The following is a 72,089-nucleotide window of genomic DNA, read 5'->3' on the forward strand; positions in this document are numbered from 1 at the left end:
TTGTCTATTGGTAATGAAGTAATTTCCAACTTCTCATCTCTAACCGAGGGAATAATAGCACATGTGTCATTAGATCGCCAAACCTTCAAGGAAACTTTCTTCAATTCGATGAAGAACTTCCTGCCAGTGGAGCATCACTTTGTCCTACCGATGAAGCATTACTCTATCCTGTTGATGAAGCATTGACTGGTTCTACCGGTGGAGGAGTATTCCCAATATTTAGATCATCTTTTCTAATCCATTGTTTTGAGAATTCTTGCTCAACGTCTTCAACTTTTTCTTTACCTTTCAAGCTAGAACTTTTGTTGTCTGCCGATGATCCTTTACTTCTATAGAATTTTGCAATATGCCCAATCTTGTTACATGCATAACAAGTTACATTATTCTTCTGAATATCTTTCCCATAACCTATGCCATTTTGTGTTCTGCATTGATTAGATAAATGTCCAAATCTTCCACAAATATAACATCTCACATTCATTCTACAATTCTCAGAATTGTGACCAACTTTGTTGCATTTAGAACATTGACCGGTGGGTGTGTTGATATTCTGATAATTTCTAGATCTACATTCATTTTCTCTATGACCATACTTATTACAGTTAAAGAATTTTCCATTAAATTTATAAGCATTAGGTTGCCTTACTGGTTTGGTATGATCCTGTGTGTTTGCAGTACCGAAGCTTTCACCAACTTCAAAGCCAATTCCATAAGTGTCACCTTTAGGTTTTTGATTCCTCAGCATGGTGCTAAGTTCCTCTGAGCTTTTCTTGAATTTTTCTTTATGTTGATTTGCAGTTTCTAGTTCTCTTTCTAAGACTTCTTTCTGTCTCATTAGTTCATTGGATTCATTCTGAGTGTGCATCAAATCTATCTTTAATAGATCATTTTCATAGCTAAGTCTTGTGTTCTCATTTGCTGCATCACTTAGTCTTTTGGTCAATTCTTCTTCATTCTTCTTCCTAACTTCAATCTCTTTACAAAATCTCATAGTCATATCCCGCATCTCATTCTTTGTAGTTGTGTTCTCCAGTTTCAGCTTACTTAACATATCATTAAGTGATTCATTTTCGTCACTCTCATTTTTCATCTTTTCACAAAGTTCTCTTCTCTTATTTCTTGCAATAGTAAGATTCTCTTGAAGTGCCTGAATGATATCCTGAGCTACTTTTAGATCATCTTCTAGTTTGATATTTTCCAATTTTTCTGCATCATAGTCTGAGAGAGCTGTTTCAAGTTGCTTCATCAGATTTTCCATCTTTACTAGTGTCAAGATCTTCCTCAAGATGTTAGGCTTCTAAAAATAGAGGACCAAGCTCTGATACCAATTGTTAGGAAACTCATAGATACTGAGAGGGGGGGTGAATCAGTATCTAACCGGTTATTAGAATTTCTCCACTTAAAACATGCATAACATATTGTAACAGTGTATCGGTATGCAAGAAATAATGCAATAAACAAAAATGAAAGAAACCACATGAAAATCACACCATAACACAATGATTTAACAAGGAAACCCAATTTGGGAAAAACCTCGGTGGGATTTGTGACCCACAATATTCACTTACTGGCCAATAAGAGAATATTACTTACAATAGGGGCCTGCACATGTAGGAAGGCCAAGTGCCTAGAGCTCACTACTCAAATGGGAAGTCTCACTGACTTACAATGTGGATTATACAAATCCAATAACTTGTATTGCTTTACAATAGCATTTTCAATGCCGGATTCAATACCGGTTTCTGCTCTATTCTTTACATATACCCCTTAACCTATATTTCGCATAATAGGTCTGCCTAATCTTTTTCTCCTTACTTTTTCACTTACATCACTTCCTTTCAAAATGTCTACAATAATCCCTTTTATATATAAGAGTCATTTTACAATGATATCAAGTCAACTTACAAAGTTTTTCAAATAATAAACAAAATATAATATATCAAAAATCCTGTCGGCCTCTGTGCCAGTATGCTTCCTTTCTCTGTGTCGGTGCTGGTGTTCTGAGTGCTGGTGTAGAGTGTGTTTTGCTGATGTCGGTGTAATGCCTTGTTGGTGCCATAGGATTGTAAGGTTGCCATCAATAACAAAACCTTCAATCGCATACAATGTCTCATTGGAGTGTGCATATGCCAACAATTTTAATCTTGAGTTTCTCTTGCTTGGGTATAGTGATGTTTGAACTAGAAAGAGAGGCTGGACTTATGTATGATGTGGAGGAGATGACTTCTCTATTGTTGGGAATGGTAATCTCTGGTTGATAAATTATATTATGACAATATGCAAAGGGATTTACATCTCCCAAGATTGTGATTTCCACACCATTATGCAGGAACTTGATACACTTATGGTAGGTGGATGGAACAACTTGCATAGCATGTATCCAAGGTCTCCCTAACAAAATATTATATGGTAGAGGAAGGTCTAGAACTTGATAGATGATATGTTTCACCACTGGACCTACTCAGATTGGTAGCACAACAACTCCTTTGGATGAATGCTCAACATCATCATAGGCTTTGATTGTTATCTTCTTGTAGGGATTCACTGATTTGATTGCATATCCCAATGCTATGACCAATTGTAGTGTACAGGTATTCAGGCCTACTCCATTTGTTATCATTGTTTAAGAAACGAGTTCTCTTTTCCCATGATTGGCTAAGTTTTGAAATTTTTGGGTTAGGTATGCTATTAGTTGCTTCAAATCTATTCTAGGTCTTTAAGGGTTGAGGTTTTAGTTTTTAATCTCTCAAATGTTTGATAAAAAACCCTCTGGCTTCTATTTCTGCATTACTTTATTCACTTAAGTAATGGGTCTTTAAATTGTGTAAAGTGTCCCCCCCTTGTTACTTGCCTAGGTAGTAATTAAATAATTGTAAAACTTTACGCCTTATGGCCTTTCCTAATGTTTGTCGGGCCCAATAAGTCTTGGGCACCTCTTAGATAGATCTATGGCTTTCACTATTTCATTGGGCATAGTTGCTAATGTGTTAGCCTCTGTGAAATAGCAAAACGTATAAGTGCGCCCTACCGAGTACACTAGGATCCAACTTAATGAGACTCCATCTTGTTTTGAATCTAATGGCTTGCGTTGTTTCACAAAAGAAATAAGCTAGTAAGTTACCTTTCGTGAAATGGCGAAAAGGTTTGGCGGGACCCAGTGGTAAAGACTTTTCCATGGCTAAAAGGCGATCAAGTTTTAAACAAATCAATGACTCTCATTCTTTCGTGGCTGAGAGATGCTCACAGTTTATTCTCTATGAAATAGCGAAAGGTTCTTTAGCCCAAGAAAAATAGGTTACTAAAAGGCATAACAGATGTGTAGGTCTTCGAGATCTAATGGCTAGCGTAGTTTCATGGGGTGAAGGTGCTCAAAAGATAACTTTCGCAAAATGGCGAAATGACATGGCATTCCAAGTGAGCAGTCTAGTTGGCTGAGATGGCAAGAAAGTGACCATGTGGCAAAAAATTAAAGTGTTTAGCGAATATACATTTGAGGATTAAGAGGTGGGCCCAAGGAGATGAGTCATACTACGAGATGAGAAATGACCAGGCAGATACAGGTGGCAAGGATGAAGTGGATCCCACAGAATTCTCTCAACAAATAAGAAGTTGACACATCAATTCAAGAGAGATAAGATGCCAGGTGGATAAAGCTAAGTCAGAGGCCCACATTTGCTATTTTTTAAGCAAGTTGTTAAAGCATCATGCAAGTTATTGAGATATGACAGCTCGCATGATTTCACGAAGGTAAGATGCTAGTATTTTAAAGCCTACGAAATGGCAAAAGAGCCAGTGGGCCCAAAGGACAGGCAAGGCATAAAGGTAAAGGCTGATTAACTTTGTTTTGATCTAACAGTTCTCATGACTTCGTGGCTGCAAACCAATAGAACATTAATGTTCGGGAAGTTGCGAAAGCCAGGCGGAAGTCACATGAAGGCGTGACATGGCATGACAGCTGCTATTTTTTGAAGAGCCCGATGGTGATGTGTCAATTGACACAGGGTTTTAAAAGGTAATTGAGGGCCCACCAAGCTATAACTGGCGGTTATGTGGAAATAGAAAAGTAAGACACGTGGCTAACTTAGAACTGAACCTAAAGGGGCTTCCAGGGCTAATGGCCAGATGCCACATGGTATTTGTTAACCGGTGAACAAGTGGGGTATGTAGTACTCAGATAAAGGTCCCATTTAAAAGGTGTTCATCTCAAGATAAATCAAACACTTCCCATTGTTTTGTGGCCCAAAGATGGAAGTGGATTAACCTCTGTGAAATAGCAAAAACTGTTAGTTGTCAAGATGAGGTGCAGTTAGTGAAACTGATTGATGGTCCTGGTTGGAGTTAACTTGGCCAGGTGGTTAGAGTTCCATCTAACACTTGGAGTAGCTTCGTGAAAGAAAAATGCTTGAGGGTTAAAGCTTGCGAAGTGGTGAAAAGGAAATAGGGCCTGACACTAAGGTAAAGAGGTTAAACAGAGATAAAGATTGATCAAGTTCCCTCCAATTAGATGGCTGGCGTGGCTTTGTTGGGTTAAAGTGCATGTTGGCTACTCTCTGCAAAGTAGAGAAAGGATTTTTAGCTCATTGCTAGATGAGGAAAATAAAAGGGTAAAAGTAGTGCAAGTTTGATGTGATCGAAAGGCTAGCAAAGTTTCACTAGATGAACGTGCAAGGATGTTATGCTCTGCGAAATGGCAAAAGAGCAAAAAGGAAAATACACAGGTGTGTTATAAACCATTGGAGCAAAATTTTCAAATTCTTCTATGAATTCAATTCTGAAGGGATGGCTAAAGCATGCGGTATCAATGTTGCAGTTAAGAGCCCAACTATCATATATGATCTCACATCAATTGAATGAAGACATCATTCTGAAGAGCTATTGTAGAGGAGCAGGTGTAGAGAAATTTTTTGAGGTGCAGAAGAGAATTCTTCGATCCAAAAATAGGTTCTCTTGCACTCTTTCTTAGCAATTACTTGGTAGTTTGTTTCAATTGGGGTTTTAATTTGTTACAAGATTGTGTGGTTAGTAATTAAGTGCTTACCTAGTAGTTTTAAGATGGCACCTAAAAGAGAGTTCTCAAGAAAGGTTAGTTACCAAGAGAGGGCAATCTGTGATGATTTCCTAGAACAGTTGACCATGTCAACTAATGTGGCAGCTAGGGTAAAAGAGTTAGTGCCAAGAGCTCCTCGCTTGAAAATAGGAGAAGGATTGTATGACAAAGGCAATTGGCTAAGAGACCCTTAGATAGGATTGTTTGGGTTGGGTCTTTTCAAGGTCAGTTTCGGCATGAGACACTCCCCGGCCCTAATGAATAGTATTTGCGAGTTGGATGTAGGCAAATAGGTTGTCCCAAGAGTATTCATGGATGTGGATCTTCTAACTTAGATTGCACATAACTATGACCCAATTACAAGGAGTGTTAGGGACATAATGGAAAAACCCTCATTGAAATAAATAATGAGGAGTTCAGAAATGCTTTTGGGCTTAGTGAATTTTCCAATTTTTTACAACCCATCAATTTTAAATCACTAGCTTAGGTTTATAGTGTACAGAGGAATCACCTTAGAGATGGGCCTCTTAAAGAATTATTTGTGAAGATAGGTGGATTAACAGTTGTAGGACCAAACACTATGGAGCCTTTCTCCTTAAATCTATTCACCCTTAGAGCCATGGGATTATACTAGTCACTCTGCCAAATTTTAGGAGAGGATGCTGAAGCAAACATGCCAACTCATTACATGTTAATGATTGCTCAAATTTTGAATCCTTCTCTAGCAGTGACCTTTGATTATGCCTCCTATGTAACTGATGCCATCCATGAAGGCTTAATAGGGATAAATAATGGGAAAGTGGATAGGCCTTTTGGATGGTACCCTCTCCTCATGCACTTATTTTTATTCAAGGGTGGTGACTATTTTGCAAGTGGAATGGATCTTGTGAAAGAAAAGAATGGAGAGAAGATGCCAGTTCAGTTGTGGAGTACAGTGCTTTAATGGAACAGAGAAGATGCTATCTACTTGAGATTTTATAAGCGCTTTGCATCCAAGATCAAGACTCTTATATGTTCAGAGAATCCAAGAGTTCCTAAGGTTCTTTTGGAATTCATTAGGCCAAAAGAGTTTGCTGAAAATGTTAAAATTGTCCACAATTGGGGTGATATGTACTTATACCCTGTCTCCATAGTTTTCAGAGTGTATGGTTTCAGAGGCACTCCATTTTTGTTGCCATATCAGGTCCCTCTCAAAGGAAGAATCACAGAAGTTCTCAGGCAAATTGGTAGCGTGCAAGAGGTAGAGCTAACAGGTAGAGGTAAAGGGACCATTTTCCCAACAATAACTATAGCTCATCAATTTGTAATAACTAAAGGTGGCTAGAAGTGCTTTGAAGATTTCCTTAAACCATACCATTTATCAACTATAGTATTAAGGTGTACTGATCCTGAAGATTTCTTCGATTACATGTTCAGAAAGAGGGTAGTATGTAGAGGTAGACCTCGCCAATTCTAGTTCCCCAAAGACCTCATCAGGAATGAGTTTGATTTGGATGAGCAAGAGCTCAGTAAAGAAAAGTGGGTGGCCTACAAAAAGGCCCTAGATTTTGTGCATCAATTTGACACCAACTATGACCCTTTGTCCAGCTTTCACCCCTTTGAAGAAAAGGTAAAATTATTAATTCTTTGTTTTGAAGATGTGATGCAGACATTAAAAGAGAAGAGGGAGGTTGTGATTAAAAACAACCCTGAGAAAGAAAGACTAGTTTTAACTAAGTCTACATCTACCAAAGCAATTCCTCTAGGTGATTACATGTTACATAAGAAGTCCAATTATAGTGTGTTGATGCCAACAACAAGGGAGCCTTCTACCTCAAATGGGAAGAGGAAGATACAGGATGTCATTGACATTCAGGAAAGCCCAAAGAGGCAAAGAATGGGGAAGGAAGTACAATCTGATGAACCCTTGTATTCCCCATCTCAATCCCCTATTCATATAGGAGATGAACAGGCAGCAACTGAGCAACTGTTACAATTAGGCAGTCTTGGAGAGATAGCCTACACCTATGATGAAGTAGAAGAGCGAAAGTCAGAAGAACCCCTTATTGCTGAAATGAATATAACTATTGATGAGTTCAAAGGCCAGGAGTTGGATCCTGAGATCAAGCAAGCTAGTGAGGATTTCTTGGCTGATAATAACTTTGTCACATCAGGAGCTTTCATGCAATTCACGTGGAAGCAGAATATTGATCAATTTTATGCTAGGTGTGAAAAGAGGAAAGGTGAGCAGCCCCACAAGGATCCAGCTGTGGTGGAGGAGGAAATAAAGAAAGAAATGGTCACTGAGTTCAAGACCATCACTCTCGAGGAAGGAAGAGACATGGTAGCAAGGGCTGGTGTACTCATTCTCCCTGAATGGGACATAGAAGATGCCTTGGTTTTAGAGGCAGTAATGAAGGAGACTAAACCTATGGAGGGAGTCACTTTCAGCAAGGATAATGCTACCTTGGTCATGTGGTCTTTGAAAAGATATGAAAATAGAAAGAATAAGGACACCTTAGGGTCAAGCTTCCTTGGAGGTATGGTAGTGAAAAGAGTACAAAGCACTGGGGTGGTAGAAGCTACAAGCATAGTCCTACAGACTACAAAATTTAGTCTTGCAGTAGCAGAAAGAGAGGCAAAGGAAATGGCAGATCTCCAAGCTAAGTTGGAGATAGTTCTAAAACCTTATAACAGTGCCAAGGAAGAGGTAAGGGGTAAAGATAGCATCATTACCAAGTTACAAAGCCAGTTGGCAGGACAATAATATCAAGGTGAGTCCTCAACATTGATGAATTCCCACCATCTCCAGCAACTTCTAGTTCCTAGTTGATTGAAATCATTCCCCATGAATTGGAGAAGCTAAAATAGGCTCAAGCCCTGTATGCAAAGAAATATGAAGATAGAGTAAAGGCTACAATTTTGAGTTTTGCTGACACCATAGGGTCCTCACTAATGTACAATAACATGAGTAAGATTTTGGAAATGTGGAATGAGCTAAATGGAGATAAGGCTGTTCTAATGCCTATTTTTGACAAATGAAAGCCTAGAGAGAAGGATATAGAGCTTATTTGTGTATCCTATGATGAGGTAGGGGCTAACCCCATTATTAAATCTACCAATGATATGACAAAGGATTTAGTAAAGTTGGCAGAAGGAGTTGATAATGCAGATAGAGAGATCAATTTGTACAAGAAAGAGTATACTGATCAAGTTTTTGAATTACTCCCATGGGGTTTTGCCAGTCCAACACAATTAAAGGACAAATAAATATGGCATAAAGAATTAGAAGCCAAATTGTCATTGAGAATAAAAGGAATTATTAATTCAGAGGATGCCTCCATATTTATCAAAACAATGGAGGAGATTGAGAAAATCAAATCTCATTATGGTTTTTTGAACTCAGAGGTCAACAAGATGAGGAACTCTTGGAAAAGATTAGCCAAGCCAAAAGGAAAAGTGGTTAATTTCTCGTGGCCTACTGATGATGTATACTAGGAATGCACAAGAAAATATACAGTATTGGATGTGGAGCAGTTAGAAGATGTTGTAAAAGAACAACAAGTAAAAGAAGCTGCAGATGTTGAAAAAGACTTGTAATTGTATTTGGAAAAGGTTTTGTAACTATTTCTTAAGAGAAGTAATGATTGTAACAAACTCTCCTAGGAAAGTTCGAAGCTTTGTATGCGTCCATGTTATTATAAATGGATACTAGGACTAGTAAAAGAGGGATCACAAGGAATTGTAAGAAATTGCTGTAGAAATTTATTTGAGCTTTTTTCTAAGTATTAATCGAGAATATTCAAATGTTTTTGTAATACTTTCTGAAATAATATCAATACACAAACCATGGGTTTTGAGCTTAAACTTTGTGTTGTCTTCAAGTATGTTTGCAAATATTTACTGTTTCATTCTGAGTAATCTAGGGTTATTCCTTTTGAATATGGGTTGTAAGGCGACTTCAAGTAGATGTGCTTTTTATCTTTTCTCTTCAGGAGGGGAATTAAATATGTGGGAATCACTTCTACTAGTAAATTCTTTGTGGGATACTTTGAATTTGATAAATGCAGTTTAGTTTTGTTATGAATAAATTCTTATGTATGTCAGGCATATGTGGGGATCTGCGAAAGCCAAGCAGAATGGGATGTGTGGGGATATTTGATTGTGGGAGTATTGTTTAAACTTAGATGACTCTGTGGCCTGGATAAAGTACTGGTATTAATTGTGGTTATCTTTTACATCATCTTGTAGGTCAATACTGAACATGAGTACAAGTTTTATTTCTTTATTTCAGTTGGTTTTAAGGTGATAAGATCCACTAGTTTTTGGACTTGTTTACTATGGATTTGTCTTTTAAAAGTGTGAATTCAGTTCACAAAAGGTATACCCACCTGAACTTTGGACAAGTTCAAAGTGTAGAAGGTTAATCAAACCTTGTCATATGTTGTTCTGGAATTTCTTTCTCCTTGTTTTCTCTCTCACACATAGAGTTATTATTTTATTTCCAAGGGACTAAAAAGGGAATTAGATTTTGGGAACAACAAAAGTGGTGACTCTGCTAGGGAGAGTCATAGTGAGAATCCAAACGTAGATTTGTGCTTAAAATTATAAAGAAAATCATTGTGTGTTTGTGGAATAGATTGGTGTTTCAATGAATATAGTTGTGGTGTTTGGAAGTCTCTATTCAAAGGTTCTCTCTATTTCTTTTGATGTATGATTTTGGTCTGAAGATTTGCAACTTTTATTCAAAGCTTGTTTTCATATTTCCCATATTCTTGTGGGTGGCGACTGTGTTATTCTGTAACCAGTCCTTGTGAAATAAATATAACTCTAAAAGAAAGACAAGCATAATGCAAGGAGGAAAAAAAACCAGATCATTCATGAAGAAGCATCCTTGTGAAACTTTGCAAGAAGGTTTGCCTGAATAGTCATGAAGAGGTCAGAAGAGATCAATACTCCATGAACCATCAAATGCTACTTGGGTGCAGAAAAACAACAATACCGGTAAGATACCTGATCGACCTGTTTATGCAAAATCTAATTCTTCTTCTAGAGAATCTGAACATGATATATTAGGTTTCCATTCTGGATTATTTGGAAATATAGATAATGTTCATGCTTCAGATCAAGATATATCTCATGTTATCCTTTTTGGGAGAGATAGGACTAGTTCAAATGCAATCAGACATTCTGTGCCTAGAACAGTTGATGGAAACATCAGCCTGATTGATATAGACAAATTTAATGTATCTAACTCTGAGGAAAATTTCCTTGATGAAGATAAAGTGTCACAAGAAATAGAAGATTTAAACAGAAAGGTTCACCACTTAATCTCCTTAAGAGCCCAAAAAGAAGCAAATAGGGAAAGAGAAGTCAAAGAAAAACTAATGGAGAGAGATAGGCTTCTTAGACAGATAGATGATCTTGAATTGTTGGCCTAGGAAAAGGAAAAGAGTGATGATGAAGGTCCTATGATTAGAGAAATTCTAATCCCTAAGGCCAAGCCAATACATAGATCAGTGATCCAACAAAATAGGGAAGAGCTTATTGATCCACAGCCTCCTAAGAATAATGTTGATAAAGGGAAGAAGGAGTGGGTGGATGAGGGAACTGGATCTAGAAGTGTAGAGGAAATCTCTCATAGACTATCAGCACATGAGAGAGAAATGGAAAGAGTGAGGAAGGAAAAGGAGGATCTACAAATGGATTTAGAGAAAGCTGAGTTGGAAGTAGCTAATCAGGAAGTTAAAAGAAAAATTAGTTATCTAAAAGATCCCCCTATCATTTTTCCATCAGAAGATCTTAGTAAGCCTGATCCTCAGCAAATTTCCCTCCCCCCAGTTAAAGTTCAACCTACTGTGCCTGTTAATACAACAACAGTTAGTCAAGCCCCTATAAACAATCAGCATAACCAAATCTCTTAGACCTTGATCCCCAATGTTAGAATGAACATGGGAAATAATAATGTTGTCAACCCTTTCCAAAGGAGACCCATCAGTTTAGAGTAGTATAGACAGTTGTTTTTTGATGGGATCCCAGGATATCCTAACCATGTTCCCGCTGAGCTAAGGGATAGACTCCAAAAATTTGTTGGAAATAATGCAATTAGTGCTGAGGAGCATTTAAAATCTTTTGGTGACTTAATAAATGATTATGAGATAGTGGATGAAGATGTTATAATGAAATTATTTGTTCAGTCCCTAGTAGATGATGCAAGAGATTGGTACAAAGGTCTCCAAGTTATTAGCATTGGGTCTTCAGAGGACTTTAAGACTTGTTTTCAAGAACAATACAGTGACAAAAAAATGTGCGCTTCATGCTCAATGAATTTAGTAACATTAGAAAATCTAATAATGAAATGGTCACCGAATTCAATGCTAGGTTTCAAAAAGCCATGCATAGGTTGTATCAGGTAATGAGTTTAGATGATAACATGTGCGTGAACACTTATTACAATGCATTTGATTCCAAAATGACTTATATCTTGAGGGATAAAAATCCACATAACCTAAGAGATGCATTCAAAATTGCTATCAATGTGGAGAGCAATAGGAAAGCATCTGGGAAATTGGAAAGAAGAACTGACAGTAGGTTATGGAAAGAAACAAAACAACAACCAAACAAAGTTGCTAGGGTGGAAGATAAAATAGAGAAATTAGTCATAGCTATGAAGGACCTAACCGCTAAAGTAAATAAAAATGATAAGCCTCACTATAACTGGCAAGATAGACCCCCCAGATTGCATCACATGCCTTATAATACTAACTGGAAGGATGGTAAACCTTAGACTGAGAAGCCTAAGAATGCTCATAGCCAAGATACCCCTGATCCCTTAAAAGGAAAAAATGTTCATAACATAGAGTACACTCCTTGGTGTATTTCTTGTGATGGTCCATATTCCCCTCATCAGTGTGCAGTTGCTCAAGCCTTAGAAGAGTCCATGAGACAAGAGGCTAAGCCTGATATTAACATGTTTGAGACTATTATAGAAAGTGATGAGGAATCTGTACTAAGTGAATTTAGTAATGTGTTGGATAGTAAAAGGTCTTTTCAAGGACAACTAACACTGGATTGGCATCCTACTTTGAATGTGGTAACTATTGAAGATGAAGAAATTCATCTCAGAAGGCCTAGTGAGGAAGAAGTAAAAAATCTCACTAAAGCTGCTATAGCTAAAGAAAAGCACAATTACAACTGTGGGAGCAGCAAGAAGGACACTAATCAAGGTGAGCCTGGTTCCATGTTTATAAAAGAGGTTTTTCAGAAGAAGGCTACAAGTAATGCTACTTCCCCTAAAATTGGTCAAGAAAAGAAAGAACAAATTAAAGATGTACCCAAGAGTGCAGATGATAAAAGTACCAATGATATACAAGGAGCTGCCACAGCAAAAAGGGCAAGTCGGCCTAAGGTAGAAATAATTAAAACTAATGTTGAGTTGAGCAGCAATTCCACATTTGATATGGCTTAGGCTCTTACACAGATGAAAGTTACTCTCCCATTAATAGAATTACTGAAAATAAAAGAACATAGGGATGCAGCCTTGTCTTTGTTTTCTAAAATATCTGACAGTGACATAGTCCTACCCACCGGTTTAGTTAAAAATGGAAAGGATCGGGAATTCCAAACCCCAGAGGTTTATGTTGGAACCACTATTACTCAAGAGCCTTCACAGGTAGATCTTTTTTATGTTACTTTGTTAGTGAATAACCGGCTGATAAAAAACTGTATGATAGACTCAGGAGTAGCCAGTAATGTAATGCCCTATGGTGTTATGAAAGAACTAGGACTGTCAGTAACTATTGTATATGGAAAATGCTATGCTATGGATAATAGAGAAGTGCCTGTGATAGGTACAATGAAAGATGTTGAAGTAAAGATAGCAACATTTTCTGAGTCCACTTACAAAATGGATGTTATTGTTACTGACACTAAACCCCATTATGGCATGTTGTTATCCAGGCAGTGGGGAGCAGCAGTAGGAGGAAATGTCTAATTAGATTTATCTGATGCCACCATCCCATTCAATGGGAAACAGGTCAAGTTGTACAGAGAACCATGTGCTCCTAGAGTAATTGAAAAGGTGGATCCTAACATGCTTAATTGTATGATAGATGTTGATCTTGATAATTCTAGAATGCAACCAATTTTACCCCAATTGAAGAATACTAACCCCATTGTGAGCGAAATAGAATCACAACAGTATGGTTTATGGAAGATGTATTTTGACAGAGCTTTCTCCAAAGAAGGGTTTGGAGCAGGAGTCTTTTTTGTATCCCCATCATGTATAACTTTTAAATATTCTTTTCTATTAGCCTTTCAGTGCACAAACAATACTACAGAATATGAAGCTCTATTATTGGGGCTTGAAGTTGCAAAGAGGCACGGGATACAACTGCTAATAGTTTTAGGAGATTTAGAATTAGTTGTCTCTCAGGTAAGATCCAAATATGCATCCAAAAATGAAAGGTTAAAGAGATATAAACATGCAGTTTGGGATGTCATTGAGCATTTTAGTGCATTTTCTATAAATTGGATAGAGAGATCAAAGAATATCATGGCAGAATTTCTAGCTAATGTTGCATTGAAAAATGATGATGCAACACTAACTGGCATATCCACTGTGGAAATAAAATCTAGGCCTACCATCCTTGATAATGTGTATAATTGGAAAGTTTTTGCTGATGATGAAGATATTCTTAGGTTCATTCAATGTGTTGATGATTATGATGGACAGAAGATTGACTGCAATGCATTGGTGGAAGTGGTCGACAACAAGGAAACATTGTTCAGAAACGACTTGGTCCAGTTGGAAACAAATGAGATACCTAAAGGGTTGGTAGAGCTAGAGAGTATGTTCAACTACAATGACAGTCACCTGCATCAGCAGTCTACCACCAAGTTAGAAGAATTGGAGGAGGTAAACCTGGGGCTGAATCATCTCCTAAGTTAGTATACGTTGGGAAGAAATTACCCCCTCATGTTATAACTAATCTTATTAATTTATTGAAGAGATATAAACATGTTTTTTCTTGGTCTTATGAAGACCTAAAGGCATATAGACAAGACTTGTTTCAGCATGAAGTCCCTTTACTTCCAGATGCTAAGCCTTTCAGACAAAAACAGAGACCTATTAACCCCCTGTTGGAAAACAAGATGCAAAAAGAATTGACTAAGCTAAGAGAAGGGGGGATTATCAAACCTATAAGACATTCTTCATGGGTATCCAATTTGGTCCTAGTAAGAAAGAAAAATGGGGACATTAGATTGTGTGTGGATTTTAGAAACTTAAATGTTGCTTCTCTAAAAGATAATTACTCTTCACCCAATATGGAAGGCATGCTGCAAAGAGTAACTGGTTGTGATCTTTTGTCCATGATGGATGGTTTTTTAGGATACAATCATGTGTTGGTAAAGGAATCTGAACAATCCAAAACTTCCTTCACTACTCCATGGGGAACATATGTTTATGTAAGAATGCCATTTGGATTAAAAAATGTTGGAGCTACATTTTAGAGAGTTATGGATGCAGCCTTTAAAGAATTCATCAACATCATCATGGTGGTTTATCAAGATGATTTAACTTGTTACTCCAAACAAGCCAATGACCACTGTGGGCATTTAGAAAAGGTATTCAATAAGGCTTTGGAATTTGGTGTGTCATTAAATCCAAAAAAATGTCATTTTGGTGTCATTGAAGGAAAATTATTGGGGCATATTGTGTCCAAGGAAGGGGTAAGAATAGACCATGAAAGAATTGAGGCAATAAATGTGCTTGCACCAAAAAATGTTAAGGGTATCCAATCCTTTTTGGGTAAGGTTAATTTTGTTAGAAGATTCATTGCAAATTTTGTAGAGATAGTGAACCCCATTCTAAAATTGCTCAAGAAGGATACAACCTTTTGCTGGGACCAAGAAGTCTCAAGGGCTTTTGATGAGATTAAAAAGGCCATTCAGGAAGCACCAGTGTTGAAATCTCCTGATTATAGTAAACCCTTTTCTCTCTTCTCTTTTGCTTCATACCATACAGTAGCTGCAGTGTTGTTACAAAAGGATAAGAGGGATATGAACATCCCATAGCTTTTTATAGAAAGACTTTGCAAGCAACAGAATTAAGGTATGAAACCATGGAAAAATAGGCTTATTCTTTAGTTAAGGATATTTTATCCCAATCCGAGGTTACAAGAAAAAGGTGCAGATGGATCAATAGAATCCAAGAATTTGACTTGGAAATAAAGATCACTAAATTGGTGAGAGGCTTAGGTATAGCCAAACTCATGACTAAATCTAATCTTTTGAATGTTGAGATAAATAATGTTGAAATCAAAAGTACTTCATTCACTAGTATTGAAGAGAAACCTTGGTATTCAGAGATAGTTCATTTCTTAAGGGATGCAACATTTGCAGAAGGAATGACACAACCAAATAAGAACCTTAAAATTGAAGTCTCAAAAATTTGTTCTCATTCAAGGTGACTTGTTTTGGAGAAATAGAGATGGAGGATTACTGATGTGTTTAGATGAATTCCAAGCAAAGAAAATGCTGATTGAAATGCATGATGGAGTATGCAGAGGTCATTACTCTGCTAAGACAATTACTAGAAGAATAGTTCAGGTCAAGTATTATTGGCTTACCGTATTCAAGGATACTCATGAATATGTTAGGAGATGTGACCCATGCCAAAGGTTTTCATCCAAGCTAAAATATGAAGGAGCTCTACCCTTGAATCTAGTTATAGTGGAAGTACCTTTTGTCCAATGGGGGATAGACTTTATTGGAGAGATTGTTGAGAAATCAGGAAGAGGTCACAGGTGGATTATAGTAGCTACTGATTATTTTACAAAGTGGATTGAAGCTATTCCCACCAGAAGAGCTACAAGTAAAATTTTTATTGATTTCTTGATGGATTGTATCATAACTAGATTTGGGGTTCCTGTGAAATTGGTAATGGATAATGCTATGAGTTTTAGGTCAGAAGAGTTTGTCAATTTTTGTACTAGTCATGGGATACTCATGTCATACTCTTCACCCTATCATCCTCAAGGAAATGGACAAGCAGAATCTAGTAATAAAAGCCTCTTGAACATTATCAAGAAAATCTTAGAAGAAAATAGGAGGTCATGGGATCAAAAGTTGAAACTAGCTTTGTGGGCAGACAAAATCACTATCAAGAAAGCCATTGGAATGTCGCCATTTGAATTGGTATATGGCACACAGGCTAGAGTCCCTGTAAACAATCTTCTTCCAGTGTATAAGTTCTTGCAAGCTGAAGACATGGAAATGTCATAGCCCATGGAGGAATGAATGATCCAGATGGTCGAACTAGAAGAAATCAGGTCATTAGCCCATCAGAGGGACTTGAAGATCCAATTGCAGTTTAAGTACCTTTTTGATAAAAGGACATCATTGAGGAAGTTTCAGATTGGTGATGTTGTTCTTCAGTGGAATGCAAGAGGCTAGGACAAACGAAAGCACAAGAAATTTGAATCATTATGGATTGGCCTTTTTGTGGTCTGTGATTTAAATGGAAAGGATTCATATTATATGAAAAATATGAATGATGAAGTATAGGAATTTTGACTGCATGGACAATTCCTGAAACATTATTTCACTTAAAGTCCATGCACAATAGGTCCTCAGTTTGTATATTCTATTTGCTTTGTTGTTGTTGTTTGGGTTTGTGTTTTGGTCTGCTTCTCCAGATTTTCCTGAGTTTCTTATGTTGACCTTGCGATCAACCATCCCCAGTCAGAGCCACTGTTATCACTATTTAAGAAACGGGTTCTCTTTTCCCATGATTGGCTAAGTTTTGAAATTTTTAGATCAGGTATGCTATTAGTTGCTTCAAATCTGTTCTAGGTCTTTAAGGGTTGAGGTTTTAGTTTTTAATTGCTCAAATGTCTAATAAAAAACCCCCTGGCTTCTATTTCTGCATTCCTTTATTCAGTTAAGTAATGAGTCTTTAAATGTGTAAAGTGTCCCCCCCTTGTTACTTGCCTAGGCGATCATTAAATAATTGTAAAAATTTATGCCTTATGCCTTTTCCTAATGTTTGTCAGGCCCAATAAGTGTTGTGCAACTCTCAGATAGATCTACAACTTTCGCGGTTTCGTTGGGCAGAGTTGCTAGTGTGTTAGCCTCTGTGAAATAGCGAAAGGCATAAGTGCGCCTGAATTAGTACACTAGGATCCAGCTTAATGAGACTCCATCTTGTTTTGAATCTAATGGCTTGCATTGTTTTGCAAAAGAAATAAGCCAGTAAGTTACCTTTTGCAAAATGGCAAAAAGGTTTCACGAGACCCAGCGGTAAAGACTTTTCCATGGCTAAAAGGCAATCAAGTTTAAAAGAAATCAACAGCTCTTGTTGTTTCACAGCCGAGAGATGCTCACAGTTTATTCCCTGTGAAATAGAAAAAAGTTATTTAGCCTAGGCAAAAGAGGTTACTAAAAAGCATAACAAATGTGTAGGTCCTTGAGATCTAACAGCTGGCATAGTTTTGCGAGGTGAAGGTGCTCAAAAGATAGCTTTTGCAAAATGGTGAAATGACATGGCATTCCAAGAGAGCAGTCTAGTTGGCTGAGATGGCAAGTAAGAAAGTGACATGTGGCTAAAAATTAAAGTGTTCAACAAATATACATTTGAGGATTAAGAGGTGGGCCCAAGGAGATGAGTCATACTGCAAGATGAGAAATGACATGGCAAATAGAGGTGGCAAGGATGAAGTGGATCCCATAGAATTCTCTCGGCAAATAAGAGGTTGGCACGTCAATTCAAGAGAGATAAGATGCCAGGTGGATAAAGATGAGTCGGAGGCCCATGTTTGCTAGTTTTTAAGAAAGTTGTTAAAGCATCATGCAAGTTCTTAAGATCTAATGGCTCATGTGAATTCGCAAAGGTAATATGCTACTATTTTAAAGCCTGTGAAATGGTGAAAGAGCTAGTGGGCCCAAAGGAGAGGCAAGACATAAAGGTAAAGGCTGATTAACTTTGTTTTGACCTAACGGTTCCCGTGACTTCATGGCTACAAACAAATAGGACATTAATGTTCACAAAGTTGTGAAAGACAGGTGGAAGTCACATGAAGGCATGACGTGGCATGACAGCTACTATTTTTTGAAGAGCCCGATGGTGATGTGTCGATTGACACGTGGTTTTAAAAGGTAATTGAGGGCCCGCTAAGGTATAACTAGTAGTTATGTGGGAATAGCAAAGTAAGACATGTGGCTGACTTAGAACTGAACCCAAAGGGGCTTCTAGGGCTAATGGCCAGATGCCACATGGCATTTGTTAACCGGTGAATAAGTGGGGTATGTAGTACCTGGATAAAGGTCCCATTTAAGAGGTGTTCATCTCAAGATCGATCAAACGCTTCTCATTGTTTCGTGGCCCAAAGATGGTAGCGGATTAACCCCTACAAAATAGGGAAAACCGTTAGCTGTCAAGATGAGGTGCGGTTAGTGAAAAGGGTTGACGGTCCCGGTTGGAGTTAAAGGTCGGGTGGTTAGAGTTCCATCTAACGCTTGGAGTAGCTTCGTGAAAAAAAAATGCTCGACAGTTAAAGCTTGCGAAGTAGTGAAAAGGAATTAGGGCCCGACACTAAGGTAAAGAGGTTAAACAAACATAAAGAATGATCAAGTTCCACCTGATCAGACGACTGGAGCGGCTTCACTGGCTTAAAGTGCACATTGGCTACTCTCTGCAAAGTAGTGAAAGGATTTTTAGCTCATTGCCAGATAAGGAAAATAAAAGGGTAAAAGTAGTGCAAGTTTGATGTGATCTAAAGGCTAGCGAGTTTTGCTAGATGAACGTGCAAGGATGTTATGCTCTGTGAAATGGCGAAAGAGCGAAAAGGAAAATACACAGGTGTGTTATGACCCGTTGGAGTGAAATTTTTGAATTCTTCTATGAATTCAATTTTGAAGGGATGGCTGAAGCATACGGTATCAGTGTCATAGTTAAGAGGCCGACTACCATATATGATCTCGTATCAATTGAATGAAGACATCATTTTGAAGAGCTGTTGCAGAGGAGTAGGTGCAGAGCATATTTTTTTAGGTGTAGAACAGAATTCTTCGAGCCAAAAACAGGTTCTCTTGTACTCTTTCTTATCAATTACTTGACAGTTTGTTTCAATTGGGGTTTTAATATATTACAGGACTGTGTGGTTAGTAATTAAGTGCTTGCCTAGTAGTTTTAAGATGGTACCTAAAAGGGAGTTCTCAGGAAAGGTTAATTACCAAGAGAGGGCAATCTGTGATGATTTCCTAGAATAGTTGACCATGTCAACAAATGTGGTAGCTAGGGTAAAAGAGTTAGTGCAGAGAGCTCCTCGCCTAAAAAATAGGAGAAGGATTGTATGACAAAGGCAATTGGCTGAGAGACCCTCAGATAGGATTGTCTAGGTTGGGTCTTTTCAAGGTTGGTTTTGGCATGAGACACTCCCCAGCCCCAATGAACAGTATTTGGGAGTTCGATGTAGGCAAATTGGTTGTCCCCGGAGTATTGATGGATGTGGATCTCCTAACTCAGATTGCACACAACTATGACCCAATTACAAGGAGTGTTAGGGATATAAATGGAAAACACCTCATTGAAATAAATAATGAGGAGTTCAGAAATGCTTTTGGGCTTAGTGAATTTTCCAATTTTTTACAACCCATCAATTTTAAATCACTACCTTAGGTTTATAGTGTACAGAGGAATCACCTTAGGGATGGGCCTCTTAAAGAATTATTTGTGAAGATAGGTGGATTAAAAGTTGTAGGACCAACACTATGGAGCCTTTCTCCTTAAATCTGTTCACCCTTAGTGCCAACGGATTATACTGATCATTCTACCAAATTTTAGGAGAGGATGCTGAAGCAAACATGCCAACTCATTACATGTTAATGATTGCTCAAATTTTGAATCCTTCTCTGGCAGTGACCTTTGATTATGCCTTATATGTAACTGATGCCATCCATGAAGGCTTGATAGGGATAAAGAATGGGAAAGTGGATAGGCTTTTTGGATGGTACTCTCTCCTCATGCACTTATTTTTATTCAAGGGTGGTGACTATTTTGCAAGTAGAATGGATCTTGTGAAAGAAAAGAATGGAGAGAAGATGCTAGTTTAGTTGTGGAGTACAGTGCTTTCATGGGACAGAGAAGATGCTAGCTACTTGAGATTTGATAAGTGCTTTGCATCCAAGATTAGGACTCTTATATGTTCAGAGAATCCAAGAGTTCCTAAGGTTCTTTTGGAATTCATTAGGCCAAAAGAGTTTGCTGAAAATGTTAAAATTGTCCACAATTGGGGTGATATGTACTTATACCCTGTCTCCATAGTTTTCAGAGTGTATGGTTTCAGAGGCACTCCATTTTTGTTGCCATATTAGGTCCCTCTCAAAGGAAGAATTGCAAAAGTTCTTAGGCAAATTGGTAGTGTGCAAGAGGTAGAGCTAACAGGTAGAGGTAAAGGGACCATTTTCCATACAATAACTATAGCTCATTAATTTGTAATAACTAAAGGTGGCTAGAAGTGCTTTGAAGATTTCCTTAAACCATACCGTTTATCAACTATAGTATCAAGGTGTGCTGACCCTGAAGATTTCTTCAACGACATGTTCAAAAAGAGGGTAGTATGCAGAGGTAGACCTCACCAATTCTAGTTCCCTGAAGACCTCATTAGGAATGAGTTTGATTTGGATGAGCAAGAGCTCGGGAAAGAAAAGTGGGTGGCCTACAAAAAGGCTCTAGATTTTGTGCACCAATTTGACACCAACTATGACCCTTTGTCTAGCTTTCACCCCTTTGAAGAAAAGGTAAAATTATTAATTCTTTGTTTTGAAGATGTGATGCAGACATTAAAAGAGAAGAGGGAGGTTGTGATTAAGAACAACCCTGAGAAAGAAAGACTAGTTTTAACTAAGTCTACATCTAACAAAGCAATCCCTCCAGGTGATTACATGTTACATAAGAAGTCCATTTATAGTGTGTTGATGCCAATAACAGGGGAGCCTTCTACATCAAAAGCGAAGAGGAAGATATAGGATGCCATTGACATTCAAGAAAGCTTAAAGAGGCAAAGAATGGGAAAGGAATTACAATCTGATGAACCCTTGTATTCCCCATCTCAATCCCCTATTCACATAGGAGATTAACACGCAGCAGCTGAGCAACTGTTACAATTAGGCAGTCTTGGAGAGATAGCCTACACCTATGATGAAGTAGAAGAGGGAATGTGAGAAGAGCCCCTTAATGCTGAAATGAATATAACTATTGATGAGATCAAAGGCTAGGAGTTGGATCCTCAGATCAAGAAAGCCAGTGAGGATTTCTTGGCTAATAATAACTTTGTCACATCAGGAGCTTTCATGCAATTCATGTGGAAGCAGAATATTGATCAATTTAATGCTAGGTGTGAAAAGAGGAAAGGTGAGCAGCCCCACAAGGATCCAACTGTGGTGGAGGAAGAAATAATGCAAGAAATTTTCACTGAGTTCAAGACCATCACTCCTGAGCAAGGAAGAGACATGGTAGCAAAGGTTGGTGTACTCATTCTCCCTGAATGGGACATAGCAGATGCCTTGGTTTTAGAGGCAGTAAGGAAGGAGACTAAACCTATGGAGGGAGTCACTTTCAGCAAGGATAATGCTGCCCTGGTCATGTGGTCTCTGAAAAGAGATGAAAATAGAAAGAATAAGGACACCCTAGGGTCAAGCTACCTTGGAGGTATGGTAGTGAAAAGAGTACAAAGCATTGAGGTGGTAGAAGTTGCAAGCACAGTCCTAGAGACTGCCAAATTCAGTGTTGCAGTAGCAGAAAAAGAGGCAAAGGAAAAGGGCAGATCTCCAAGCTAAGTTGGAGATAGCTCTAAAACCTTATAATAGTGCCAAGGAAGAGGTAAGGGGTAAAGATAACATCATTGCCAAGTTATGAAGCCAGTTGGCAGGACAATACCATCAAGGTGGGTCCTCAACATTGATGATCTCCTCTTCTCCTGCAAGGCCTCCACCTACCAGCCCCATTATTGAATTCCCAACACCTTCTAGTTCCCAGTTGATACAAATCACTCTCCAGGAATTGGAGAAGCTAAAACAAGCTCAGGCCCTGTATGCAAAGAAATATGAAGATAGAGTAAAGGCTACAATTTTGAGTTTTGCTGACACCATAGGGTCCTCACTAATGTGCAATAACATGAGTAAGATTTTGGAAATGTGGAATGAGCTAAATGGAAACAAGGCCGTTCTAATGCCTATTTTTGACAAATGAAAGCCCAAAGAGTAGGATATAGAGCATATTTGTGTATCCTATGATGAGACAGGGGCTGACCCCATTATTAAATCTACCAATGATATGACAAAGGATTTAGTAAAGTTGGCAGAAGGAGTTGATAATGCAGATAGAGAGATCAATTTGTACAAGAAAGAGTATACTGATCAAGTTTTTGAATTACTCCCAGGGTGTTTTGCTAGTCCAACACAATTAAAGGACAAACAAATATGGCTTAAGGAATTAGAAGCCAAATTGTCATTGAGAATAAAAGGAATTATTAATTCAGAGGATGCCTCCATATTTATCAAAACAATTGAGGAGATTGAGAAAATCAAATCTCATTATGGTTTTTTGAACTCAGAGGTCAACAAGATGAGGAACTCTTGGAAAAGATTAGCCAAGAAAAAAGAAAAAGTGGTTAATTTCGTGTGGCCTACTGATTATGTATACCAGGAATGGACAAGAAAATATATGGTATTGGATGTGGAGCAGTTAGAAGATGTTGCAAAAGAACAAGTAGAAGAAGCTGCAGATGTTGAAAAAGACTTGTAACCGTATTTGGAAAAGGTTTTGTAACTACTTCTTAAGAGAAGTAATGATTGTAACAAACTCTCCTAGGAAAGTCTGAAGCTTTGTATGCATGCATGTTATTATAAATGGATACTAGGACTAGTAAAAGAGGGATCGCAAGGAATTGTAAGAAAACGCTACAGAAATTTATCTGAGCTTTTTTCTAAGTCTTAATGGAAAATATTCAAATGTTTTTGTAATACTTTATGAAATAATATCCGATGCTCTGCAAAATGGACAAGGTTAGCAAATGACCAACAACACAAGAAACCAAAAAATCGTTATTGTTAGTTAACCAAAAGCTAATCTAAACAGGCATATCAAAAGAGATGCTAAAATCATGCTAATATATCTAAATGAACGAAAAAAAAATAACGAGGCATCTCCAAATGCCTCTTAGCATGCTCTTAGCTCCTTCTCCCTTGTTCCTCTCCTCTCCAAGTTCCAAAATAGTGTAGCTCTTAGCAACTTTTTCCACTATGGATGCTTATGGAGGTTTGAGATTGAAATATTGCTCTTAATGTAAAATGAAAAGCTAAAATACTAGATGATAATAAAATGATTGATTTTAACCCAAAAAACAACAAGATTTTAGTTTTCTATGCTAAATGTTCTCTAAAATACCTATAGGTTAAATGCATACAATTTTTCAGGATCTGGATTATGAAGAAATGGGCTCTATTTATAGGAAAAATGGAGCAATGGATGGTTGAGATTGAGTAATCTCAACAAGGGTCAGGATTGAATGATTTCAAATCCATGTGAGGGCTTTCAACCCAATCCCAAGATGACAAGTGTCAATGTGAGATAGGTTGAGAGGGGAGGGAATAAGCATTAAATGCTTGATATGACCTTGGGAGTTAGAGTCAAGGTTAGTTGAATGAATAAAATCTTTATTCAAAGAATAAAGCTTTTATCCAATGGATAAATTCTTGTGCAAATGTGAAAAGGATAAATATGGTCAAAACAATAAATGTTTGGGGGGACAAGTTTGGAATAACCATAAATGGTTATGTAAGAGCCATAAATGGTCATGTAAGAGCCATTAGTGGTCTTGGAAGACTTTGGGGGTTAATTTGTTGAACACACAAAGCATTAAATGTTTTTCAAAGACTTTGGAGTCTTTGAGAAGTGACTCCATTTTGCTTAGGAATGTGACAATAATTAGGGGATGGATTAGGCTAATTAGGAAGGGGTTAGAAGAATCTAGAAGGGGATTTAGGAATGCAGTTGGATTTGGTGGGTGAGGGAAAATAGGATTTTATTTAAAATAAAAGTTCATTTATTTCAATAAATGTGTGCAAGTTGCATTTGTAGGAAAATGCAAGTGGGGGGGGGATAATGATTTAAATAAATGTTTTTATTTAATTTATTTAAAAGAGGAAAAGGGGATTTTAATTAAATAAATAGATTTTATTTATTTAATTGATTGGAATTTGGTTTAATGAATTAATTAAAATAAATTGAATAATTTATTTAATTAATAGGAGAATGTTTGGAGATTAATTAATTAAATATTAATTTAATTAAATGATGGCTAGTGGATTTTTAATCAAATAAATAGCGAATATTTATTTAATTAAGCTGGACAGATTTGTGTGACTACAATATCAATACACAGACCATGGGTTTTGAGCTTAAACTTTGTGTTGTCTTCAAGTATGTTTGCAAATATTTATTGTTTCATTTTGAGTAATCTAGGGTTATTTCTTTTGAATATGGGTTGTAAGGTGACTTCAAGTAGATGTGCTTTTTATCTTTTCTCTTCAGGAGGGGAATTAAATACGCAGGAATCACTTCTACCAGTAAATTTTTTGTGGGATACTTTAAATTTGATAAATGTAGTTTAGTTTTGTTATGAATAAATTCTTATTTATGTCAGGCATATGTGGGGATCTGCAGAAGCCAAGCTGAATGGCATTTGTGGGGATATTTGATTGTGGGAGTATTGTTTAAACTTAGATGACTCTGTGGCCTGGATAAGGCACTGGTATTAATTGTCGTTATCTTTTACATCATCTTGTAGGTCAATACTGAACATGAGTCAAAGTTTTATTTACTTATTTCAGTTGGTTTTAAGGTGATAAGATCCACTGGTTTTCGGACTGGTTTATTGTGGATTTGTCTTTTAAAAGTGTGAATTCAATTCACAAAAGGTATACCCACCTAAACTTTGGACAAGTTCAAAGTGTAGAAGGTTAATGAAACCTTGTCATATGTTGTTTTGGAATTTCTTTCTCCCTGTTTTCTCTCTCAAACACAGAGTTATTATTTTATTTCCAAGGGACTAAAAAGGGAATTAGATTTTGAGAACAACACCATTGTCGATCAAGACTTCCTTGATCCTATGTTAATTGATAAACCCTTCAATGTGGAGTGAGGTGTTATGAGGTTGCTAGAAGGATGTGTTGTCACTTTCAGAGAAAGTGAGACAAGGTGATGGCCTTAGATTTCCAACCATGGCTCGAAAATCATCTCTATTTAGGTTTGTAGGGACTAATGCCTCTTGGAGAGCTTGATCCAAGATTGTTTTATGAGATGGAGATAGGTGCAATACCTCTAAGATAGTGTAGCGTCCTAAAATTGTGACACTTGCAATTTTGACCGCATTTGGGTCTTCACGATGGCGACGCAACACTAAACCTGAATGGAGACCCCAAAACTTGCTCATGACACCAAAAACTGCATTTTTCCAGCACCCTGGCCTGATCCTCCTTGCACCCTGCTGTCCGGGGAGGTGGGACCAGAGCGCCCAGCGCCCTGGTCCTTCAGGACCAGGGCGCCCAGCACCCTGGTCCCCCAGGACCATGGTGCCCAGCGCCCTGGTCCCTGGCCCTATTTTGGGCCCGGTCTCCTTTGGGACTTCGGGTCTTTTTGTTTGCAATTTGGAAAATTATCTTTCTTGGTCGGCCTAAGGTCGGGAAAATCAGTCTATTAGCCCTAATTGACAAGTATATAAACTACATTTTCCTCTCTCATTTGGTATGACGAAAAAAGCATGGAAATGATACTCAAACATTCAAGCATTCAAGCATTCCTTCAAACATTCCTTCTAAGTCTCCATTCAAGGCTAAGTGTTGCATTCAAGGCAAGGATTCAACCATTGAAGAGGAGATCACTTACAACACATTACATGCTACAACATACAACATACAACAAACAACAACATCTATACCTTCGCATATAAGGATACAAACATCCTTACAACAAGGTATTAGTACTTGTTTTACATTACATTTACAGCATTTCTCATTTCTTGGTTAATTCCAAAATCGGGGTTTGACCTAAGGGCAAACCCCTAATCCCTAACCCCCCAATCGTCTTCACTTTTCTGTGTGTAGGTTGTAGGTACGCGGCTGAAATTGAAGATCTGGAATCCTTGTGCAGAGATGAACAGATCCCCCTTCGTTTCACGGATTTTTCGGAGGACCGTGTGCACGTCGGGCACCATTGTCCCATCAACTTTTGCTCAAATTTTCAAGACAGCGCTGTCTCGACATTTTACTGCTAATTCCAGGTTCGCAGCTTCATCCTATATCCCTAACTCAGTTTATAAGTGAATCTTTCTCACTTTCTATGCATTCCTAGTTCAATCTTTCCATTTACATTCTTTACAAAAGAGGATATCCTTGCTATCACAACCCTTGAAACTCATATAGAATCGAATCTTGCATTGCATGGGATTGGATCTTGTGGGTTTCAACCCCTCTTTTGAATGTAAAGTCCCTCCTAAGTGAAAACCATCAACCCTAGTGACTCTCCCTTCTCCCTCCTCGGAGTTGGGGAGGGGAGAACGACTAGGGTTCAATTTTTCCGCTTTACATTTTGGTGAACCTGACGTGAACATCCTTTCTGATTATTCATAGTTAGATCTGAAAATTGGATTCCTTGATTACATTTCCATGTTTGATCTTTGGCAAAATTTTAGAGGTTAATTGCATAAAAACCCTAAATTTTCTTTTTAAGTAATTAAACTTGTGAAATGTTTAATTGTTGATGCTTGTTTCAGATCTGCCCTTCTATTACAAATTATCAATTCATATTTGTGCTTTAATTTTGAAAATTAAGTGTTTAAGTGTCAAAACCCTAATTTTTGAAAACCTCTTGATTCAACCTTTGACTGATAATTTCACTGATCAAAACATTTCCAAATCAGCTGTAACTTTGGATTCCGCAATAAAATCACAATATCTTTCATCCCTGAAAATTTGGAAAAAAGTTGCGAGGACCGTGTGCACTCCGAGCGCCATCATCCTCGACATTTTTTCCGAAATTTCGGGAGCGAGATCTTACTGTATTTTCCTGCTAAAATCAAGAATTTTGGCTGATTTTATCAATTTTAACACCTTCAAAATTACAGTCAAAGTTGGTCTAGCGATTGCTTGGATTGAGGCTTCTAATCATTCAAAAATTGTTGAAATTGAAATTTGTGTCAAAATTGTGCTTCTTACAGTCCTAAATCTGAAAAGTGTGTTAGCATTCATTCGAAATTTCAGTGCTTTATTCAAATTTTTTGCAGTTTGTGACTTTTTGAAATTAAGTGCTTAATTACAACAACTTTGATTTCCACTTTCAAAATTGAATTTTGCGTGAAATTGAGTCAATTTTTAATTTTCAAAACTTGCATTGCTTTTGGTATTCCCTCTAAAATCATAAAATTCAAAATTTCAGTTTCCCTCTCTTTTTCAAAATTCAAATTTTGCATTTTTCGACAATCTGGGTAGGGTTCAATTTTGAGATTGCAACTTTAATTTGGCCTATCTACAGATCGTAAAATCAATCAATTTTTTCAGGTTAGCTGTAAAATCATCATAACTTTCATCCCTACAAATTTGGAAAAAAGTTGCGAGGACCGTGTGCACCCCGAGCGCCATGGTCCTGGATATTTTTTCTGAAATTTCGGGAGATTGTCCTGATTGTATTTAACAGCTTAAATCTAGAAGATTGGCTGATTTTACTGAAATTTTCTACCTCTAAAATTCAAAATCTTCTCTCTTTCTTTAGTGCATGAGTTTTACAACAATAAGCCCTACTTACACTATTCTCGTTAGACGAAGCCTTAGAATTAAGTCCTTCCAAGGTGTAATTACCGAGGAGATGGAACCTAATTTGAATGGCCTTTTTAACGAGGACATGGGTAATTCCTCTAATCCTCTGAATGATGAAGAAGCTCTCCATGAGGTTTCTGTAGAACAACTTTCAAAATTGGATAACCAATTTGATGATTTTCGACAATGGATGTCTCAAGAATACCCTGATAGTCAAGCTCTTCCTTTAATTGAGGGTCTAAAACGTATGCTTCAAAGTGATAAGAATGGAATAGATATTTTGCGTGGTATTGCACACATTGTGGATTCAAATATGATGCCTATGAAGAGTTGTGCTGAAACTTTGGGTTATACACAACCTCCTACTCAAGTCAATCATTCTATTCCTTTGACAACTTCTATCGCTAGTATACCTACTTTTACATCAAACATAATGACTACTTCAATACAAGACATTCCTCCTATGATCACTAGTCATGGGGGCAATCCTTCTTCTTCAATTAACCCTCTTCCTTCATTCAATCCGACTTCTTCATTCATTCCTTCAATAAGTGTTCCTATTATATCACCACAAATGAACATGACGCAAGGGGGCAATTCATTTTCCATTCCTCCTTGTAGTGTTCCTCCTTTCCAATCATCTCCTATGACTAACTATCATAGTGTCCCACCACCTTACTCTCTACCTTCTTTCAATAACATAACACCTCCATCACAATCTAACACGTCTAATATGAACTCTTTGACTGAAGTGACCATTAACAATCTTGCACAAACTGTCTCTTCTTTACAGCAACAAATTGCCTCTATGAATCAATCTAAGTTTAGTGTGCCCACATTTGATGTTGTGAGCCCACTTTCTCTTGACATTGTTCGAGCTATCCCCCCTAAACATGTTGAAATTCCGCACTTGGAACTTTATAATGGTAAGGGTGATCCTCTAACACATGTTAAGACCTTTCAAACAATATGTACTGATTTTGCTTATGACCAAAGGTTGCTTGCAAAATTGTTTACTAGAACATTAAGAGACAAAGCCCTACAATGGTATTGCTCGTTGCCTTCCTATTCTATTACTTCTTTCGAACAACTTGCAAATGCTTTCATTCAACAATTTCAAAACAATATAAGTCCTAAAGTTACTTTGATTGATTTAATGCATTGTAAACAAGGTGTTAAAGAAAAAGTGACTGATTTCATTGGTAGATATAAGCATTTGTATGCTCAAATTTCTTTTCCAATGCCTGACAATGATATTCAAAGAATCTTTATTTCTAATTTACAAAAAGACATTAGAGAAAAACTCCTATTTTCTGAGTTTACTTCTTTCCAACAGTTGTGCGCAACTCTTCACAATTATCAACTGACTGTGAGTCAAATGGAACAATCACATCCTATGACTCCGAGTGATAAGGGTGATAGTAGTCAACAACCATTTGGGAAGTTTAAACCGAATAGAGAGTCCATTAAATTCAATGAAAACATCATCAACAACAATGTGAATGCAGCATCAGGTGTGTCTCCTATTTCTAAGTTTTTCAAGAAAGAAAGAAAGTTTACTCCTTTGAATGAATCATTGCATAGTATTATGAATAAGTTATTGGAACAAAATGTGCTTACTCTTCCTCCTTTAAGGCAAATAGATCCTGCAAAGATTAATTCACCCTATTTTGATAACAAAGCTTTTTGTCAATTTCATCGTCAACCTGGGCATGATACTGAAAAATGTTTTGCTTTAAAGGGTAAAATTAAAGATTTGATTGATAATAATACTATCTCTATTTCTGGTGTGAATGATAAAGGCAATACATCTGTAACTCCTCCTAACCAAAATCTTCAGATTTTCACTGATCCATTACCTTCTCATACCTCTAATGCGATTGATACTACTGATTCCTCTGTCTCACCTGATGATCTTGTGTCCATGACTCCGGATGTGATTAACTTTGTAGAGCAGCAGAAAATCCCTAAAGAACCTTCCATCACATTTGATTCCAGTGAAACTATCAGGGCACCTGATGGTCCTTTATATATAGTTGCAAAAGTCAAGAATACACCTTGCCGTGGAGTGCTTATTGATCCTTCTTGCATGGTTAATTTCATTACTGAAGAATTTCTTTTTACTTTGCAATTGAATCAAGTGATCTATGACGAAACAGATGTGGTTGTGAAACTATTTGATGCATTTTCTTCTCCTAAAATTGGTTCTATTACATTACCTATTGAGGTCCATAACAAATCCCTTGATGTGGACTTTGCTATTATTCCATCATCCGAACAATTTCGTGTGAAGCTAGGCTATCCTTGGCTATCTTCCATGAAAGCTATTGCTTCTCCTATTCACAAGTGTTTGAAATTTCCCCATAATGGTGAAGTTGTTACTGTCAATCATAGTCTCTTTAAACCAGCTGAAAGAATTTCTAGCATTCCTCTTGATTATTTTTGGCCTAAACAATTCCAACCCCTTCCTCCGCGAAGTGATCATCTTTTCAAATCTTATCAAAAGTGGAAAAAAGATATGATCCTATCTCTAAGTGAACCTAGAACACCCAAACTTGACATTCCTATCGTTCTTGAGAAGGAAGTTCTTCCTTTGAAAGATAAAACTAATGTCTTTCCTCAAGAAGATTCCCAACCCATCCCTATGGATGTGACTATGCCTATATCTAATAAACTTCCTAAAAGTAGACCTATACCTCCTCGTCATGATGGACTTGGTATCCTTCCTAAACCGAACATTCCTCCTTTGTATGGAGCAGTTCCTCCTCCTTCCTCTTATGGAGAGAAGAGACCTTCCTCTTCTCCTATTGTTCAACCTAAGAGACCACAACCTAAACACCCAAGTGAAAAGGAGGAGAACATTCCTCCTCCTCAATCTTCTCAACTTCCTACTAAGACTAGACGAAATCGTTCTGCACATGAACGCCGGTGAAAGCATCGTCTTAGAGCTCAAACTTTGCAATCCCCAAAAACACCTTCAACAAGCATTATTCCATTTTCTCCTCAGCTGACGATTGAGCCGAAATCTCCTAAACATAAGATGCATGATGGTCTTGATCCTGTGCGAGTTAAAGATCCTATTTTTATAAATCTTGATGATGATATAGATGAAAATGTTACTTCTCTTGCTTCTGATAGTGAATATGAACTTGTTGATATTGATAACCATTTATCTAATTAATTTTCTAAAGCACTTATCCTAGCTCCTAGAGAAGAACAACGTGGCTTGGAACATGAGCATAGCCCTTGTTTGGATCTTGTGATAGCTCCATCTGCTGTGTTGAATTTTCCTCCTCTAGCGTGTTCCCTGCCTTCCCGAAACGTTGATCAGCAAGATCGGGGGGTAGATGACGTGCTAGACTAGTTCATTAGCATAGCAGATTCTCTCCTCCTCTCTTTTGTTACTTTTTCTATGTGTTATTCTCATTCTTCTATTTGTTGTCCTTAGTGTTGTCTACTTGAGGACGATGCAAAGCATTGAGATCTCTCGATCTCTCTCATGTTGACTCAAAAGACACATGTGTTCCCTTCTTCTAGGTGACCTTCCTTGATTGGGGAATGAAGAACAATTATGCATACATACATATGATATACATGAATTATCATACAGCATATTGACCCCGAGGAAAGCAAAGTCACCTCATGCTTTGTGTTTTGTGTCTATTATCCTTGGGCTTATCTCACACTTGGGGGCTAAATCCTTGTGATAACGTGCTCCTTTTCCTTTTTCATTTTCTTATATGTATCACTACCTTAAAGCAATCACCCCCGGTGAGGCGTGTGCGATCGCTTTAACGTAGGGGGGCATACATCCTGTTCATATCTTTTCAAGATACTTGAAAATTTCTTGACAAATTTACCCTTACCTTGAAAATTTTTGATATCTTTCTTGCATGACTCATAGTGAGGGAACCTTACTATTGATAGTCATGGTTCTCCCTCATGATCTTCCCTTTTACTTTGTCAATCGAAGTCATAAGATCCTTAGTCCACTGGGGGCTTGGTGTATCTTGCCTCCTTGATGTGGTGAAAGTTTTTCAATGTTGTTTCCTTGTACTTTACCGGAAGTATGAGCGTACGCTTATACTCCCGCTAAAGTGGGGGCTAAATGTAGCATCCTAAAATTGTGACACTTGCAATTTCGACCACATTTGGGTCTTCACGATGGCGACGCAACACTAAACCTGAATGGAGACCCTGAAACTTGCTCATGACACCAAAAACTACATTTTTCCAGCACCCTGGCCTGATCCTCCTTGCACCCTGCTGTCCCGGGAGGTGGGACCAGAGCGCCCAGCGCCCTGGTCCTTCAGGACCAGGGCGCCTAGCGCCCTGGTCCCCCAGGACCATGGCGCTTGGCGCCCTGGTCCCTGGCCCTATTTTGGGCCCGGTCTCCTTTGGGACTTCGGGTCTTTTTATTTGCAATTTGGAAAATTATCTTTCTTGGTCGGCCTAAGGTTGGGAAAATCAGTCTATTAGCCTTAATTGACAAGTATATAAACTACATTTTCCTCTCTCATTTGGTATGATGGAAAAAGCGTGGAAATGATACTCAAACATTCAAGCATTCAAGCATTCAAGCATTCCTTCAAACATTCCTTCTAAGTCTCCATTCAAGGCTAAGTGTTGCATTCAAGGCAAGGATTCAACCATTGAAGAGGAGATCACTTACAACACATTACATGCTACAACATACAACATACAACAAACAACAACATCTATACCTTCGCATATAAGGATACAAACATCCTTACAACAAGGTATTAGTACTTGTTTTACATTACATTTACAACATTTCTCATTTCTTGGTTAATTCCAAAATCGGGGTCTGACCTAAGGGCAAACCCCTAATCCCTAACCCCCCAATCATCTTCACTTTTTTGTGTGTAGGTTGTAGGTACGCGGCTGAAATTGAAGATCTGGAATCCTTGTGCAGAGACGAACAGATCCCCCTTCGTTTCACGGATTTTTCGGAGGACCGTGTGCACGCCGGGTGCCATCGTCCTGTCAACTTTTTCTCAAATTTGCAGGACAGCGCCGTCTCAACATTTTACTGCTAATTCCAGGTCCGCAGCTTCATCCTATATCCCTAACTCAGTTTATAAGCGAATCTTTCTCACTTTCTATGCATTCCTAGTTCAATCTTTCCATCTACATTCTTTACAAAAGAGGGTATCCTTGCTATCACAACCCTTGAAACTCATATAGAATCCAATCTTGCATTGCGTGGGATTGGATCTTGTGGGTTTCAACCCCTCTTTTGAATTTAAAGTCCCTCCTAAGTGAAAATCATCAACCCTAGTGACTCTCCCTTCTCCCTCCTCGGAGTTGGGGAGGGAAGAACGACTAGGGTTTGATTTTTCCACTTTACAGATAGATATCAGTGCAGGCATTTTATCCAATTGGTCCACAAGGTTATACTACTTTGGGATAGATGGGGTGCCTTTTGGAGCTGCTTTTATGGTAATCTTCCTGTGACGTGTAACAACATTGCAAGTGGAGCTAGGATTTTGATGGTAATAGTTGCAATTTGTTCACTAACATCATATAGGTGATTCACAGTGTAATTATACATGGCTTGCATATAATCGATGGTATTTGTGTTTTTCCCTAAAGTGGAAGACCCCTTTGATCATGTGATGGAAGTGGATTTTTGAACATGAGATGATCATTGTTTGTTGTCTTTGGGTCGTGCCCTTCGATTTCAATCTCACTTTGGTCAATAAGATCCTGAATAAGATCTTTCAGTATGTGACAATTTATTGTCTTATGCCCTTTCCCTTAATGGAAATCGCAATGTTCAGTATCCCTCCATCATGAAGGTTTAACTTGATGTTCATAATTTGGTGTTTTAGGTAAGGTAACCAGATTTTGAGAAACCAACTGATGTAACAATGTTTCAATTGGTTCCCCTAAGGGAGTGTATGTTTGTTTTGATTTGAAATTTTGTTGATGTTGTCTGAGTTCCTCTTGAGATGTATTGTATCCTTGATTTGGAGGAGCAAATATGTTATTCTTGGGTGGGGGTTCTGTCCTGCAAATCGAACCACAGGTTGTGCACTTTTGATAGTTCTTGCATCCACAACCCCATGATTGACGATGTTTTTTATTTTGTTCCATAAGCTAGGCTTGTCAGTATTGAAGTGTGGGTGAGGGCCATCCTTTAGCTCATTATATATCTTGATACGTCCTTTTTTGATGAGAGACCATTCACATTTTAGACCTTTGGTGATCATGTAATTGAAAGAGTCTGTGTCTTTTATGTCTAGGTGAAATTCCATTTTGTCATTTAAGTTGGAAATAAATATTTCCACTAGTTCTTGTTTAGGTAATTGAAGAGAACGTTTGCTAGACATTTGACACCATTGTTGCAAAAAGACTGAAAAATAGCTCATTAGGTTTTTGTTTAGTGTTACATAGATCAGCCATTGTGATATCATGTTCAATATTGTGTGAGTAATGTGCCAAGAATTTCTAGATGAGTTCTTCAAATGTCGGTAATTGGGAAAACCATGATGTGGTTGTTCCTCCCAAGCTTTGGGGAAAAAGTTGCATTAAGTATGTATCCTCATATGCCACTTCGAGGCAAGCTGAATGGAATTCTCTAACATGATCACGAGGATCTCCTTTTCCTCTATACTTTTTGAACTTGGGTGTTTTAAACCCTCGTAGAAAAGGTGGCATATGAAGATTCCTATCAAAGGGATAGGGACAAATGTCATTGAGTGAAAATTGATTGGTTTTTACACCACTATGAAGTTGTTGGGCGAGATTCTCGACTTGTTTCCACAACATGTCTATTTCATTTAGAGGAGGAGGAGGTGGGAGATTACTTTGATAAAGGTTATATCTGATGTGATCTCTACCTCTTTCATCCTCATTATGACTTTGGCTTTTTGATGCTTGTCTTAGTTGTGCAACATCAAAGTCAGAGGGTAGTTTAGCTCCCTCTTGAGCAAGTCTTAAAAAGTGAGCATCAACATTGCTCTTGAGTATTTCATCAAAAAGTCTATTAAAGAGAGGGTTGTGTTGTTGCCTTTCTATTGCTGTAGGAGGAGTACTTGGATTGTCATCATTTATGTTTCCTCCAAGGGCTTCTTGGAATTCATTGATATTTCCCTTCTCTTCCTCTTCAATTTCTTGTTGTCTAGACCTATACCTGGTATGAGCCATTTTGTTTACAAGTTTGTGCTGAAGTATGATGAAAATGATGATGAGTTGGTGATGGAATGAAAGATTGATGTTTGGTGAAGTGTTTTGCATATGGATCTCTAGCACTAAAGGTAGATGTTACCAAAGTTATTTCTTGAATTTCTTGTTGTGTTTGATTGACAAAGTTTGATGTGATAAGGTTTAGAGAGATTTGAGATGTATTACAGACTCAACTACCTAGTAATAAGAGGATGCACTCATAGAACAGTTTTAACCTACGTAGAAATGTCTCTTAGGATGAGTTTATCCTAGATGTAGAGACACTCTAAAAAGTGATGTGTTTGTGTTTGATTCAAGCAATATCAAAAATAGAACTTAGGATAAAAACGTCTTGATGTTTTGAGAGTTGGAATGGATTTGATTAGATGTGAATATGAAAATGGATGAAATGTGAACTTCAATAAAAGATTTGTCTCACATATGAGACAAGTTCTTCTTCTTCTCTTTTGGGAGTTGGTGGTTCTTCCCAAGCTACCTTATATGTAATGCAAATGTCTGGAAAGAAGTCAGGATTGATTTTGCCTCCTTTGCTCTTGTGATAACTCAAAGCTCGATATTGCATAAAAGCTCTGCGGTTTAATGACTCTTGATCAAATTCGTTTGACTTCCCTTGAAGATATAGACACATGTGATCTAGGAAGGTTCTATGAGATACAAATATTTGTCTATTAATATAAAAGAACTTCCTTCTTTTGATAAGATCTTTTGAGCTCAATGGTCTTTTCTTCAAGTTGATGTGTTGATGAAGATTCTGCTTTCTCAAGATGTGAAGAATGGTCATATAGTTTGATACTTTTGTTGTGCTCTTTGTTTTTGATCTTTTGTTTTGGAAAATGTTTGTGTTGGATGAATACTTGTTTTTGATTTTGGATTTTATGATGTTTCTTTGACAAGAAAACAAAGAAAGCACATAAACACAAGAATGTTGCCTCAAAAGGCACAAGTATGGGTCTAGATCAACCCAATTTTTTGAAATTTTTATGACCCTTTCCTTCAAATGTATTTTAGGTGTTTTTCAAAGCCTGAAGTCGGCTCAATTTGCACTAGTCTTGATTAAAAAATGAAATCACTTCAAACACTTTTTATCCCTAAGGTCAAATGGCCAGTTGCGATAATTTCAGCCTACATCTTGAAATTTCTTCGACTTTGGTACTACATACCTTATGAATCTCGTTGTGGCAGGTAAGGATGTGATATACTAAGTCTTGCAAAAGCATAACAAATAGATGATCCCTATGATGAGGGAGTCACCACTTTTATTGGGCTACAAGTAACCTTTTATAAAGTTATGTTTCTACTCAAGGAAATATGTATGGTGAGTATCTTGGGAGCAAAACCATCTATTCTCTTGCACTAAATTCATCACAAATATCTTCAATTAATAGAATGGGTGGGCTACTATATAATGGTGTTTAGTAATTTTTGATGTCTTTGGACATAAGTTCATTCTGTAGTGACTCACTTAAGAGCCTTGTAACTAGTGGTGGGGCCCATTTGTCCTTTCGACAAATTACAATGTAGGAACAACTATACCCAAGGCTATAGCTTTCGCTCTCACCTGATTTCTATAGTGGCTCGAAGGATTTACCACACGAGGTCATTACCAAGAGTGATGTGTCTCTTGGCAGGCCTCTCTTAAAAAGATAAAATTTGAGTGTTACTAACACTTTTCTCTTGCACCTAGGACCACGAAAGCCAAAGAGAGGATAGTGTGTATTAGAAGTGGGACCACTCGACAAACTCTTTTGCACAAGTATGCCAAACACAAAATACACTTGTTCTTTTTAACTTGTCATTGCAATGATGTTCTATCTATTTGGAGATGTTGCTCCAACAACCATGATGTTCTTTTTAACTTCAAAGGCAATATGTTTGAGTAACTAGGAACTGAAAATCTTGGTCAACTGAAACTGAAACATGAATGCATGAAGTAAATCATTTTGAGAACAACTTTGACAAATTTGGGTTCTTTTTAACTTTCACAAAATGAAGTGGTGATTGTGAATTTTAGTTTGATGGAAGAAATAAAATTTATCTTGTTTTGTTTTAAGCACCAAAATAGAGTGTATCCCTAACTTGCAATGAAAGAAAATTTGTTTTGTGATTTTTAGAGCACCAAATGAAAGTTTGAATCCTAACTTGCAAGTAAACAAAATTTGTGTTGTGATTTTTAGAGCACCAAATGAAAGTTTTTTATTTTTAAATAACAAATGGGGTTAGTTTTAAATTCTACACATGAAGCGAAAAGTTAGTAAAATTCAACCATATGGTGGGCTTCCACAAGCCTAAGAAAATTTAGTTTATGGGTTACATGGCCTTTTTTACAACGTTCTATTACAATAGCGCTACTCTATGTGAAAAAAGAAGCGCTACTTAACGCAAATGCTCTAAAATATAGACAAACAAACTAAACACCAAATTTTAAAGAACAAAACAAGTGCGCTACAATATGGACAAAAGCGCTTGTTAAGACTCAAAAGCGTTAATATATAGACAATAGCGCTAAATTTGAGACAATAGCACTATTGTAAAGACAATAACGCTAAAATATCAAATTGCAATAGAGCTAAAGCACGAGCAAAAGCGCCAAAGCGCAACCTATGTGTCAAGCTAAACAGTCAAAAAGTTACTTTGATAAACAAAACAAAAAAAATGTTGGGTGTTGGATTCACGTTGGGCTCACCAAATGATGCTCTATAAAATAGACAACATTAGACAAAAGCCCTGTGGTCATATAATACACAAAAATAAGAGACAAAGAGAAATGTTAGTGTTAATCAACCAAAAACTAGTCTAAGTAGGCATATCAAAAGAGACACTAAAAACATGATAGAATATTTAACTATGGAAGTAAATACAACAAGGCATCTCCAAATGCCTTCTAACATGCTCTTATCTCCTTCTCCCTTTTTCCTCTCCTCTTGAAGTTCCAAATTAGTGTAGCTCTCAACATTTTTTTGCACTATGGATGCCTTATGGAGGTTCAAGATCGAAAATACTTTAATATAATGCTATGCAAGTGTGAATAAAAGCTGAAATAAGAGATTTATCTAATTACCTAATTGATTTTAAACCAAAAGAGTGAATATGATGCTAAATTCTCTCTAGAAATGCCTATAGATTAAATGCATACAAGTTTTTAGGATCTAGATTATGAAGAAATGGGCTCTATTTATAGGAAAAATGGAGCAATAGATGGTTGAGATTGAGTAATCTCAACAAGGGTCAGGATTGAATGATATTCAATCCATGTAAGGACTTTCAACCCAATCCTAAGATGACAAGTGTCAACATGAGAGGGGTTGAGAGGAGAGGGAAAAAGCATTAAATGCTTGACATGACCTAAGAGTTAACTTGGGAGTTAAGGTCAAGGTTGGGTTGAGTGAATAAATTCTTTATTCAAAGAATAAAGCTTTTATCCAATGGATAAACTCTTGTGCAAAGGTTAAAGGGATAACCATGGTCAAAGAAATAAATGCATGAAGAGACATATGAGTCACATGAGGGTTGAGTTAGGGGTTAACCATAAATGGTCATGTAAGAGCCATAAGTGGTTTGGAAGACTTTAGAGGTTAAATTGTTGAACACACAAAGCATTAAATGCTTTTCAAAGACTTTGAAGTCTTGGAGAAGTGACTCCAAGTTGCTTAGGAATGTGACAATAATTAGGGGATGGATTAGGTAATTAGGAAGGCTTTAGAAGAATCTAGAAGGGGTTAGGATTGCAAGTGGGTTTGGTGGGTGAGTGAAAATAGGATTTTAATTAAAATAAAATTAATTTATTTCAATAAATAGGTGCAAGTTGCATTTTTAGGAGAATGCAAGTGGGGGGGATTAAATGATTTATGTGACTACAAGCATCAATCAGTTTTCTACCAGAAGGGCAAAAACCCCTAACCTATCTCTCGGGTACTCAAATAATTCTTTAGTCAAAGGTTTAGTGAAAATATATGCAATCTTCTCTTTAGTGTTCCCATAAACCAGTCTAACTTCATTTTCTTCCACCTTCTCCTTCAAAAAGTTATACTTGATATATATGTGCTTTGTCTTAGAGTGAAATACCAGATTGTATGATATGTCAATTGCAATAGAGTTATCATAGTGAATAACCACTGGTCCAATGCAAAGCACTTTGATATCCTTCAACATTTGCTCCATCCATATAACCTATGTACAGTTAGTAGCATAAGAAACATACTCAACTTCAATAGTAGATAAAGAAGTACATGATTACTTCTTTCTGATCCATGAAACCAATTTATTTCCAAGAAAATAAGATCCACCGAAAATATGTTTTTCCTCATCAACATCACCAACCCAATCTGCATCTGTATATGCACAAAAACTAAATTCATCATCCTTAGGGTACCACAAACCATATTCAAATGTAACTTGCAAGTATCTAAAAATCCTTTTCACCTCACTCTCATGATTTTCTCTAGGATCACTCTTAAATCTAGATGCAATACAAACAACATTCATTATGTCAGGCCTAGTCAGATTCAAATATAGCAGACCTCCAATCATAGATTTGTATGTTGTGGGATTTACCAGTGCAGAAACATCTTTCCTTGTAAATTTATCACTTGTAACAATAGGAGTACTTACCAGTTTAGAATCTCCCATACCAAATTTCTTCAAACATTCCTTAGCATACTTAGTTTGATAGATGAAAATAACTTTATAAGTTTGAGTAATCTGCAAACCTAAAAAAAAATCATTTCCCTAATCATAGACATTTCAAATTCCTTCTCCATATTTTTAGAAAATTCCATGCATAACTTATCTTCACCTTTAAAAATAACGTCATCAACAAATACTTAAATAATTAAGATATCATCATTAGTGACATAATAATATAAATTACTATTAGCATTACCCTTAGCAAAACAAAGCTTAAAAATATATTTATCTAATCTTGCATACCAATCTCTAGGTGCCTATTTTAATCCATATAAATCTTTCCTTAACCTGAAAACTATGTTTGTATAATCTAAGAGTGAAAAACCATCAAGTTTCTCAATATAAAATTCCTCATCAAGATCCCCATTCAAAAATACACACTTAACATCCATCTGATAAACCTTGTAGTTTTTATGGGAAACATAGGCAAGAAATAATCTTACAGCTTCAATCCTAGCTATAGGTGCAAAAGTCTCACCATAATCAATTCCTTCCTTCTAAGAATATCCTTTAAAAACCAATCTAGACTTATTCCCTACAACTTGACCATCCTCATTCAATTTATTCTTAAAAAACCCATTTAGTTCCAATAAAATTCTTATTTTTAGGCTGGGGAACTAAAGTCCATGCATTATTCTTCTCAATGTGTGCTCGATAATCACTATGTAGCATCCCTGTGCATACACTTGCCCACATGCATTGTTTATCAATAGTTTCCTATTTATAAACAATTAGGTAACCGTTTAATCTCCTTGATCACATTTCCCATGATCAATCATAGCCATCAGATCTTCAATCTTCTCTAGGTTCAATGCATCTTTCGATTTGAAAATGTTTTACTCCACCTTGGAACTTGCATATTAGTCTTGGAACTTGTGCCAGGGTATTGCGGTTCAATCTGAGCTATAGATCTTCATGCCAACTTTTCATTGCCTTAGATTCATTAACAAACTTCTTCCACGACTTACCAATCATTTAATCCACTCCAGCTCATCAGCTTCCTTCATTAAATACCGCATGTAAACATTTAATGCACTCTATTATAGCTTGGTTACAACTCGGTAACAACTCAGTGAATACTAAACTCCACTTGGTAGACATTCTGCCTTCATTAACCGATAGCAATAACCTTAGGGTTTACCAACTAGGTTCCTTAGGGTTTACCGACTAGGTTCTTTAGGGTTTACCGACTAGGTTCTTTGCTTGATAACATAGTATAGTATTAACCTTTACATTTACAAAATATGTATGATGTTAAAACAATCTAAACATCATGATCTCAACATTATCTGATTCGGTACTAGTTGCCCATTGAGTACCTTATTCATCATATTTTTTCCTATGTCTTTTACCGACATCTTTATAATCTCCATATCATACTTCTCAAGATATGGCAACATCATACTAAATTAGAAAATCAATTTCTTAACATCAATGACAAAATAATAATATAAGAACAGTAAAACATCTTTAATCAGTTATATCCATAATCATCAACAACCTTCTCAATATCCTTAAGAAATGCCAACAATCTTTCATTGTCCATTATAATGCAATATTGCCAACAATCTCCCCCTTTGGCATTGATGGAAAAACCAATTGATTTGACCTTAAAAGTTTCAGATTGTTGTGATTCTGAAATGCTGAAATGCTCTCCCCCATACATTAGACTTCTCCTATTTTCAGTCTTCTTTCCAATCTATAGTCTGCTCAGTTTGCTCTTAGTCTTCTCCCCTGATAGGTTTTCTCTCAGTCGTCTCTCCTTTATAGTAGTCTTCTCCCCCTTTGTAGGTCCTCTCCCCCTTTGACAACAATGCCAAAAAGTAAAGAACTAAAACATAATTTCTTTCTATAAGAAGTGATTTCCTGCTGTTGTGTATCAATTGAGTCTTGGTCAGAGCATTTGTCTTCAATTCTTGTTCCCTGTAGTATTTCCTGTATTATTTTGTGTACACCTTTAGAAAACATCCTAAAGTGTATAACTCAGCATCAACTCCCAAAGATATTCATTAGAGTCATCGAATTGATGCTTTCACTGAACTCGGTCAGTGAGTAGAAGATAGGGGTAGGACCCCTAACTTACTTCTGAGATACTCAAAAGTGTCCTTTGGTAGTGGCTTGGTGAAGATATCTTCTATTTGCTCCTTTGTGCTAACATACTCCAACACCACTTTCTTCTCTTGAGCTTCTTCTCTAAGATAATGATATTTGATAGATATGTGCTTTGTCTTTGAGTGCATAACAGGATTCTTTGAAATATTAATGGCACTAGTATTGTCACAGAATATAGTTACTAGCTTGGTAACTTTCTCATTTATACCTTCCAATAGTTGTTTGATCCATGCAATGTTTGTACAATTCAATGCTGCAACAACATATTCAGCTTCTGTTGTTGACTGTGAAACACATCCTTGTTTCTTGCTAAGCCAACTCACTAGTCTTTCTCCTAAAAAGAAAGCTCCTCCACTTGTGCTTTTCCTATCATCAATGTTGCCTGCCCAATCAGCATCAGTATAAACTTTTAAATCAAAATCATTTCCTTTCTGATATACTAAACCATAATCCTCTGTGCCTTTCAAGTATCTAAAAATTCTTTTGATTGTTGTCATGTGTGTTTCCTTAGGATCTACAGAGAATCTTGCAACTATACCTACTGCATGTGCTATGTCTGGTCTACTATGAACAACATATTGTAGTTTTCCAATCATGGATCGGTAGAGTGTCTCATCAATAGATGCAAATTCATCATTCTTAGATAATTTATAGTTGGTAGTCATAGGAGTACTTACTGGTTTTTAATCATCCATTCCAAATTTCTTCAAGATTTCCTTTATGTACTTGGATTGAGTAATGAAAATCTCATTTTTCATTTGCATTATTTGTAAACCTATAAAATACTTTATCTCACCAATTAATGACATCTCAAATTCTTTGCTCATTTTATTTCCAAAGTTCTTGCATAAAGAATCATTTCCATAAAATATAATATCATCAACAAATATGGCTGAGATCAGTATTCCATTTTCATCATTCTTCATGTACATGCTGTTGTTCTCACTTTTCCTTATAAAACCAATCTTAATCAAATAAGAGTGCAATCTTTCATACCATGCTCTTGGTACTTGTTTCAAACCATATAAAGCTTTGTTCAATTTACATACCTGATCTTTATTATTGTCTTCAACAAATCCTTTAGGTTGTTCAATGAAAACTTCTTCTTCTAATATTCCATTTAGAAATGCAGATTTGACATCCATTTGATATACCTTGAATTTCTTGAAAGCAGCATAGGCCAACAATGTTCTTACTCCTTCAAGTCTAGCAATAGGTGCAAAAGTTTCATCATAATCAATTCTTTCTTCTTGAGCATAACCTTTGCAAACTAGTCTTGCTTTTTTTTGAATGACTTCACCTTTTTCATTTAGCTTGTTTATGAAAATCCACTTCGTACCAATTACATTTTTGTCCTTTGGTCTTGGGATTAGTGTCCATGTGTCATTCTTCTTGATTTGATCAATCTCTTCTGTCATAGCATTTACCCAATCTTCACTGTTAAATACCTCTTTTACTATTCTCGGTTCAAATTCATATATCAAGCATGTGTTCTATCTCAGTTTGTTCCTTGTCATCACTGGATCATCCTTATCTCCTATAATCTGACTTAGTGCATGATGTCTTTTGACATACTTGGCTAATACAGGCTCAGTAGGCTTTGTATGATCTTCTTCATCACTCAGTAACTGGATATTCTTTTCATTTTCTTCCATAGTTTTCTTGGTAGGACTTCTCGGTTGAACATAGACAAATTCATCATAGTCTTCTGGTTCCTTGGAATTTCCTTCATCATTTCTTTTTGCAAATTCATCAATTTTCACATTTGCATTTTCTACTATTTTGTTAGATGATTTGATCAGACATTTAAATGCTTTGCTTCTAGAAGAATAACCTACAAACATTCCTTCTTCACTTTTTTGATCAAATTTTCCATTTCTATCATCTTTATGAACATAACATCTACTTCCAAAGATTTTAAAATAACTTACATTAGGTTTCTTATCATACCAGATTTCATATGGTGTCTTCAAAGTACCTTTCTTCAATTGAACTCGGTTCAAGGTGTAAATAGCTATGCTTATTGCTTCTCTCCAAAATGTTTGTGGCACCTTCTTTTCAATCATCAGTTTTCTAGCACAATCCACAATAGATCTGTTTCTTCTTTCAGCTATTCCATTCTGATGTGGAGTTCTCAGTGTAGAGACTTGTCTTTTAATACCATGATCATTGTGAAATAAGTTGAACTCATCAGATGTGAACTCTCCTCTTCTATCTGATCTAAGACATTTCAGTTGTCTTCCTGTTTCATTTTCAACTCTTTCCTTGTACCATTTAAACATTTGAAAAGCTTATGATTTTTCCTTTAAAAACATTACTAACATCATCCTTGAATAGTCATCCACAAACAATATGAAATACTTATCACCATAATAACTTTGAACTTTCATAAGACCACAAAGATCAGTGTGCACTACATCTAAAATTCCCTTAGAAGTGTAGGACTTACTTGTAAAGCTTTATCTTGTCATCTTACCCATCTGACATCCTCGGCACATAGCATTCTCAGGTTTTTCAAGACTCGATAGACCTCTTACTCTGTGCTTCTTACTTATTTTGATCAGATTATCAAAATTGACATGACAAAACCTTTTATGCCATAAACAGGTATCATCAATCTTTGCATGCAAACACTTATTCCGAGTTGAGTCAAGGTGAAATGTATTACCTTTTGTTTGTGTCCCAGTAGCAGCTAACTTTCCATTCTTTTCATGAACTTTGACAATTCAATTCTGGAAATTCTATTCGGTAACCTGTGTTGTTTAGCTGTGCTACACTCAACAAATTTTATTTCAAACCTTCAATCCAATAGACATCATTGCATCTTACATTATCAAGAAGTGTTATAGATCCTTTACCTTTTACCAGACATGGTGCATCATTACCAAATCTAACATAGCCTCCATCATAATCTTCTAATATAACAAACTTGTGTTTATCTCCTATCATATGATGTGAGCATCCACTATCTATAATCCAAGAATCATTAGTGTTTATGTGAGATATTAGGGCTTTTTCTTCATACCTTTCTTCATCTGAGCCATCCTTGATAGCCACATAAACTACTTCCTCTGTATCAGTCTCATCTGATTTATCATCGTTAGATTCCTCATCAGCTATTAAGCATGTCTTTCTATCTCTTCTTCTAAAGTCTTGGTGTCCTCTATAATGATTATCTTTATGTCTGTTATCTCGGTAATCTCTCTTTTCAATAAAATCTTTGTCAGGACAGTTAGAAGCCATATGTCCTATCTTATCACAATTGAAACATTTCAAAGGTAGTTTTCCTTTATACTTACCTTTGCCTCTCGGTAACCTTTTGGCTAATAGTGCTTCAAACTCTTCTTGCTTTCTAATTTCTTCATACAGTTTGTGTACTTCTTCCATGTTCTTTCGAAATCTTTCACTTGCTCCACTGTGATCTCCTTCAAAGTACTTATACTTTCTTTCATTGTAATCATTAGATTCATCAAGATGAAAAGAACTAAATGCAGATTCAACTTTATTTACTGAAGATCCACTGTTATCAAAATTACTTAACTCAAATTCATGTAGCTTACCAATAGTAGCATCCAAAGAAACTGGCATATTAGGTATAGACCTCAATTCATTGATTGCAGAGACTCGGATTGTATAAGCTGGTAGAAGGGTTCTCAACAACTTACTTGTTATATCATTTTCTTCAATAGTTCCACCTGCTCCTTTGATTTGATTGACAATCTCCTTTAGTCTTGTACTGTACTGAGTTATGTTCTCACCTTCATTCATCCTCATAGATTCAAGTTGTCCTCTTAGACTGTCTACTTTTTCTCTTTGAACATGTTCATCTCCTCCATATACTGATATGAGCTTATCCCACATTGCCTTTGCATCATTGCAGCCTTCTAGATCATTAAACTTTGAATCGGTCAATGCAAATGTTATTTCAATCATTGCTTGAATATGTTCTTACTTTGCCTTTATCTCTTCCATAGTCAATGGATAGGTGCTCGGTGTAACAAAATCATTCTCTAGATAGTATACAACATATTCTCCAACTCCTAATAGATGTGGCTTCATCCTTTTCTACCATGTAGAGAAACTTGACTTGTTCAACTTCGGTGCATCCCTCTTATACATCTTTGGATCTTTAAACTCAAGTGCCTTTAAACTTTCCTTCCAAAGTCCAAAGCTCTGATACAAATTGATAGTTCTGATACTTAATATAAATATAGATCCAATAGCCAACAAGATGAGAGGGGGGGGGGGTGAATCATACAAACTTAATCATCCATAAAAACATCAGATTCAATCTCGGTAACATATATATTAGTAATATAACCAAAACTGTTAAACATGCAAACTCAAAAGCATATGAACATCATAAACCTCATAACACCAGATTTAATGTGGAAACCCAAATAAGGAAAAGCCACTATGGGATTACAGACCCATTAAGAAATATGCTCTTCTAGAGTATGCTCGGTTAAAAGAAAATCCTATTAAAGATTACAAACACATTGCTAGATGTGACCCAGTTAAGGGATTTCCCTTAGATCTGTTAGGATCTTCACTTTGTTAGAAGTGACCTTGTTAAAGGATTTCAAACACTCAATCAGAATGTCACCTTGCTAGAGGATTTACATATAAGACTGTTAAGTCCACTCGGTTAAGAGATTTTATGTCACTTTCACAAAATAATAGTAATAAAATCTATCTACAACTTCACATCTAAAATGCTAAAGAAGATTCCTATTTGTAAAATACAATCTAGACATAGAACTAATCTTGTCTATCTGCTAGGCTTCTATACTCTATTATTCTAATAAGTCTTCAAGCTTCTATGCTTGGTAATCACTATGTAGCATCCCTATGAATACACTTGCCCGCATGCATTGTTTATCAACAATTTCCTATTTATAAACAATTAGGTAACCGCTTAATCTCCTTGATCACATTTCCCATGATCAATCATAGCCATTAGATCTTCAATCTTGTTTAGGTTCAATGCCTCTTTCGATCTGAAAACATTTTAGCTTGCCTTGGAACTTGCATATTAGTTTTGGAACTTGTGCCAGGGTATTGCAGTTCAATCTGAGCTGTAGATCTTCATGTTGACTTTTCATTTCCTTAGATTCGTTAACAAACTTATTCCACGACTTACCAACCATTTAATCCACTCCATCTTATCAGCTTCCTTCATTAAATATTGCATGTAAACATTTAATGCATTCTGTTATAGCTTGGTTATAACTCGGTAACAACTCGGTGAATACTAAACTCGGTAGACATTCTGCCTTCATTAACCGATAGCGATAACCTTAGGGTTTACGGACTAGGTTCTTTGCTTGATAACATAGTATAGTATTAACCTTTACATTTACAACATATGTATGATGTTAAAACAATATAAACATCATGATCTCATCATTGTCTGACTCAATACTAGTTGCCCATTGAATACCTTATTCATCATATTCTAATGCTAAAGAAGATTCCTATTTGTAAAATACAATCTAGACATAGAACTAATCTTGTCTATCTGCTAGGCTTCTATACTCTATTATTCTAATAGGTCTTCAAGCTTCTATGCTTGGTAATCACTATGTAGCATCCCTATGAATACACTTGCCCGCATGCATTGTTTATCAACAATTTCCTATTTATAAACAATTAGGTAACCGCTTAATCTCCTTGATCACATTTCCCATGATCAATCATAGCCATCAGATCTTCAATCTTGTTTAGGTTCAATGCATCTTTCGATCTGAAAACATTTTAGCCCACCTTGGAACTTGCATATTAGTTTTGGAACTTGTGCCAGGGTATTGCGGTTCAATCTGAGCTATAGATCTTCATGCCCACTTTTCATTTCCTTAGATTCATTAACAAACTTATTCCACGACTTACCAACCATTTAATCCACTCCATCTTATCAGCTTCCTTCATTAAATATTGCATGTAAACATTTAATGCATTCTGTTATAGCTTGGTTATAACTCGGTAACAACTCGGTGAATACTAAACTCGGTAGACATTCTGCCTTCATTAACCGATAGCGATAACCTTAGGGTTTACCGACTAGGTTCTTTGCTTGATAACATAGTATAGTATTAACCTTTACATTTACAACATATGTATGATGTTAAAACAATATAAACATCATGATCTCATCATTGTCTGACTCAATACTAGTTGCCCATTGAATACCTTATTCATCATATTCTTTCCTGTGTCTTTTACCGACATCTTTATAATCTTCATATCATACTTCTCAAGATATGGCAACATCATACTGAATTAGAAAATCAATTTCTTGACATCAATGACAAAATAATAATATCAAGACAGTAAAACATCTTTAATCAGTTATATCCATAATCATCAACAACCTTCTCAATATCCTTAAGAAATGCCAACAATCTTTCATTGTCTATTATAATTGCCAACAAAAAGATTATGCTTCAAACCTTCAACAAAATAAATATTATCAGTATTATGCTTACCATCCAGTGATATAGTTCCTTTTCCTTTGATCATACAAGCTTTGTAATCTCTAAATCTAACTAGATTGCCATCAAATTCTTGCAAAGATAGAAATTTCCTTTTATCTCTAGTCATATGATGTGAAAATCCACTGTCAATTACCCATTCATCCTTATCTTCAATTTTGGCAGCAAGTGCCTTCTCTTAAGGTACATTCTCTTCCAGTGCCTGAACATCTTCCTTGATAGCTAGGAACACCAATTCCTTCCCACTACCAGAACAAATAGCAGAGTCTTTTGTCGGTTCATCATCATAATTAGTAACACCTTCCTCATCTGCTATGTAGCATGATTTATCTCTTTTTGTCTTGTACTTATACTTGTTCTGATATCTAGGGCTAGGCTTAAAAGATCTTCTAACTCTTTCTTCAAATCTTGAATTCCTTTCAAGACATCTAGATGCAAAATGACCAATATTATTACATGCAAAACATTTAAAAGGTTTTTTTTCCTTCATGCTTACATTCTACTAGTCCTTTAGGTACTTTTGTAGAAAATAGTGCTTCAAGTTTATCAAACTCATAATCTTCTCTCTTCATATCATCCAATTCCTTTGCATATAAATATTTCCAATCTTGCTTACCGGTTGATGATGTAGATGCATGAAAAGAAGGTTCAGACTTCACAACTCTAGAAGGTCCAAATTCTTCAAGCTCAAAAGTAGTTAATTTCTCAACCAAGGTATCTTTGTTGACAAAAGTATTGGCCATTATTCTTAATTCATTAATTGTAGTATCCTTCATCTTGTAAACCGGTGGTAGGGCTTTGAAAACTTTAGAAACAATTTCATCTTCACTCAGAGTTCCACCACAACATTGAATTCCCATAACAATCTCATTTACCCTTTCCATGAATGCAATAATCCTTTCATCTTCTTCCATCTTCAAGTTTTCATATCTAACCCAGTAACCATCAAGTTTAGAAATATTCGTAGTAGGGTCACCTTCATTAAGAGTCTCCAACTTATCCCATATGACCTTTGTAGATGATTAATCAGTTAATCCCATTATTTTTTGATCAGAAAGCGCACACAAGAGGGCTTCTCTTTCTCTGCAATCATTCTCAAGCTCCTTATCCAAGTTTGCCAGATTATGAGGTGTAACACCATTCTGTGTGATCTCCCAAATTTCCTTATCGAGACATCTCAGATGATTCTCTATCAAAATCTTCCATACTGTCTAATTTGTTCCATCAAGCCTAGGAATATCTCTCTTAAAGATATCTCCAAATGAATTGGATGAACTTGAACTGTTAATTGCTAGAGGATCTTCCTCAAGTAGTTAAGCTTTCTGTAGAGAGGACCAAATCTCTGATACTAATTGTTAGATAATTCAAATAATTGGAAGACAACTAAGAGGGGGGGTGAATCAGTTGTCACAAATTACTAGAACCTTTCGCAATTAAAACTTTAATACTAAAACCCAAAACATTAATACTAGAACCCAAAAAATTAATACTAGAATGCTTAAACCAAATATCTAAATAATAGATAAACCAATTAAGCATAAACAATAATTAGAGAATAAATACCATCCACATGACACCAAGATTTATACATGGAAAACCCGGTAAAGGGAAAAATCACAGTGGTAAGCCTACCCATAGTTAGATAATACTTTTGTAGTAAGTTTGTGAATTACAATTGAGGGGCCTACACTTGCAGAAAGCCTAGAAGCCTAGAGCGCAATTCTCATCGCAAAAGGAGTCTCATAGACTACATAAAAATCTAGACTACAATCTGAAAGAATGAATGAACTACAAAGATAGAATCTCCTATGCCTGAGTACAATTTTGGTTAAGCTCAATAATGAAGGAATAAATCCTTTTACATAAACCCAACTTGATCTCCAATGATCGACCAAATCCTCTGCTTGAATGATATTATAGTATTCGCTCCTTACATATCCATATCCCATACCATGATGATCCACAATGAGATCTTACAGTATATATATACAAACCCTTGACCATGAACAATCAAGTTGGCCACTAGACAATCAACCAATTAAATAATTACAAAACATGTCATTCTTAGACCAAAAAAATAATATCCAACCCATAAGACATCTCAAAAATACATTGAGAGGTCCAATCCACACGTTACATTAAGCCATTACATAACCTAGATCAACCGGGACCCAATATAGGTCCATACATGCCAAAGAAATGATCCCAATCTGCCAAGTCTGGAACATGATCACCATTAGCATCCTGAATCTCCACTAGAAGATGCACCAACACTACTTATCCATATCATAAAAGATCTTCAATAAAGCTTTGCTAGTGAAACCCTCACCGGAACCCCCAAAAAAACTTCCTAGCAAATAGGATAGCATCTGAGCACCTGACCAACACTCATTGACTGAATATGAACATGAGTAAGCCAATTCCATAACCCAAACATACCGAAGCATACTGGATCATGCTTGATCCAAACCAACCAGAAACCACACAACCTATCGAGACCAGAAGAGTCTTGGTAAAGCATCCAAAATAGCTAGTGTTGACATCAATAACAAAACATCAATGCAACACATAATCAATTCCTCCAAATGGCTAACACTATCAACTAGTGGAGTTGTCTTTATTGCCATCTCTATCTCTGTCTCAACAACCACATCTACTAATGTCAAATCACATTTATAGTCCTTCCCCATCAACACTACATCGAGGAATGTTTTTCCCTTTAATATTGCAATTAATTCATTTTCCTTTCTAGGATTTGGTTTGCAATAGATTGGATTTCTTTCTTGGATCAACCACCTGGATTAAATGACTCTTCTATGTTTTTCCAAAAGTTCTATTACTAAGTTGCTAATTTTGGCAACCACAATCTATCTAACATAATTGATTTTGTTCTTAGCATTTTGGCACTTAGTTGTCATTGATGTCAACCAGTGGAGATTGAACATGGTATATGGTTGCTTGGATAATAATGAAGAGGCTGAATGATAAGATGTAAAACTAGTATAGGATGCTATACTGGTCAACATGTGAAGAACACTCTACTAGCAAATGGTTTTACTAGTATGTGTTTGTTAGACCAACTGAACATTGGAAAGTCATGTCTTGATTAGTGTGAAGCTGAGGTGGCAAGTAGGGTGTGGTTGGTGAAGCTTCATGCATAGGGTTGATGAAATAGATATTCGCCATTAATGAAGGAACTACAAATCAAGGGATTGCATCAAACTGATTCAGGATTGAGGAAGAAAGAATGATAGAGGAAGATCAAGGGAGTAGTTGGGCATCTAGATTGAAGAAAGAAGATCGGTTTGAACGAATACCTTGAGAAGGAAACAACAGAGGCATTAATAGAAATTTGACAAATGTAAATCTATATAAAGAATCGTGTTTCTCCTATCTATAAAACGTGTCTTAAAAGGCACGAAAATGATGGAGATGACCCGATGGACTTCAAGGAGATCAGATCTTGCAAGATCTAACTAGATTTAATTTTCCTTGAGGATGTTGAAGAAACCTTAACCACCTAGATTTTGAATTGTTTTGGTGGGAAATCATCTTATAAGAAAATGGAGCAATGAATAGAAAAGAATGATGGTGCAGTAAAGAAAGCAGTGTGGAGAGGAGTTGGGAGAAGAAAACTTGAGAAGGGGTTTTGAACAAGTTACAGTGTGAGTAAGCAGGCAGACCAGTCAGAGGACTCTACTGATAGTTTCATAGTCGAGCAGTTGAGTTGTATCGGTAAGGCATGGTAGAGAAGGTAGCATCCCAGTGTGATATAATGTACTTAGAGACTATGTGTGAGAAGGAGAGAAAGATAACAAAAAGTTAATTGATTCAAGAGAAGCAAAATTCAATTACAATAAGAAGCCTAAATTGTACTCAAATAGAATTTCAATATACATTGCGAAGTTGGAGATTGGTGCAGGGGTTGATGCTCCTTGGGTTGGTGCCCTAAAATTGTAGGGGTTGGTTCTCCTTGGGTTCATGCCCTAAACTTTGTAACTATGTTTTACTGTGAGGCTGGATTGGAGCAATAGACTTTAGCAACTTTTCTCACTGAGGTTTTTCCCATATTGTGTTTTCCTTGTAAATTTGGTGTTGTGAGTTTGTTGTGTGTGCAAGGTCACTTTGCCTTTCTTTCTTATATTACTGGTTTTATAGTCTATGTGATTAAGTACATAATTGATATTCTCTAGTTAGATCATACAAAATAATAGACTGAGGAACCACTGATTCACCCCCTCTCAGTGGTACTTTGTTTTCAACAATTGGTATCAGAGCCTAAGTTCCTGGTTATCTTTAAATCTTGGGTAGATTCTAGACTTTGAGTACAATGGCAAGGAGTCTACTTCCTCAAAAGCCCCTTTGTTTGATTGATCTAACTATGCCTTCTGGAGCAGAAGAATGGAGACATATATTTCATCTCTTGGCTTTGATGTATGGATGTCAGTCAAGAATGGGTATGATGTTCCTAATAGTCCTCCCACTAATCCGGATGCAAAGGAGTATGAAAATAATGCAAAGGCTAAACATGCCATATTGAGTGGACTATCTAATAATGAATTTGTCAAGGTTATGCATTGTGAAAAAATTGTAGAATACCTTCACATATTTGATGAAATTGTGAATGCTATTAGAGGACTTGGTGAAGAGATTGCAGATGAAATTCTTGTCAAAAAGATACTTAGATCTCTCACTCCCAAATATGATACTAAAGTGTCAACCATAGAAGAAGCCAAGGATTTGAAGACTTTTACTATGGATGAACTATTTGGTTCCTTGACAGCCTATGAGATGAGAACAACCGGTGAGACTTCCTCAAGAAAAGAAGTTGCTTTCAATACCACCAAAAAGGGAAAGGAAGTTGTTACTCTTAAAGAATCCAGTGAAGACTCTGATGCTAAAGTAGCAAAATTTGTCAGGAAGCTCAAAATATGATTACGCCAGTACAAAGGAAAGCTGTGACTTAAGTGTTTCAATTGTGGGAAGGTAGGACACTTTGCTGCAAGCTATCCTCACAAAGAAATTGTTGGAGATGAGTCAAGAGAGTTCAAAAGATCTATCGGCAAAGACAGAGAAAGAAATGACCATCGGCAGGGAAGAAGAGACTACTGGAACCAAAATAGTTAATATACCATTGAGGATGACACAACAGATGATGAGGATGCATTAGAAGATGATGACCATGAGAACCACAAGAGAGTAAATATTTTCATGGCATTTGATAGACTTGCTACTCAAGATGAGGAAGAAGAGGATGTTAAGGCTGAAGTGGAATTGGAAAGTGAACTTATCAGTGCACTTGAAGAACTAAGTAAAAAAGGAAGAGAACTCTAGAGAGTTAAGCTTATTGCAGTAGATGAACAATATCTCTTGAAGCAGTCTCTAGAAGAATCCGGTCAAATCATATCTGACTTAAAGTTGTAGCTGGAAGAAACTAAGAGGATCAGTGAAGCTACAACCCTTGACCTGACAAAGAAAAAACAGGAACATCTAGAGTTGGAAGCAGAAATAATAAAGCTCTAAAAGGAGCTTGAGGAAAGAAAGGAAGAAATAGAAATAAGAAGCAAGTATGAAGGCAACACTGAAGCTTTGGATAAGATGTTGAGCAAACAAAAGAAATCCAAAGACATTGGTGGCTTAGGCTTTGAAGTTGGTCAAGCATCAGCCCACAAAGGAAAATTTGACAAACAAATAATGTTCACTTCTTCAATTGAAGGAGAAGAAAAGAAGGCATTCACTATAGGTAAGGAAACTAGTAAAAAGACATGCCGATATTGTTAGAAATCGGCATCCAAACTGACATACAAAAATGATCTAGAGGTCACATTTCATGTACAAATTTGCAGATCTAAGAAGGAATGCCAGGATTGACCAAGAAGGATTCACTAGATTCAACAACATGAATGGAAGACCCCCAATGAGGCAGTTCCATTCTAGACTAAGACAACATGACCAGTATGTATCAAATTTTCATGGTTACTGTTACCAGTGTAATATTTGGGCACAAAATAGCTGACTGTAGGTTAAACAATAAACCTTCTATGAATTTTGAAAGTAGAAATTCATTTAATCCACTCTGAGATATAAATGTTATTTTCTATTAGTGCAATGGATATGGACATAAGAGCTTTGATTGTAGGCAGAAGCAACTGATATCCTACAATAGCATTAAAGATGCTTCTTTTATTGAAAACATAAAATTCTATAACTCTCAAGAATTTGGACACATAGCCAAATTATGTATAAATAAGAAGATCAAGCAAGTGAAGGAAAATCCTAATCAAAGACCGGTATCTGAACCTGAGCAGAATTCAGGAGCTAACAATAAGAAGGAAATCAAACCAGTTTGGGTTGAGAAAGAAAAGGAAAAGACAAAATCAAGTCTCATAGTGTAGAATTCCTTGCATGTTGAGAGGAAAAATCTATGGGTAGTAGACAGTGGTTGCTCAAACCATATGACTTGTGAAAAAAGAAAATTCATTAATCTTGAAGATTGGAATGGTGGATCGGTAAGGTTTGGAGACAATTCCTCCATAAAAATAAAGGGAAAAGGAACACTAAGCATTGATGGAAAAATGAAGGCATATGATGTATATTATGTGGAAGGCCTCAAACATAATCTCCTATGTGTGAGTCAAATGTGTGACAAAGGTTACAAATTCACCTTTGACAGAACCAATTGTCAGATAAAGAAAGATAGTACTAGTAAAGTGGTGGTAGAAGGAAAGAGAACCGATGGAAATGTTTATAATATGAAGGAATGCTATGAGTCCCAATGTATGTTAGGACAAGTAGATGAAAGTTGGTTGTGGCACAGAAGATTAGGCCACATAAAATTTGAAAACTTGGTTGTAGTAAGCAAAAAGGGGTGTGTGAGGAATATTCCACCCATCATCAAGCCAGTAAACACATTTTTCGATGAATGTGTAAAGGGCAAGCAAACAAGAGTAAGTTTTAGAACAAATGAGTACAATACCTCCAAGCCACTTGAAATTGTGCATACAGATTTGTGTGGCCCAACTAGAACAAGAGAACTTGCTGGTGAAAAATAATTCATGCTTTTCATTAATGACTACTCAAGGATGACATGGGTCACCTTTCTGCAAAATGGTGTGGTAGAAAGGAAGATCAGGACAATCAAGGAGATGGCCAAAAGTATGTTGAATGATGCCAGTCTACTAGATACTTATTGGAAAGAAGTGGTGCATATTGCTTTATACACATTGAACCGAGTTCAGTTAAGAACAAACAACAAGATGACACCTTATGAATTATGGTATGACTGGAAGCTATCAGTCAAATATTTCAAATTTTTTGGAAGCAAATGCTTCATTAAGAAAGATATGGATGGTTTGGGAAGATTTGACTCTAGAAGTGATGAAGGGATCTTCCTTGGCTACTCGTCAAACAGTAAGACCTGCAAATGCTACAGTAAAAGACTAAGAAGAATTGTTGAAAGTGTGCATGTAAGAATTGATGAGGATATGCACAAAGGATGTCAACCACACATTAACCGATATGATGACTCTGATGATGAAAATATTCATTTTCAGTTTGACACTGAACTAGAGGTAGCACCTCAGAAGGCTCCCAACCAGTATGTATAGTTGAATCATCCAAAAGAGAAAAATGTGGGAAATAAGAGTGATGGTGTGCAGACTAGAAGAAAACTTGCTCAAAATGATGAACAAGTCAACCTATGTCTCATGACTAAAGTTGAACCCAAAACTTTCATTGAGCCTAGAAAGAGACAAGAATGGATGGATGTCATGGAAGAAGAAATGCACCAGATTGAAAACAACAAGACTTGGGAATTAGTCCCTATTCCAGAAGATAAGAACATCATTAGCACAAAGTGCGTCTACCAGAACAAAATGAATGAAGAAGGTAAGGTTGTGAGGCACAAAGCTAGACTAGTGTGCAAAGGATACTCTCAGGTAGAAGGTATTGAATTTGAAGAAACATTTGCATTGGGGGCTAGATTAGAAGCAATTAGGATGTTTCTAGCATACTCTAGATACAAGGGATAAAAAGTGTACTAAATGGATGTAAAATATGCTTTCCGAAATGGAAATTTGGAAGAAGAAGTATACATGGAGCAACTAGAAGGATTTATGTTGCATGATGATGAGATATTTGTATGTCGGTTAAAGAAAGCTTTGTATGGTCTAAAGCAAGCCCCTAGAGCATGGTACTCAAGACTAGATCTATATCTAGAGGAGCAAGGATTCAAAAAGGGAAGTGCTAACAACAATTTGTACATAAGAAAAGATGGGACTTACATGATTATTGTGGTTGTGTATGTAGATGACATCATCTTTGGTGGCAACAAAGATACTCTATGCAAAGAGTTTACTGATCATATGCAATCAGAATTTCAGATGTCAATGCTTGGTGAATTGACTTACTTCCTTGGCTTCTAGATACAACAGAAAGATGAAGGAATCTTTATCTCATAGGTCAAGTATGCAAAGGAGATGGTGAAGAAATTCCAACTAGAAGATTGCAAACCAATAAGTACTCCCATGGTGACTGGCAGCAAATTGAGTAAGAATGATGAATCACCGGTAGTGGATTAGACTTTGGACAGATCCATGATAGGCAGTCTATTATATCTAACTTCTTCAAGACTGGATATTGTTTAGGCAATATGTATGGTGGCCAGATTTCAAGCTGCACCAAAGCAGTCACACATGAATGCTATTAGCAGAATTTTTAGGTATCTACAAGGAACCCTCAGCTATGGTTTGTGGTATCCTAAATAGGGTTTGGAAGCATATGCTGATGCCAATTGGACAAGGTGTATTGATGATAGAAAGAGCACAACAGGTGGTGTATTCTTTCTGGGTGACTGGTTGGTCTCATGGCATAGCAAGAAGCGGGACTCAGTCTCCTTATCTACTGCTAAAGTTGGATATATTGTTGTTGCTACATGTTTGTCTCAGGTGTTTTGGATGAAGCGGACTCTCAAAGATATCCAAATGGACATCACTGATCTCATTCTCATCTGGTGTGACAATTCAAGTACAATAAACATAGCAAAGAATCTGGGCATGCATTCTAGAATAGAGCACATTGCAATCAAAGACCACTTCCTCAGAGAGAAAGTTGAAGGACAAGAGATAAGAATGGATTATGTTCCTTCAGGTGAACAAGTAGCAGACATTTTCACCAAATCACTATCGGTAAGAACATTTGAGTACCTCTGACACAAGTTGGTAGTTGTATCATTTACCTAGGAAGGTTTGTGTGGTTCAGGGGGGGCATTGTGTGGTTCAAAGAGGGAGTGTGCAAGTACCCTTTTGTCATTGTGTCAAAGGGGGAGAAATTTACCGGTATGGAGTGGATTGTGAGAAGTTGACATCAATGCCAAAGGGGGAGATTGATGGCATTTTGGCACTTAGTTGTCATTGATGTCAACCAGTGGATATTGAACATGGTAGATGGTTGCTTGGATAATAATGAAGATGCTAAATGATAAGATGTATAACCAGTACAAGATGCTATACCAGTCAACAGGTGAAGAGCACTCTACTAGGAAAGGGTTTTACCGGTATGTGTTTGTTGGACTGATTGAACATTGGAAAGCCATGTCTTGATTAGTGTGAAGTTGTGGTGGCAAGTAGGGTGTGGTTGGTGAAGCTTCATCCATAGGGTCAATGAAACAAATATTCCCCATTAATGAAGGAACCACAAATCAAGGGATTGCAGCTCAAAGAAGAAGGAATGACAGAGGAATATCAGGGGAGTAGTTGGTGGTTGGATTGAAGCAAGAAGATCAGATTGAAAGAATACCTTCAGAAGGAAACAACAGGGGCATTAATAGAAATTTGACAAATGTAAATCTATATAAAGGATCGTATTTCCCCTTTCTATAAAATGTGTCTTAAAAGGCATGAAAATGATGGAGATGAACCGATGGAGTTCAAGGAGATCATATCTTGCAAGATCTGACTGGATTTGATTTGTCTTGAGGATGGTGAAGAAACCCTAACCACTTGGATTTTGAATTGTTTGGTGGGAAATCATCTTATAAGAAAATGGAGCAATGAACATAAAAGAATGATGTTGTAGTAAAGAAAGTAGTGTGGAGAGGAGTTGGGAGAAGAAAAATTGAGAAGGGGTTTTGATCAAGTTATAGTGTGTGTAAGCAGGTAGACCGGTCAGAGGACTCTATCGGTAGTTTCATTGTCAAGCAATTGAGTCTTATTAGTAAGGTGTGGTAGAGTAGGAAGCATCCTAGTGTGACACAATGTACTGAGAGACTATGTGTGAGAAGGAGAGAAAGATAACAAAAAGTTAATTGATTTAAGAGCTACATAATTCATTTGCAGTAAGAAGCCTAAATTGTACTCAAATAGTATTTCAATATACATTGCCAAGTTGGAGCTTGGTGTAGGGGTTGGTGTGCCTTGGGATGGTACCCTAAACTTTGTAACTGTGTTTTATTGTGAGGCTGGATTGGAGTAGTAGACTTTAGCATATTTTCTCACCGAGCTTTTTCCCATATTGATTTTTCCTCATAAATCTAGTGTTGTGAGTTGGTTGTGCGTGCATGGTCACTTTTCATTTCTTTCTTATATAACCGGTTTGACAGTCTATGCGATTAAGTACATAATTGATATTCTCAAGTTAGATCAGAAAAAGAATAGACCTAGGAACCACTGATTCACCACCCTCTCAATGGTACTTTGTGTTCAACATTTGCCTCTGTCAATTTTGTTGAGCCCATCAACCATCTGCAACTCGGTCACCATTAATGCATTTTCCATCCTCTTTTGACCTACCCTAAGGAGGTCGACAACAACCTCATTAAAATCTCTGCAAGCACCATTTTTTTCATATTGGATTTCATTCTCGACCACTTGGGAGACACATGTCTTCATTTTCAACATCCAAAACATCTCGTCAAGCTTGATCAACATCAAGTCATTATCCATGTGGACTATAGATTCTATCTACAGACATGTGTGCAATCAAATTTTTTCTTAATTGTCATCTAGGTCATCTAGTCAAACTTGGTTGACAACCACCTAGATCTTTGTATCTATCAGGTTGCTCACATGTCGACTAAAACATCTCTGGTGGTCACAATAACCTTAAATTCTCTCATTGTGGGATGGTGGGATGCACCATCTTTCTACCTCTACTCACCCTATGAGTTCCTCTTTACATCCATCTGCAGGCATAGGATAGCCAGATCCATCTGCAGGCATGACCAACACATACCCACCTTGAATGGTGTGAGATACTAGGAATATTCTTCTTCTATTATCATGTTTCTCCATGCAACCATTGTCTTGATTTACATAGTATCATGGGATGGCCTAAAGAAACTCTTGCTTCTCCTTGTGTTACTTCGCAAGACCTGCAGTCTCAATGAAAAAAATTCATAGGATAGCAGGGGATGCAAATGTATTGTCTTTTCTTAAACCCCATGCGACCCTTCTTCTTTGGTCTTCATCGATGCGGGATAGCAGGAGACATCTTGCATTTAGCCTTTTGTGTTATCTTGCAAGGTAACCACTCTTGCATCCTTCATGGTACAGGACAATGAGATGGACCATTTTCCTCTGACTTTGTTATCCCACATGGTCATTTGGCTACCATCCAACTTTCTGCAAGGTAGCGGGATGCCTTCTCTTACATGATGGGTCCCACATGAAAACAACACACATTAAGTGAACCATTGAACCACCAAAATGTGATTAGATGGGGACCACTCTAGTTTGAGATGGACTTTCCCATAAAATGTGATGCATTGATAATTGACTGAGGCCATTTAGTCCAACTGCCATACTAGTCAAGCTACCATGAATGAACAAAACCAAATATGTAGTCCTCTTGTATCAAACCTAATGGGTCCACCGCACTATGTGGCATATATAAAATAACCCCAACACTGAACTGCACTCTATAACCCACGTTCATCTGCAATCTACAACATTTGTGTACTTGTATAGCATAACCTGCATGTTATGCATATCACTTGTTTTTGTGTTATGGACACTTGCTACCTACTTCTCTACAACCTCTTGACATTCCTCTAACACTAATTGACAAGAATGACAATAATGAAAACAATCTCCTCCTTTGGCATTCATGTCAACACACTTTCAGACTTGCACTCTGACCAATTTCTCCCCCTTTGACAATAATGGAAAAGAATGAAAATGTGCACATTTTCCCCTTGTGATTTCCTATAACAATGAATGAAACTTCCAATTTAGATCATGGCACATCTGCAATACTTTAGAAATTTCCTTTAAAACTTATTGATCTTTGATACCTGTAGCTATATTAACCATTATTACAATATAAGGAGCAGTACCAATACATCGTACAAAAATTTAGATCTCTCCCTGAGACTATGCATGAGGTTCAAGGAAAAAAGTGTAGAAACAATATGCTCCCCTAAACCATAGACCTCATCAATGTTTTAGATGCAAAAGGAGGGTGAGACAACACCCAATTTTTGTCTCAAGTACTCAAAAATGTCCCTGGGCAGTGGCTTAGTAAAGATTGTCAGTTATTATCTCACCAGTACAAATATGTTCAACTTTCACTTCTTTCCCTCCAAGATTTTGCTTGAGAAAATGATATTTGATTGCAATGTGCTTTGTCCTAGAGTGCATGACACAGTTATTTGATATGTTGATTTCACTTGAGTTGTCACACATGATGGGAATAGTATTTGAAAACTCTACCTAAATGTCCTTAAGAGTTTTCTTATCCATAGGTTCTGAGAACAACATGTAACAACTGCAATATACTTTTCTTCAATAGTTGATAGTGAAATGGACTCTTGTTTCTTGCTATGCCATGACACTAGTTTGTCTTTGAGGAAGAAAGCTCCACCAATGGTCCTCTTCCTATGATCTACACATCCTACCCAATATGCATCAATATAGGCCTGCAAAGTGAAATTTCCTTTCTTTGGATACCATACTTGCCATAAGTAAGTGTCCCTTGTAGATACTTGAATATCCTCCTAATAGCACTGACATGTGATTGTTTAGGAGCTTCTTGGAATCTTGCAACCATGCACACAACTTGAACTATATCAGGCCTTGATACTATAAGAAACAACGGGCATCCAATCATGGATCTATACACGGTTTGATCTATACTATCTATCTCATCATCTTTGCTTAATTTGCATCCTGTCGCCATGGGGGTACAAACCGATTTGTTGTCTTCCATTTGGAATTTCTTCAACATGTCTTTAGAATACTTGGTTTGAGAGATGAATATGCCTTTATTATGTTGTGATATGTGCAAACTAATAAAATATGACAACTCTCCAAGCATGGACATTTCAAACATTGACTGCATCCGATTAGTAAATTCTTTGCATAGAACAACTTTATTGCCTCCAAAGATGATGTCATCTACATATACTACAACTAAGATCATATGTTCACCATCTACCTTGATATATAAATTATTGTCAGCATTTCCCTTTCTGAAATCTTGTTGATGGAGGTACTTATCCAACCTAGAATACCATGCTCTAAGTGCCTGCTTTAGACCATATAATGATTTCTTCGATCTACAAACAAAGTTCTCATCTTCATGTAGCTAGAATCCTTCAAGTTGCACAATGTAGACCTCTTCTTCAATATTTCCATTCAAGAAGGAAAATTTAAGATCCATTTGATATACTTTGCATCTTTTATAGGTTAAGAATGCCAAGAACATCCTTATTTCTTCTAGCCTTGCAACAAGTGCAAATTTTTCTTAAAAGTCTATGCCCTCTACTTGAGCATATCCCTTGCACACAAGCCTTTCCTTGTTCCTTATTACCTTGCCTTCTTCATTCATATTGTTCTTGTAGACCCATTTAGTCTCAATGGAATTTTTGTCAGTAGGTCTAAGAAACAATTCCCATGTTTTGTTCTTTTCAATCTATTGCAACTCTTCTTCCATAGTCTTTAACCACTTCTCACTCTTGTTCGCCTCATAATATGTTATGGGTTCCATCTCACTCATAAGGAAAATAATTACTTTCTCAATGTTTCTTTCTCTCCTTCCTGTTCCCAATTATATGATCTTCAAGATGATTCTTTTGCACATATCTATTTTGGGCTTTGTCAGGTGCTTCTTTTTCATGTTCACTCTCAGAATTATCTTCTCTTCATTGTGTGATTCTTCAATCTAATTTATTGTGGCCTTTTACCTTTATGTAGATCTTCATCAATCTTAACATGTACACTCTGAATTAAATTATTCAGCCTTTTGTTGAAACAATTATAGGTCTTGCTGTGAGTAGAGTAGCCTAAAAGGATACCTTCATCACATCTTGATTCAAATCTACCTAGTCCATCTTCATCTCTTTTGATGAACAATTTGCTTCCAAACACTTTGAAATACTTGACTGAGGGTCTTGTGTCATACCATAGATCATAAAGTGTCATATATTTGTTCACCCTTAGTTATACTCTATTTAAGGAGTATACAATAGAGTGGACTACCTCTTTCCAATAGACATTAGGCAGATTTGCTTCATTTAACATTGTTCTTGCCATTTCCATGACTGTCCTGTTCTTCCTTTTCTCAACATCATTTTGTTGTGGTGTCCTAGGTGCTGATTATTGTCTTCTAATTCTATGTCTCTCACAGTAGTCCTCAAATTCATTAGAGGTGAATTCTCATCCATGGTCTAATCTCAGACATTTTAGCTTGTAGCTATTTTCCTTTTCTACCATCTTCTTGAAGACCTTGAATCTCTCAAATTCTTATGACTTTTCTTGCAAGAAGGTGATGCATGTCATCTTTGAAAAAACATCTATAAGAAGAATGACGTATGTTTCTCCATTTAGGGCTCTTGTTCTTGTAGGCCCATACAAATCAGTATGCACAAGCTCTAGTGGCCTTGTAGTTGAGTTTGCTGCCCTCTTTGACACTCATCACCAAAAGTGCTTGCAGGTTTGATAATCTATGGTATGTTCCTTAAATATCCTTTATTTCTTACCTTAACAAGGATGTCAAAACTATTATGACCCAATCTTCTATGCCATAACCAACTCTCATCAATTTGTCCCATCACACAACGAGACTCAAAGCACTCCTTTAAGTTTTATACATTTCCATATGTCCTTTTACCTTTTGCAATCAGGTTTCCATTACTCTCTTTTCTAATTTCACAGCCTTGGGAATCAAATGTAAACTTATATCCTTTGTCATATATTTGGCTCACACTCAGCAAATTGTGTTTCAGACCTTCCACATAATAAACATCATGTGATTTAACTTTCCATCAATGTTTATTGTACCTTTACCCTTGATTTTGATTGATGAGTCATCTCCAAACCTTACTAAACCACCATTCCAATCTTCAAATTTAATAAATTTCTTCTTGTCTCAAGTCATGCGATTTGAGTAGCCACTATCTACTACCCACAAGTTTTTCCTTTCAGCATGTAGGGAAGTTTGAACAATCGAGCTTGATGCACTCTTGTTTTTGTCTTTCTCTATGCAAACTCGTTTGGTCTCTTTCTTTATTTTCGTTGTCCTATTCTATTCTAATTTTTCATTTGGTTCAAATGTTAAGACTTTCTTCTTTTTCTTAGTTGTCTTAAGCTTACAATGTTTTGCAATGTGGCCCAAGTTTTGACAATGATAGAATTTTACATTTACATTAAATGATAAATTTGAAAATCTATTGTAGGACTAAGATGCATTTCTCTTACATTAATAACTTCTATGACCATACCCATTACAATGATAACAAATAAAATTCATATCCCTAAGAGAAGAAAATTGATTTCTACTTTCAAACTAGATGGAGACCTATGCATAAGATTACAATCAACAATTCTATGACCATAAGTGTTACATTAATAATAGTAGCCATGGAATTGAGGTACATACCTATCATTGTTGAGATTATTTCTCATTGATCTCCTTAGAGAAACATAGTTTGATATTCGTGAGCTCTTCCTTCTTATATCCTAGACATTTGTGAAGCCTCCATTATTAGCATTGACTTTTCTTTTATAATTAGCATGCTAGTTCCTTGACTGATTCTTTGTAGAATCAACATATGTCTTCTTCTCATTTGGCTTTCTAACTGTGACTGTTTATTTGACATCACTTTCACTTGGTGAGATGAAGGGTATCTCCTTACCTAATGAATATTTACTATTAGAACATTGTCCATTTTCAAACCCAACACCATTGATGTCCTTTTTGTGCTTTTTCTTACTTAAATTTTTATCTAAAGCTTCAGTGCTACCATCATACTTAATTCTCATGTTCAATTCATCCTTATTATTTTCCAATTCATTTCTCTGATTTACAACGTCTTCTTCCAATTTTTGACACTCCTTGTCCTTTATTTCTAAGTCTGATTTTGTTACTTCATACATCCTCTTTGCTTCTTCCAACTAAATCTTCAAATCAGAAATTGTTCTCTTTGATTCCTCAAGAGATTTGTTCAGCAGGTCTTGTTCTTTAGCAACAACATTCTTAAAATTTTTATATTCTTTTCTTACCTTTCCAAGTTCTTCTAGTGCACTCATAAAGAGACTTCTCTTTCACCATCACTACAATAGCCTTCAGAGACAATTTCTTAATCAGAGACATCATTTTCAAATGTGTAGAAACTTCTTTTTCCTAAAATTTCTTCTCCTTGGCACATAGGAACTCTTCATCTTTTCTTTGTCAAGAGCCTTCATGTTTTCCTTTTCACCTTCATCCTTTTATCCATAAGGGCATTTAGAAGCAAAGTGTCCAATCTTGCCACAATTGAAACATTTGAAAGGCAGTTTACCTTTATACTTTCCTTCAACTCTTTTGAGATTCATTACAAAGTTTGCTATAGCAGCATCAAAGTCATTTTCATCCTCATTTGTAGCTTGTTCTTTTCCTTTTCGTGTAGTATTGAAGGCAACCTCTCTCTTTGACATTTCTCCTCCTAGTGTTCTTATTTCATAAGATGATAAGGAGCTAAATAATTCATCCATAGAGAACATATTTAAGTCTTTAGCTTCCTCAATAGAAGAGACCTTTGTGTCATATTTTGATGTTAATGATCTGAGAACCTTCTTGACAGTAACTTCATCTTTGACATCCTCTCCAAATCCTCTTATACCACTTACAATCTCATCCACTCTTTGTAGATAATTAGCTATCTTCTCTTCTTCTTTCATTTTTAGATTCTCAAACTGAGTTTTTAGATTTTGAAGTTTGGATTCTTTCACTTTGGTATCTCCTTCATAGACACTATGCAACTTGTCCCAAGTTTATTTTGATGATGTGCAATACATGACTTTGATAATCTGTATATTATAGACCACTTAAGATTGCATTCTTAGCTTTGGCATTATTCTCATATTTTGTTTTAGCATTAGGGTTGGTGGGAGGAACTTGAGGAACAATATATCCATTTTTTATAGACATCTAGACATCAAACCCAAGGGAAGACAAACATGTATCCATTATTCTACTACAAAAGGCATAGTTGGTTCCATAAAACATAGGTTCTTTAGAAGATGAAGATTTATTCTAGCCATTGTGTTCACTAATTAGAATCTACCCAAGATAGAGAAAACTTTTACTACAAGGGAACCTAGGCTCTAATACAATTTGATGAACACAAATGGACAGTAACAGGGGAGGTGAATCAGTGTATTTTTAAAACTTTAAAACTATGTGTGTATGTACTGAACTTGTAAATTAAATGGAAACACACATACACAAACAAAACCACACCACATAATATGTGAGGAAAAACCAATGTGGGAAAAAACTTGGTGAGAATAGTTGTTGGAGTCTACTACTCCAATCCATCCTCATAGTAAATAATAGTTTACAATGTTTAGGGCACCAACCCAAAGAACACCAACCCAAGGAGCATCAACCCCTAATTGTATGAGAACCTACTAACAAGAGAACCTACCCCTACTCTAAGCACCCACTTAGAGATTTACAGTGATTGATCAAGTTTACAATGCAATGATAAAGATTTGTTATAAATGAGTTTTGTAACTCTTACAAAATTCTCATATTATGAGAATTACTTTCTCTTCCTATTGAAGATTCTTCTTTGTTTCTTCCTCTTCCTTTATTCACAATTGACACTCATTCGGAAAGGGTTAATGGAATTATGGGTTGTCATTTATGGAAACTCATCATCTCAGAGTAAATGGTTTTATTGTTTGGTTAACCAGCATGCATTACACTATTAAATATTAGTATTCACATTGCTTTACACCGACATTGGCACTAACACTCACTTCACCCCGCCTAAGTCTTCACCTTAGTAACTTGTCCTAATCCTGGTAACATGTATATAGAACCCGGTAATGGATAGGACCTAACTAAGGATATCTTTTAGTCATGATTATGTCTTCATGGATTTTGGTGGTAACGTGTATGACCGACTTGGTCATTGGATTTGTGTTTGATTTTCATTACTATCTGGCAGCTAACATGGTTAAGTTAGAAGGATATTTAAGAACATCACCTCAGCGATAGATTAGATGTATTGGATGGAATGCAAATTTCTGATTGCAAATATTTAAGTGAGTTTTGGTATGCATTTTGATTAGTGATTGGAAGTGACTATGTGCACTTTCACATGCACAACATAACCGGTAGCATAAAAAAGTATCAAAGAACCGAAATACAAAAAACTAGAATACAAAGAAGGTTACCAGAGCATTTACCAAAAATTATCTAGCATGGTCAAATGCTATTTATAAGTTAATTTTTATTTGTAAACACTTGTAAATGTTCTGTAAGTCAGTGAGACTTCCTATTTTGTGTTTGAGTAGTGAGTTCTAGGTGGTTGGCCTTTCTGCATGTGCATACCCTCTTATGTAATATTTATATAGCTTAATCAAGTATATAGATGTTGTGGGTATCAACCCCATAGTGGATTTTCCCTTTGTAGGGTTTTCCATGTATAAATATCGATGTTATGGTGTTGCCTTTCTTTGTGTTATTTGGTTTATGCATTCTAATTTTATGTACTATTAATCGATTAATAAAGAATAAGTTTAAATCTGACTTTACTTGTAGAACACTGATTCACCCCCCCCCCCCCTCTCAGTGTTCTTGGATTCCAAAAATTGGTATCAGACCTTGATTCCTCAGAAGAAGTTTAACCACTTGAGGAAGATCCAAAATTTGAATCAATGAAAATCAGTCTACAGCAGCAACTCAAACTTGCTCTTGAGGATCTTGATAATGAGTAGATGGAGAACAATCAACTAAAAAGTAAACTAAAGCAAGCCATAGAACACATCATTTCATTGGAAGGAAAGATTTCAACTGTCAAGGCTAAGAGGAAGGAACTTTGTGATCAATTGCAAAATCAAAATAGTGATGAGGAAGATGCTATGAAGGATCACTGTCAAAAAGCTTACTCAGGAGAATACTATCTTCAAGAATTAGATGCAAGTCCTAACCATGAGAATGTGAAAGGAGATTGAAGATAGAAAGAAAAATAAAGAGAACCTAGCTCAAACATTGAAGGATAGATATGAGGAATGTAACAGATTGACTCATGAGAATGATATGCTGAAACTTGAAATGACCCAATCTCGAAACAATGAATATGAACTTGAAAGGAAAATTATAATCATGAGAGATGATTTGGTCACTGCTAATGAGTACAAGGACAAATTTCTAGCCATCTCTGCCAAAATTGATGAAATGTTGAAGAATCATAGAAATGGTAATGACAAAAGAGGTCTTGGTTATGAAGAAGGAGAAAGCTCTGGTACTAGACAACAAGATACATAAACTTGACAAAAGAAGAATCATGTCAACCAGAACCCAAAATCACCGGTAAGACAACCTAATGCTCACAAATTAAATGGTACATTCTTTATTTCCAATAAATATGGTCATATGGCTAGTCAGTGCAAAAACAGGAATAATCAGAACAATGCATCATTCACCGGTCTTGGAGATGTAAGATGTCATGGATGTAGTCGATTTGGACATATGGCTAATCAATGCAGATCAAAAGTAAATCAAGAAAATCAAGGGGTTAAAAAGGTAATTTATAAAAACAACATTGTTTCTTATGCATGCAACAAGATTGGGCATATTGCTAGATATTGTAGAAGTAGGAATCCAATGGCAACTAATGGAAACATTGATGAGAAGGGAAAGTCAAAAGTGGAAGATATTGTTGGCATTTTGGCATTAAGTTGTAATTGATGTCAATCAGCTTGGAAAGGTAACTGGTAAGATAGAAGGAGTGACCGGTATGATGGAAATTCACAAAAGAGTGAGCAAACAGAATGAAGGCTTATCGGTAAGGCATAAACTGCGATGAAGATTATGTGTATACTAAGTTGGTGAGTAAAACCTAGTAGAGCAATACATTGGTCTGGAGGTTGGATTCCTATTCTTGATGAAGAGGCAAAATGTTAAAGTTAGATGTGTTATCGGTGAAGTGTGCACTACCGTTTAGAAAAAGAAGAAGGTCTCACTGGTAAAGGGATGTACCATATGAGATTGTTGAATGATCAAGTATGAACCAACTATGTGTCGGTGAGCTAAGTGATTGACCATTGTGATGCCATGTGGAGCTGAGGTGGCAAACATGCAGAGGTCGGTCAAACCTCCATCAACATGGTTGTTGAAATAGCTAGTCAACATTAATGAAACAACCACAAATCACAAAATTGTAATTGATTGATGTGGCCCAAGGAAGAAAGAATAGCAAAGGAAGATCAGGGAGTAGTTGGCGCTGGATCAATGCAAAGGAAATAATATTGCAAGAAGACCTCGAAAAGGAAACAACTGAGCACTTTATGAGTTGATAGATTTCAAGGTAGGAAATTTTGTACGTGATTTATATCTTTAGCAAGTATGCATCAAATAATTGAAAAGGTGTATAGATGCATCCCTGGAAGTACACATGACCAATCCAAGACAGACTAGATCGGATTTCATGAAGATTGTGTCAAGTAAAGGAAACCCTAATCACTTTGAATTTAAATTGCTTCTTGGTAGGAAACTATGGTGATAAATGCATGAGCTCGAGACAAAGAAAGTTGATGTTGCAGAGAAGGAAAAGAGAGAAGTGAGATTAAGTGCAGAGAAGAATTGTGACCTTAGAATTTATTGTAAGAAAGTTATAGAGTAAGTGAGCAAACAAACTTGTGAGAGGGTTTAACTAGCAGTGATTGAGTACCGGTATAACCGTAGTTTCACATTTAAGAAAAATAAGCAAGGTGTAGTAGAGGAAGACAACATCCAAGTGTGACACAGTGTGTGGTGGGACTATGAGAGAGAAAGAGTGATAATTGAGGCCAAGAATTAGAGAAATTAATCTCACAACCCAAGAATTAGAGAAAGTAATCTCACAACCAGTAGTGTGAGATTTAGTGGAGGAGAAAAGAATGTCAACCAGTAGTAAGATATTTGATCAAGAGTTACAGAATTCATTTGCAACAAGAAGCCTTAGATGTATCTAAATTATATTTCAATATACATCACCAATTTTTATCTTGGTGTAGGGGTTGGTGCCCTAAAAGAGAAGGGGTTGGTGCTCTTTGTGTTGGTGCCCTAAATCTTTGTATTCATGTGTTTTACCTATGAGGTTGGATTGGATTATTAGTCTCCAGCAGCTTTTCTCACCGAGGTTTTTCCCATATTGGGTTTTCCTCGTACATCTGGTTTTGTCAGTTGCATTTTTGTGATTTATCTCTTTATCTTTCCTTCTTTCTTTACTGGTTTCATTGTTTAGTGCTTAAGTTAATAACAAGATTTCTAAAGTTGACTTGAAACTTCAAAAAGTTTAGGAACCACTAATTCATCACCCTCTCAGTTGTACTCTATGTTCAACTATTGGCATCAGAGCGTATGTTCCCGATTATCTTTAAACCTTGGGTAGATTTTGGACTTTGAACACAATGGAAAGAAATGCATCTACTTCCTCAAAAGCCCCTATGTTTGATGGATCCAACTATGCCTTCTGGAGGAGAAGAATGGATACCTATATTTCCTCCCTAGGTTTTGATGTGTGGATGTGTGGATGTCTATCAAGAATGGATATGTTGCTCCTAGTGTTCCTCCCATTAATCCGCATGCCAAAAAAGAGTATGAGAACAATGTGAAGGCCAAACATGCTATCTTGAGTGGGTTGTCTGATAATGAGTTTGTCAAAGTATATTTTAACAAAGGAGACTTGGGATAAATTGTAGAGGTTGTTAGAAGGAGATGAAAAAGTCAAAGAGGCCAAGATGCAAACACTAAATGACCAACTTGAAAGCATCAAGATGAAACATGATGAAAAGATCACAAAATATTTTCACAGATTTGATGAAACTGTGAACACCAGCAGAGGACTTGGTGAAGAGATTGCAGATGAGACTCTTGTCAAGAAGGTACTTAGATCTCTCACACCCAAGTATGATACTAAGGTGTCTACCATAGAAGAAGCAAAGGACCTGAAGACCTTTACAATGGATGAGTTATTTGTCTCACTGACCACCTATAAGATGAGAACAATCGGTGATGCTTCCTCAAAGAAAGAAGAAATATTTAAAGTCACTAAAAAGGGCAAAGAAGAAACTAATCATAAAGAAATCAGTGAAGATTCTGATGCATAAGTAGAATTTTTTTTAGGAATCTCAAAAGAGGATCTAACTGGTATAAAGGAAAGCTAGCACTTAAATGTTTCAACTGTGGGAAGGTCGGACACTTTGCTGTAAAATATCCCCACAAAGAAACCGGTGGAGATGAGTCAAGAGAGTTCAATAAATCTGTTGCCAAAGATAGAGAAAGAAACATCTACCAGCAAGGAAGGAGAGGATACTGAAATCATAACAGCCTATATACTATTAAGGATGATATGATGGATGAAGAAGATGTGTCAGAAGATGAGTATCATGAGAATGACAAAAAGGTCAATCTCTTCATGGCACTTGAAGAACCAGTTGATGAAGATAAGGAAGAGGAGGATATTGAAGTTGAAATGGATTTGGAAGGTGAACTCATCAGTTCTCTTGAAGAATTGAGTAAAACAAGAGGAGAACTCAAAAAGGTCAAGCTTGCTGTAGTAAATGAATAAGATCTTTTGAAGCAATCCCTAGATGAGTCCAGCTAGGTTATGTCTGACTTGAAATTGCAGCTGGAAGAAACTAAGAGGATATGTGAAGCTACATCCTCTGATCTGACAAAGAAGGAAAAGGAGCATCAAGAGTTGAAAGAAGAGATAGTGAAGCTCATAAAGGAGCTTGAAGAAAGTAAGGAAGAAATAAAAATAAGGAGCCAATTTGAAGGCAACACCGAGGCCTTAGATAAGATGTTGAGGAAATAGAAGAAATCCAAAGACACTGGTGGCTTAGGCTTTGAAGTACATCAAAGTTCAACCCACAAAGATAAATCCAGCAAAGAAATAAAGTTCACCTCTTCTTTTGAATGTGTAGAAAAGAATAAATTCACTGTAGGTGAGGATACCGACAAAAAGACATATGTAGATGTTGTTGGAAATTGCCACTCAAATCAGTATGCAGCAATGAACCGGAGGCCACAATTCTTGTATCGACATGCAGATCCAAGGAGAAATGTAAGGGTTGATCATGAAGGTTTAACCAGATTCAACAACATGAAGGGAAGACTCTCGATGAGGCAGTCCCACTTAGGACCAAGGCAGCCTAATTGACATGTTTTAAACTTTCATGGTTACTGTTACCAGTCTAACAAATTTGGGCATAAAATGGCTG

Source organism: Cryptomeria japonica, chromosome 9, assembly GCF_030272615.1.
Source record: "Cryptomeria japonica chromosome 9, Sugi_1.0, whole genome shotgun sequence".
NCBI classification, from domain to species: Eukaryota; Viridiplantae; Streptophyta; class Pinopsida; order Cupressales; family Cupressaceae; genus Cryptomeria; species Cryptomeria japonica.